Genomic DNA, 72,089 nt, shown 5'->3' on the forward strand with positions numbered 1-72,089 from the left:
ATCACCGACAGAGGTACGGCGTTTACGGCTGACCTGACTCAGGCGATCTTGGAATACAGCCACAGAAGCCACCGCCGGACGACCGCGTACCACCCACAGACCAACGGCCTGACCGAACGTCTAAATAAGACCATCGCCGACATGCTGGCCATGTACATCGACGCCGAACACAAGACGTGGGACGCCATCCTTCCGTACGTGACCTTCGCGTACAACACGGCCGTACAAGAAACGACGCAGATGACGCCATACAAGTTGGTCTACGGACGGAGCCTGGCAACGACGCTCGACGCCATGTTACCAAACGCGACCGACGAGGAAAACATCGACGTGACCACATACCTACAGCGCGCCGAAGAAGCACGACAGCTCCCCCGCCTACGGATCAAGAACCAGCAGACGACCGACAGCCGCCGCTACAACCTTCGACGACGCCACATGGAATACCAACCCGATGACCGTGTATGGGTATGGTCGCCAATACGCCGACGGGACTTAGTGAGAAGCTTCTTCGACGATACTTCGAACCGTACAGGGTACTTCGACGCGTCGGCGCACTCGAGTACGAGGTTGTCCCAGACAGCATTACGAACTCTCAGCGGCGCCGTGCGCGTCCTGAAGTCGTCCATGTCGTGCGCCTCAAGCCATATTACGCGCGTTAGTGAATCTGAGGACTGTACTTTTGCTTTTTTATTGTACTTTCTTGCTTTATTGTTATGTATTGTTGCATGCGTTGCCTCCCCCCCCCCCCCCCGTGTTCTGTTTTAAGCATCGGGACGATGCTTTTTCAGAGGGGGGCATTGCCACTTGCCACGTGCGTTTCTTATTATCACTTTTGCTGTATTCGGTTTTCGCCCACAAAGACTCTCAGCAACGCTCGGCGCAAACCGCGCCTCATTGCTCGGGAAGCTTGAAAGCGAACACTCGAGCTTGTTCTGGAGCTCTGGAGCTTGCGCGACAACGAGCGATAACGCTGGAATATTCGACGGTATGTGTATAAATGCCGACGCGCTTCACCGCTTGTCAGTTGATCGACGGCCGACGCTCTGTTCGCCGCTATCAGTGCATACCATGTGTATTGCTGTAAATTAACTTTCCGTTTCTCGGCCACAAGTTCAGCCAAATAGAGTTCCATCTTGGACACGTCGCCTGCGGTCTTCGTCGACGTCACGACCACGTGACAATATAGGTCTAGTGGAAACCTTCCCCAATGTAGGCTTCAGCAATGTGGAGAATCACGATTTGGTGATAACCATAGCGTTCACGTGAAGTAGCGCACAGAAGAGGACATTGCGGACAAAACACTTGAGTGTTAGTTTATAGTGACTTGTGTTTCCTTCACATTGCCCTGCATTCCGTGCAATGAATGCTCCACGCCTGGCTTAGTACCTGTGATATGCTGGCTTTCCTTCGCCCGTTTTCTATCACGGACTAGATTCGATTGACTAGATCTAGGTGCCAATGTGTCACAATACACTTTTGAAATAGGAAATCACTAAAGATCATCGCGATTGTCGTAATGCGGGCGTGTCCCCCCCTCCTCTCTTCCCGCTATTTGCTCATGCACGGAGCGCCTTCATCGTCGCGCGAAGTAAACGAAAGACGCGTTGCACCTATATTGCACGAAATATTCACGAAGATAATTTCGAATAGGATAACTTGAAAGAACGGTTGCTTGGACTAGTTGGCGATTTAGCATCGATATATTTGCACAACGCAAAATGAACGGAGAGAGCGCCTGTGTTGTGCACTCTCTCGTTCATTCTGCGCTGTGCAAATATGTCGATGAATAGGATAAGGGCAACGCTGCACTTTAATCTACATGGAGAACAAACTCTCTTCAGAGAAGCGTTCTACCATAGATCACCGTCGTACGATTAATCAAATAACTGAGAAAACTGCCGCATACAAAAAACCCTATATATGATACCCCTGACGCACGGGCCCCCTAATGTCCTTCACGTAAGGTGTTATCTTTCCGGAATGGCAACACTCTTTATAGGGTCCTTCAGAGCAACAAAACATGTTTACTGCAACCGCGTATATATATATATATATATATATTGTAAGCACATTTATCGTACTTCATCGTTCTCACTTGTACATAACCATCATCATCGCCATTGGGTTGGTTGGTTGCTGTTCTGAGCCGAGGCAGACATCGCGGAATAAACGCTGCTGATATAATCCAAGAGCTAATGACTTAAATTAATAAGCCATAAGAAAGCCGCCCAGAGAGGATATATATATATATATAACGTTCATTTCCTCTCTAGGCGGCTTTCTTATGTCTTATTAATTTAAGTCATTAGCTCTTGGATTATATTCGTGGCAATATGATTGTGTCGAAACGATCGTGAATATTTGAATATATTGTTACGGTGAGAGATGTTTATATTACAAGGCGGGATGATGGATGGTCGCGGAAGGCTTAGCCCAGAATCCAAATCCACTTCCTTCTCCTCTTTCACCCTTCGTGGAAAGTCCACTATCAATATAGTTATTCAGCTTGCGGTGCGAGTTGGGGTGCTCAGAACTTGTGTGTGCCTGGTGTGTGCGGCCGCATGGCTCTTTTGCCTTTTGTAGCGTAGCATCTTGAAGAAAGCAGCACGAAAGGACAACACAGACGCTTCGAGATGCAGCCAGGCCACCCTTCACACGAGACGGAACGTTACCCCGGAGGCAAGAACAAATCACAAGAGAGTGCAACGCGTGCTTTTTCAAGATCTTTATTAAATTTGTTAAGGAACATTTCATGACGGCTTTCAAATGGAAACACAATGACACAAATATTGCCGGAAAGTCAATGAACACAAATGGCATCAAGGCAGTTCGGTCCATGTGTCCCAGCAAAGCTCGGTCAGTAATAATCGTCATTTCCCCTGTGGGAAGCTGCTGTATAAGCACACGGTGGCAGGATACGCTCTAAAATGTGCAACCGCTGCCTTCATTAGAGCAACATGGAACGCCGTTTAGAAAATGTCACTTTACAGCCAATTGACAAATCAACCTTTGCCTCTCTAGAATAGGTCACACACATATGGTATCGAAGGCGGTAATTATGTGGCCCTTGCGGCAAGTGTGAGAACTCATTTCATGAGCTCGAAGCTCTGACAACTCATAAATTAGAACAGACAAGCACATAAAGAAAAGGCGAATTCGATCACAGTGTATACAGGAAAAGATTTTAGACTACTGTTTCTATATACAAAATTTGTACATGATATAGAGAGAACATGTCGAGGACGGCACGGCCACAAAGGCAAGGTTAATCCAGTCATATTCGCCTTCAGGTTGCTTCTATAAAGTAGAGTAAACTGAAACGAACCAATAAAAATGCGACGCACAAGACCGGATGTCAATAGAATGAGGACAATGAAGACAGTAGACACCGCATGAATGGTTGCCCCTGGCAATTCATCCACCACTTCCTTATTTATCGCCAACAAATTGTACGGCTAGGTTACGACAGCGCGCCTTTAACGAGCGGACAACGTCCGGCATTGTGAACAGTATTTTTGTTTAAATAGGAACTATATTTCCGGACATAATAAATAATCGAAGCTACTTGGTTCGCTGTATTACGTTTTATTAGCTTGCTTCTGGCATTACTGCTTCCTGATGCCTAACTTCCAAATCGTTATATTAGAAAAACAGCATGGCAAACTCATTGGAACACGGCCACGTTTATTGTGTATGTGAATGTCTGTTCGGACCAACACGCATGAACAATAGTTTTATGATAAGACAAATTTTAGATACCTCGCCTGCGTGTGATTTCGAATGCTAGATTCACACAAGTATCAGCGTTTTTTCCCTCCAAAACTCAAGTCTCACCGACCAAACTACACTTTCAGGGCAGCTGCACCTGTCATGTAGAAACATCTCGTTAAAGATGCGTGATTTAGTGAATGCTTCAGCGGATAAGATAGAAAAATGTAAAGCTTTTCCTAATGACCCGAAATAACGCAGACACGAACGGCACATCGACCGGTGCTTTGATGACTGTTTTGATACAGCTGAACATCCGAACTTCGCGCGAGAAGATACGCGTCGCCGCTGGCACTTCGCACTCGATGTTGCATGCGTGGAACGAAAGATTTAAATAATAAATTAATCAGTGGTCTTGAAAAGTTTGGAATTATGCTCAGTATGCCCGTGAACTAGAGAAAAGGCAAGTTACAAGCCAAGAGTGCTTGCCTTTGTGCGCCTAGCCCGACAATGTTTCGAGTCACGGTCCGAGTGTCATGCGCCGACGAGAGCGGTCGCTATCGTGTACGGAAGAAAGGAGTCTTGTTTTCAGCAGAGGACCGCGACTGACGCGTCCATCGGCTCGGCACGCTCCCTCTGTTTACAGCGCCTTCAGCACACGTCGCTCAGTATCCTCCGCTGGCACGTGGCTGCTGATGGAACGCCCCACCGCCGTACACCTGGGCAGCTCCAGCCAGGCCTGACGCTGCTCCGTAGCCTCCTCCGGCGCTGCGCCGTGATGAAACAGTGGCGCAGTGGTCGTATTAGGTAAATCATTTTATCGGTAAACAACCAAAGCTCAGGCTGACATTTTTTTTTCGTTAGAATCTGCAAATAATGACACTAATCACAAATGATAAACTCGGTGCGTCTTTAACGTGCTCTATATACAGGCCCAAATGGCAGCTGGTGACCAAGTTTTCCAAGGACACGTTATTGCCCGACTAGAAATGATGCAAGGCGTCTTAAACGCAAGCAGAGTGAAACGAAACGTCTAACCGCAAAGCTTGGCCGCTCCCTCTGCTTCACGCAGTCTCTGAACCATTGAAGCGGCTTTAATGCGCACAGGTTAAAACGGTCCACGTAATCCTTTCGACTCACCTGCCTCCGTAGCCGCCGGCACCTCCGTAGGCCACTCCAAGCCCTCCAGTTCCAGCGGCACTGGCACCGTAGCCAGCTCCGAGACCAGCCGCGCCGCCGTAGCCAGCGCCCTGGGCGGCTCCAGAGGTAGCGTAGCCCTGGGTCGCCTGGGCACCTCCGTAAGCGCCGGCCGCCTGGGCACCACCCGCACCGTAGCCGGCGTGGTTCACGTTGTTGGTGAAGTCGAAGGAGCCGCTGTATGGGCTCGCGGCGGCGCCGTACGCTCCTCCGGCTGCGGGAGCTCCGTAGGCTGCCGCGCCGCCCGTCGCGGCGCCGCCGTAGTCACCGCCACCGTAGCCTCCTCCGGAAGGAGCGACGCCTACCGTAGGAGGACATAAGCCATTGGTCAAAAGAACACTACTTTCCAGGAGAGCAGCGCAGACGGCAATTCCTAGCTGGCTGAACCCACATAGCAGTTTTGTGTCCGAAAGCTTGCAAATTAATCAATATCTTAAAGTGCATACCGTTCCTATTGGAAAATATTGTAACAAACAGTGTAGGTTTCTTGCTCCGTCAACTACGCTGTTCCTTGTGTATTATGGCATGACTTAAACACAGCAGGGATACCAGGTCCTAACCAGGTGCAGCGGTGGATCGGCCGCCATTTCCGCGTACGCGGTTACAAATGCGACACTCGGTGGCGGATGCTGTTTTAGAACTATACTACTCCATGTCTTGCAAAGTCATTCATCGAGTAGCAATGACCTTGAGCCGCCGGAGCACAAGCGCAACGCAAGGCGCGTCCGTCCGGCCTCGTCAAAAGATGATGATGATGCTCCTTGGATGATTGGCACCTACCCACTCGGGGGGATCGGCCACGGTCGGTCTGACATTTTTTAAGTGCTAATAGAGGTTACAGTGTCAATTAGATTGAAGAGTTATTTTTAATGAATCCCAGTTTAGCCTAGACCATGTTGCGTAACCTCCCAAAGGACCAAAAGATCATTATGCCATGAGGATACAATTTAAAATTTTTGGCGGTTGACCTGTCGAACAAATCGATTTTACTCGCATATGAATTTCTCTACAGCACTGTATATATTCCCGTCCGTGTGACCCAGCACAGAAGCCCCAAATGACAACAGTACAGTGGAAGTAAATGGCACACCAAGTTGCCGCATTACAATTTCAATAGTTGGTTTTCTGAGAGAGGAAAAGAAGAAGAGGCGCATCGCTCGAGATATCGTCGTCGTCAGCTTATATATTGTGCGCTGCAAGACGAAGCGCAGTCTCAATGATCTCCAATTTGCATTGCATTGTCCTGCGCGAGTTGATGCCACTTTAACATCGAAGCTGTTTAAGCCGCCCGTAAAAACTTCGGTGCGTACAAATGTGTACAAAGAACTATCATCATCATGAACGGGTATGCGCCACAGAAATTGGGCAAATCCCGCTACTCACCGCTGTTCCACTAAAAATGAAGAAGGCAACAGACGGGCGGCAAACACCAGTTAAGATTCCTAGACAGACGTAACCAGTAATTGAGAAAAACTTTAATAAACCGTCGGGTCTAACCCATGTGATAAACAACGTGGCCGCATGTTTCAGCTTCAGCACGTTTCAGCTGAAGCATCTGTACGGAGTGCTTCAGCGGTACGTACTACGACGAGAGAACACACCAGGGAACTGGAAAGCTGCGGGAAGAGCCCGAAGCAATGGAAGGCCTCATCGAGCGACCACGGGTCCGTAGATCTGTGGGAACGCTCGGTTTCAGCGCGAGTTTCTGTCTCTGTAGTTTGGGCATTCGTGTCGTGTCTGTCTTGTGGTTTAACTCGAACCTCTCTGCGCTGAGAAGCAACCTAGAAAGAACTTCCTAGCTAAAGCCTAGCAACAACCTAGAATCGTCCAGCTTTGTTGTTTCAAGCCTTGCGCGACTTAGTGCAAGCATTTTTGTGCCTGCAAACTTCATAACTGCGTCTCTCTTTTTATCCATTCCGTCGCTCCAAGTGGCCTCCCCTCATGACGTCACCCGCCAGGTTCTAACGGCGAAGCTGTGTAGGAGGCGGTCGGTGCTGGTCCTTCGTAAATAAACTGTCGTCATCATGAACTCTCTTTGCAGTGAATCTGTTTAAGCTATCGTTAACTTGTGCTCCGTCGTGCAAAACTCCTCAGGTGGGTATGCAGCCCAGGAATTGGGCAAGCCCCAATACCGTCTACACCAGGTGCAAGTGTCAAACGAAAACGAACACTCGAAAAAAAAGAGAGAGAGAGAGAAATACATAGAAAGAGCGAGAAAGATATAAAGAGAAACAGACACGAAAAAGAGATAGAATAGAAGAGAAAGCAAGACAGAAAGAGAGAAATAAAGAGAGAGAAGGGAGATAGAAAGAAACGGACACGAAAAAGAGAAAAAGCAGGTAGCATGACAGATATAGAAGATTAAGGAGAAAGAAAGAAAGAAGCAGAGAGATATAGAAAGAAAGCGAAGGAAGAGAAATAAAGATAGAAACGGCGAGAAAAAGAAAGGAACAGACAGAGAGAGAAAGAAGTAAGTAGAAAGAGACAGATACGAAGAAGAGATACAAGAAAGAGAGAGAAAGAAGAAAGGAAAAAATAAAGAGAAACAAGGAGGGCCACCCAACTGCACCCTTCCTTCAGACTTGGCACCACTAGTGCGAAGCTGACAGAAAAAAGGTAGGAAAACCAAACAGAAAGAGAGAAATAAAGATAAACAAAAAAGGACAAAGAAGCTGAGAGAGAGAGGGAGAGAAAGGAAAGAAAGAGAACTAAACATAGAAAGAGAGACAGAGAAAGAAGAATAGAAAGAAACCGATACAATAAAGAGATACAAGAAACAGAGAGAAAGAGAAGAAAGGAAAATATAAGGAGAAACGAGGAAGGCCACCCAGCTGCGCTCTTCCTTCAGGCTTGCCAATATTAGTGACAAGCTGCCACAACTCATTTTTTTCTCTTAAAGAGACCCTGCAACACTTTTCCAGCTTGGTCAGAAAACGCTGCCCATCGGTAGCCGGGGCTCCTGCGAACACGCGAGCCAAATATTCAGGGGCGTAGCCAAAAAATTTTTTCGGGGTGGGGGGGGGGGGGTTCACTCATACTTAATGTATGTTCGTGCGTGCGTTTGTACGTGTGCGTCTATATATACGCAAGCAAAATTGAAAATTGTCGGAGGGGGGGGGGGGTTGAACCCCCCAATTCCCCCCCCCCTTGCTACACCCCTGCAAATATTATAGCGCAGCACGCGGCCTAGAATTTCCAATTAATTCTCAAAGTCAGCTAGAAATCGTTCCCCCTTCTCTCAACAGATGATGTCACAAACCCAAATGACCACGCCGTAAACTAAACGTCCATGGCCATTGGCTGATTTAGCATCGTGCGCTGCATAGTTACTGCGGCCGCCCCGGGACGCCGTCACGTGCCCGCGCGCTCACTCGCGATCACACTGAAAGTAAGCCGCATGTTCGAAGAAAAAAAAAATGAAATGAAAGTGCTGGAGGTAATGAGGCGCGCTGACGAACGGACGCTTGTTCTTGCCCGCTTGTCATTCACCCCTGCAAGGGTTGCAGAAAATCGTGCCTTCTTCCTTTATTCAGACCACAGGGGCGTAGCCAGAAATTTTTTTCGGGGGGGGGGGGGTTCAACCACACTTTATGTATGTTCGCGCGTGCGTTTGTATGTGTGCGTGCCTATATACGCAAGCAAAACTGAAAAATTTCGGGGGGGTTTGAACCCCCCCAACCCCCCCCCCCCCCTTGGCTACGCCCCTGTCAGACCACTACCACCACGCGCTGCAAAGCGTACGTGTGGTCAGGCCTTAAGAGAGTACTGACAGGATTTTTAGACGTCGTAAAAGGGACGTTTTTGTAGTGTTAGCTACACTTGCCTAGCCGGAGCCGATTTCGCGTGGAGCGTCATGAGCCGTGCTGCGCATGCGCGAGGATCACTGATGTCACACAGCTGGGTTACCGGAGCTGGCATCTTACGCACTCTCCGACACCGCCGCGCGCGGCTCACCGCTGCTGGTCTGCGCGTTCGGGAGGAGTGACGGCGTAGGTGCGGCAGACAGGCTGGCGCCGGCACGCGCACAGACTCCGCCACCGCCGCACGCGGCCCGCCGCTGCTGGTCTGCGCCGCATTCGAGAGGAGTGACGTCGTAGCCATACACACAGTGGCGCCGGCGCGCGCGCAGCTGTTCGCCTTCGCTGCTCTGGGGCCGCTTCATAGCGCCTCTGACTGCCGTTTGCAGGTAGGTACGCCATGGAGAAGGAGAGCGCAAATGCTGCTCGACGGCGCAGAAGATCCGAGAAGCTTATCTCATCGGATCCCGAAGTAGTTGCCTGGCAATTAGCGGTTCAGGGTACGAAGAATGGACAGAAGAAGAATAATAATCCTAGACAACCTGGAAAGCTAAGAATAATGAGCTGAACCTTTGCTAATGCTACGTACAGTGAAACCTCGGTGATACGATCACAGCTCATACGAATTTCGGGGTGATACGAATTTTTCGTTGGTCCCGGCCAAGGCCCATTGGCCTGCAATGTAATGGAGTGCGGTTGTTGCGAACCGATTTTCACCCAGCAACGTTTGATACGAAAGTGCGCTACCGCCCAGGTACGAAGAGGTGCTGTCCACGCTGTCGCGGAAGACGCGCAAAGCACGCGCGAGCGCGGGAACGCAAGCGTCGGCATGCGCGCCGCACCGCCAAATCTTCAGAATTACGGTGTACGAAAAACACTTTTCTTACGGTCAGAATAAACCTTCAGAGACGCGTCACGGCCTCCGGGATTGTGTGCGCAAATCTTTGAGGCTCTTATATGCCTCCGTGTGCCTTCGGGTTTAGATTACAGAGGACATTAGCGCCACGCTTTTTTTTTCTAACGTGTCGACGCGGGCTGCTGTCGTTGTGCTTTGTTTACACGTGCCTGCCTCGTGCAGCAGATATCCCATGAAAGGTGGACGAGGACCGAAAGAAGGCGAGGACGGTCTTGGCCAAGGAGTCAGGCCTCACAACGTCAACATGCGCGACCGTTGATGCCGCACTTGTGCGGGCACGGCCGTAAATCTCCCAAAAAGCATCCCCAACATATCCGCGGTAGCAAAGTCATAACACAGGACCGTGGTTCTATAATCTTGTGGCCTTGATCCATCGCGTCAGAAGCGCTTCTTTCGTTGCTTTCGCTGCAGTACTCCGGTTTCATGCAAAAAAAAAAAAAAAAAATGGCCGCGTATCTGCGTGCTTCGCTGCAAATGTCGTCTAAAGACGATAGAAGAGGCGCTGCGTGAGATATGGATGCCGTCTGGCAATACGTTGGGAAACATGAGTGCTGTGTTGCGGGCTGGTAGTCCCGGCGCAGCAGCAGGCGAAGACCGGCGGTGACCAACGCGACCGGCGGGAATGCCAGCCAGCCCGAACACGCGGTTAGCCGCGAAGCGCCGAAGCAGAAGAAACGTCCGCACTCAACAAGTACTCTCCACACACTCTTTTATTTACACGTCGCCTCGGTAAAACAGGAATGCCAGAGCGGCGCCCCATGGCATTCATACAGTGCAATACGGAACCGAAACCGAAACAGAACAGTGAGCTCGTGCAAAGGGCACGGAGGAAGACAAGTTTCAGCGCAGTCGCATTTTCAGCGCAGCTTAAGAAACTAGGAACTCTAAAATTAAGTATCTATGTATTTTCTATTAAAGGAACACAGCACCTAATACTTACCTAGTGATGTTGCGCCTCAGATATGCGTAATGTTTGCTTTTTGATCAACAATGTACACAAGTATGAACCTAGTCATCCGTTCAAGGTGGCTGGCCCTTGGGCAAGTGGTTCAACTTTGGCCAGGTGGCTGAATCGAGTGACGTGCCGACAAAGAGAAAGACAGACAGACAGAAAGACAGACCAAAATTTCTGCGTTTAAGTTCCCCAAGAAAGACTATCGTCTTTAAAAGCATACTAAAATTTGGAAGGGGTTACAGCTGTCGCGGGTCACAACGCACCTGGTTCATTAATTAAATACGCGCGTACGGGCCGTATATTTACGAGTGCTGGTATGATTGCCGACATCTAAAACCTTAACTGACAATCATTCAGGCTTCTTCCTGACGTTGATGCAGCCCTGACAAACAATAAATGAAAATGTACGCCAGCTTTCTTTGTCGCATGCTAATTTTCCATGCTTTCTGGTGATACGAATTTTTGACGATACGAATATTTTTCGTGGTCCCGTGAGATTCATATCACCGAGGTTTCACTGTATATCCTGGCATAGCCGAGCTAAGCCACTGCAATTTTTTTGTTTCCTTGGTGTGCAGTGTTAACGCTCTCCAAACACCGGAGTCAGACAACACGCTTACTTTGATTTACTCTACTTTGGTTTAGTTTACTTTGATTTGAAAGTCTTCGTCGCTGAACATAAGCAAGCCAGCCCCACCACAATTCACATTACCGCGACGAGTCAACACAGTTCTACTAAGTTTGCGAACTCTGCGTCCTGCATGCAGCCTAAATCGCAGAACTGTCGAGGTCTCTGGGCGCCAATTAACTCATCACTCTTTACGTGCACCACGAGCAGATTGCGGATCTGCCGCTAGTATGTCGCGAGTTACTGTCTTCCCGTCACGTCACACTGCCATGACACGTCACTGAGAAGCCGCTCCCTCGATATCGAAACCGAAAGTGTTTTTATTGCGATAGCAATTATATGGACAGTCTCGGCTGGATTTTGCCGTCGCCGCCGTCATGCACCGTATATGCATACGTATGTATATATATATACATAAAAGGCCCAAAGAAAAATAATACAGAAAAATGCTTCCGAAGTGCGGAATCGAACCAGGGACCTCTTGCTCCGCAGCGAGTGGCGCTAGCCACTACGCCACGAAACGCAGATCCCGCTGAACGGACTCAGAGACGGCAGGCGCTTATAAGCGTTTCTTCATTACCAGCGAGATGGCGCTAGCAGCGCGACGGGCGCATTTAAAAGTCGTCGGCGAGCTCGCTCACTTCTTATATTTGCGCAGGGAGAACCTTGCCCTTCCGCTGTCTGCTCGCGCGGTTTTCTCGTGGTGAGGGAAGAGGGATGTTTCGAGCTTTCACCGTGATGTCCGCGCTCATGTTACGGAGCGTACGAAAGCCACTCGAGCTCAAGGGACGCCGCTAAACGAACAAACAGAAGATGAGCGCGAACTATCAAGTGTCACAGCTCGACACTTGAAGAACGCCAGTTTCCTTCGCTGCTTCGGCCGCCTTTGCAACAGGAGCACTGTTCAAACTGAGAGTATCCATTGGCGAGCCTCACTTCGTATAGCACTAGTTTATTGCTATCGCATTCATTGCTTCGCCCTTGCGGGCATGATGCATTCCCATGCATGAATGACGCATTCCCAAGCACCACAATGCTCTTTGTAGGGTTCTCTACACGAGGGCTTTTATTTGGAGCGACAATCCGAAAATATTTAAAATTCGTGTCAGTATTCTTTTAAGAGCTGCGCTGTAAAACACTTGAGCTGTGCTCTAAAACGTGTCCGTATTTGCACGCCCCATCTTTTAGTATGTCATTACAAATTCTTAATTATACTCTCTTGGTTATCATTCAATTCATGCATTATGGTCCTTCTATACAGTCTTCTTTTGTTTCCTAGATGCTGCCGCCCTTTTCTACTGCTGACTCCATATCTTTGACGTTATAGTTTCGTATATGAGTGAGTTTGGTTCTGTTGATTAGTTTTGGCAGCTCAGAAAATTGTATTTCATTTCTTGACGTAGTTACTTTCATCTGTTGTCGTTTGTCACGGATTTCGGGGGCGTGATGCTTAAAAGATGGAATGAGATGCGTGAGGCGGAACAGAACACATGATTTTATCCCACCAAGCTGAATGAGTAGTCACAGCACACTATGACTACAAATATACAAAAGAAATACAAATTGCTTTAAGCAAACATCTACAAAACAGTAGGTTCTCCAGAACTTGAGAACCCACAGTTTGACAACATAGCTGCTGATAGAATGGAATGTCCTTACGTTCGTTCGCCGACTAGGTTCGTCTCCGAAGTCCGGTCTCGGCTGCGTCCGATGTCGCTGGTCTCGAGGATCACGAAGAAAGCCTCCGCCAGTGCCGTAACCAGAAGAGTCACCCATTATTATTGCGATATCAATTATATGGACAGTCTCGACGGGTTTTTTGCCGTCGCCGTCATGTCCTTCCGGTATGAAGTCCAAATCGATAAAATCCCCCCGCGCATCGTACGTTCTACCGCGGCTAAAAGCGCGCGAGCGGGGACGACGAACGCGGCCGAAGCAGAGGTCAAACGAGGCGTCCCGTTTCCGTCGCTTGAAGGGTGCATGCGATAACATCACCCCGCTGGGGAGGCCTGCCGTCGAAGCAGATAGGAAACGCCACACCCTTCTTTAACCAGCATGAAAAAAGACGCGAAGACGCGAGGGGGGGGGGGGGGAGTGACGCGCGAGGAGCAACTTTGAACCTTGAATCTAAGGGCGCGGTCGCGATCGCTGGCGCGCTCGCTGTCTCGAAAGCCATCACAGCGGGCGGCTCGTGTACCCTTCTACGTGCTGCGCTCTCAACGCGAAGTGACTATGCGGAGAGCATCGCTCCCTGGAGCGGCCGTATTCTCTTACACCAGCGTTTTGTAGTTACGCGAGATCGGAAACGAAACAGTTAGCTGCCAGCCTCACCTCAATTTGTTGCTATCGCATTCATTGCTTCGCCTTTGCGGTGAAACTGTGACTTTTTGTCGCCTGTGGCCAGGACGTTCTAGCTGACGTGGCGAGTAGGCCTACAGGGTTACGCCTAGCGAGCTGCTTGGTCGGTTCTGTGTGAAGCGCCGACGTCGCATATCTGGGACTGTCTAGTGAGAGATAGCCGACAAGCCTCAAGGAGGCTCGCTGCCGGAATCGCCGTTAGATGCTGCAGCATGTCCGCCTCACTCGAGCGTCTTTGAGGTCGGAATGCCAACGTCGCAGCCTAGGAACCCGAAGGCCTGCCGTTCCCGTCGCCAGTGCGGTGCTGGCGAAATGACTTTCAATGGCAGCTCAGCGCTGCTCTTCTCTCGATCACGGCTCAGGTCACGCGCCTCCGGAAGTTGATGAGGATGACGACGTCCTCACTGATGGCGCTCACCCACAAAGGGGCCAATAACCGGGCGGCAGGAAGGCAAATAAGCTTCCTTGCACGCACTCGTGCCTTTTCAAGAGCTTCGTCGTCGAATTTCCTCTCTCGCTGCCTGGCTGTTACTTACGACATCGTTTCTTCATTAAAACTTCAGCGATTTCAGAACTTCCTTACTTCTTGTCTTGGTGTTCTGCCCCCAATCTCAATTGCCGCTTGAGAAATTATTAAATGCGAAGCATTTCTTAGCGAACCTTTGGTACTTTGAGCGTTTCTATCTATCTATCTATATATCTATCTATCTATCTATCTATCTATCTATCCGCCTACGTCTGGGTGCTCTCACGGTCACCTCCTTAACTTGGTGTAGACCAAAACCGGTATGGGAGGGTAAGAGGATTTCACGAATATTATTGTCGGGTCATGACATGAATAACGTGAAAATCTTGTCGCGTACGTCTTCAAACCCTTTCCACTGGACACGTGTGGCACATGCCCGTTTGCCACGGGCAGCGGTGTGCGGGTATGTGCCACAGGTGACTGACAGTTTATATCTACCCAGGAGCGGCGAGAACAGCTATTGGTAACTTAAATGCTAGAGCGTTAAAGAAAACCAACATCGGCAGCGTTGACTCGACGAATGGAAAGAATGAAAAATTAGGATCCCAGCAGGAATCGAACCCAAGCATTCTGCGTGGCAATACGGTATTCTACCACTCATCCACGCCAGGTCTATAAACTGGTTTGGAAAAACAGCCTACGCAGGCGTCATATCGGTGCAACGTCAATTGTGGTTGTGGTGCTTGCTATTTTTACAAGAAAGCAATAAACACTACATGACACTCCTACGATATGTACTCCTACGATACAGGCGCTATATCAGATTAACGTCTGTGGTTCTAGTGTTGGGTCCGCTTTTATAGCAGTCTAATAAACATTACGTTTTTATTCCTATGATTCAGGAAGCTATATTGAAGCATTGGGCGACCTCGGAGGAATACATTAACGAAAATTACATATGATATCCACATCACCGCACCGTAAAGTGCACTTCGTCCGCCAGAACGACGCAGTGTCCTCTTCATTTCTTACAAGGCTGGGCGATGGCTTCATGCTGACCGAGAATGATGCCAGATTGATTGACATCCACTTTGTAGACTAGACTACGTAGGCCACATACGCCCAGGTAGTCTACCAATACGACAAGCACCATCCACTGATGTTGGTCTACGTAGCACTATCCAAGCCTACCAGCCTCGACGGCCTATACCTCACCAACGCGAAGGGTGGCTTCAGGTTCCGACATGTCACCGGCTCCATCGACAGACAATTAGTTGACGAAATGGCCGAGGCATAAACGAATTCCAATAGCTCTACTATACCACATACCTCACTACACATGGACCCATCGTCACCACCATCATGACCGGATCATGTAACCAGCTGCTGGTGCTCACTGATCACGGTGATGATGCCATTGTTCAAGAACTGTCAATAAATTCTTCCACACATGCACACGGGTTCGTGAAACGTGCGTGCGTTCTCGGGACACGTATAAGCACTACACATCAGCTTATCGCTTCTGGTGTTGGTAATACCCACGTTGCCATTGGCAGCGCTACCCAACCATAAACAACTGGTTATATAGCACATATGCAGCTCTTCAACATATATGTGTGCTTATAAAAATTATGCAAATCTTTCGCGTTATTTTGTAACGTGTCGCTCAGTAAAAAGAACTACGCCACAGTCACTTTCCCGCCGCATGCTTCGCATAACATCGACTTCCACGGTACGTGGGGATCTGCCGAATTTTTTTCGCTACGGTTTCGTTCATATCCTCTGTGTCTTCATTTTCTTCTTGTTCTGAAGCATTATATCTGGATGTTTTCAAGTGCAATCTTAAATTCCTCTGTTTTTGCCCTGATTGCATCTTAGTATGCCCGTTTTCTAGTTACTAACCTTGTTGTTGCTCACCGTAGGTTGAGCGCAGTGCTGGGCAGTATCGAAGATACATGTATCCTTAGATACTATCTTAGATACTCTTTGGGTATCTTGTACCTGTATCGCGATACGTCTCGCAAGACGTGTATCAGTATGTATTTCCGATACATTGAAGAATGTATCGTCTATCTTAATTTACAAGATACTGCGATCGCAACACCGCGGTGCGAAACAAAAAAATCACAGCATATCCAGGGAGTGAATGATGATGAGTGGGCGAAGCTGCGGAGGTTCATCGGTAAACCGTGAATCTTCCGTGAATTCTGCCCAGTACATCATCACCGACGTGAGATCGGGCGCGTTTATACTAAAGGTTCGATGAGTTATGACGACTTGCAGCTCACTTTAATTTTACATGTACGCTGTGAATTTTCATTGTTTAGAAAACCATTGCTTTAGAAAAATCTGGCGTCTTTCGTTAAGCAGCTGGCGTCTTTTCGTTTTGCTTTAGAAACATCTGGCGTTCTTTCGTTCTGCTTTTACAAAACATCTGGCGTCTTTCGTTGGTTTATTTCATCAATCAACGGCGTTTTGAACAAAATTTTTTATTGTTTAATCATGCACAGGAGAAATCTCACCAGGCACTACCTTGGGAGGTAAACAATGGCTGCTAATGGGAATGAGAGACAGAAGAAGTCGGCTTTTAGCTAACACCTACACTTCTACTTCTATTAACGTTTCCTACTGGAACATGCCAATGGCTGCTAATGGGGAATGAGAGACAGAAGAATTCGGCTTTTAGTTAACGCGCACGCTGCGAATTTTTTATTGTTCAACAACGCACAGGAAAAATCTCCCATCGGCACCACCTTGGAGGTCAAAGCGTAAGACTTGTTACGGACTACGACTACTACTACTGCTACTACTACGACGACGACGACTACGAGGGACGAACGGGTGCCGCCTTAAGGAGCTTCGCCCCTAATAAACGTTCGCTGAACGCCGCTTCTCAAGCTGATACCGCTCCCACTAAGCCACCAGGTTAAAACAAAAGACAATGACATTATTTTATCTTTCCGCCAGAGTTTTTCCAGCGAGGGCAGGTGATGGGTTGTGAGCGTCCCCATTGGTGGAGCAGAGTCACGTGGTGACGCTCGCGTCGTCTCGATAAACAAGCGCGCGAACGAACGCCCAGCCGACCTTTCGTTTTATCGCTTTTTCGTTTTAGTTGTGTCAGTGCCGCGACACTTGGTACTTAGCAATTGTCCTGTGCCGCGTACTCCAATGCGCGCGGCGTCTTTCGCACACATTCTGAGACTGCTGTAATGTCAATATCGAAGTTTCTCTTGCGTGGTGTTTCGTTACGAAGTCTGAAGAATGCTACCTTGGGGGATTGCTTTGCGTCTAGTGGCTTTCACACATCGGCGATTTCACACATCGGACATGAGGCGTTTTGTCAAACCACATAAACCTGAACAGGTCACGGTCCTCTTTTCGTATCTCGACTTGCAAGAACGCCTTCTCGATGTCTGCTGTCATTGGAACTAAATACCATCTGAAACGGAGAACCTGCACTAGGTCCCGGGTTTCGGCACCATTTGTTGCGGAATGTCGGCCTTTTATTGGTAGCGCCGCCAGAAGGACGGATCCATGACACTCCAACGAAATGCCTTTAATGGCGACAATCGAACACAAAAAAAAGTACATTATGATGGTGGTGCACGGACTTCTTGGCACTAGCTGTGGAGACAGCAGCCCGCGATCAATTTTTGAAGTATCTCGTGAATATAAGCTTGACTTACACGCACTAAGATTAAATTATATGCAAGTAATATTCCAATAGCTATAGCGCCACCGGTACCCATGCTAGACCTAACAGAACAAGCATTCACATAACAACCGCTATCCTGGCGTCTTTTTATTTTATTCTAATAGTTTTTAAAATTACAATTTGATTGTTAGCAGAAGTTCTTTCTTAGCTGTCCTTCTTTTCCATACCATACATTACATACGATTCTATATTGTGTTTTTCTTTTTCTGGTCTACTTACTGCAATATGCCTTTAACGTACTGCCAAGGTAAGCTGCCTGATTTAGTCTTCCTTTAAATGTCTGCGTCATTTCTGCTGTTTACATATGAATTTACTGTTATGTAAAGGCGATGTTGAGAGCAAATATATAATAAACCGAGCGCGCCTGGTGTATACAGTAACAAAAATAATGCTTACTACTAAGTAAAATCGCAAAATTTAGTTTCCATTATAACACAAATTATTAGAAGCCATTTTAAATATGTTAGCAAAGGTATTCGAGAAACACTGTTATACCAAATGCTCCGTTTTTCTCATGAGCGTCCCAACGACCCGTTTTACGCTATTTTTTATAGGCACTGAATTTAATTCGCATAGCTATTAGGGGTTACCCGCCGTGATGGTCCAGTGGTTATGGTGCTCGACTGCTGACCCGAAGGTCGCGACGGCCGCATTTCGATAGAGGGAAATTGCTAGAGGCCCGTGTGCGTATATTCAGGATTTAGAACCCCAGGTGGTCAAAATTTCTGGAGCTCTTCATTAAGCGTCTGTCAGAATCATATTGTGGCTTTGGGACGTCAAACGCAACAATTATTATTAGCTCTTTGGGGTGCTGCCTGTATCGTGTTTCTATGCTTAATCGCTGTGATTTGATTGGGAACCGCTTTTCTAATTTACTTAGATATATTGTTTTCCTTGTTGAGGCTTCCCTAAAATTATATTACTGTTACTAATCACCAGGTAATCGGAGCTATAAGTGGCATTAGCCTGAATAGCGGCGGTGTCCTGTGGCGCTTTGTGCCACTGTACAATACGTCTGAATCGTTTCTGGGCGGCTTACGTCGTTGGTGACGTACACCTGTCCGGTGATCCGTTATTGCGAAAACCGTAATACGTTCACGGGCAAGGTAGAACTGCACAGTGATATTTGCGCTATCGTGCGGAGGCTTCTTGTTGAAGTTTTATGATTAAATGGCAACCCGCTAGCTGGTCGGCAAGCAGAGAAGCGACTCCCATCAATTACAAAAGCGACAAGCGAAAACCTCTATCACCAAAGAGTATAAAGTGCTGTCATGTTAAGCAGCTAAAGCAACGCCATTTAGTTGTTTCGAAATGGAACTAATATACCTTGAGCAAGAAGTACAAAACTTTTGAGATACTAACCCACATCCATCCAAATTAAGCAAAATTGGTCTCAATTAATACCTTTTCAAGCGAACATTTTCGTGCATAGGCATTTAGTGCTACATTTATTAAATACATAACAAATTTGCGAATGTATCGAACTATCTTAAGACACAATTGGAATGTATCGTATCGGATACAATCAGTGTTATAGTATCTTGTATCTGTATCTCAAATACTTCTAGCCTGAGTATCTTGTATCGTATCGCGATACAATTTCAAGGTATCTTTGCCCAGCCCTGGTTGAACGTGATGTTCGCCAAGCTGTGGTTACTGCTTTTTTTTATCTTGCTTACTACAGATATGTCCTGGATCCCTGCACATTATGACATCAATTTTCTTGTTTGTTTCCCCCTTACGGCTCTTCCATGTCCACTTTCTATTTCTATGGTGATTTAAAAAACGTGGTTTAGAAAACTTCGTCAGCAGCTGCGCACAGTACATTACCTTCAGGAACATGCGCTTTTCCATCCGCCTTCTGCACCAAGGTGTCCTCCAAGTGCTTTTCATTATCTTGACTGGCGACGTCACTAAAGTACCCCGCTGTTCTACGTTCGTGATCAGCCACCCAGATTCATCCGCTTCTGACTATATCAGCCTCCCAACTGGCCTTGACAGCATTCACCGTTAGTCCTCGCAAACTTATTCCCCTAAGCTACCACCAAATGCGTTCACCGCATGCAGGTCGTTGTCGCCACTCCTTTACTCCTGAATGGGTCCAGAAGATACGCATATTCGACTCCTGGCTGTCACTCTCGACAAACTATAGGACTTTTGCTTGCGCGTATGCACGAATACGGTGCATACTATAGCATTCGTCCTCCGAACATTGTGCGAAATGAAGTATGCCGTTTTCCCCTATCATCGAATACTGCGCATCATTTTGGCACAGTCCATTCGAACGACACAGGCATCGGTACAACCACGCACTGCCCACAACATTTTGAGACGGCCCGCAGCTAACCACACTCCTCCGTTCGGTCGGCTCGCTGCATCCGCCACTCCTTTTCATGTGGCGCTCGCTGTCTGCAGTCACGTCACGCGTGCACTTTACGGCACTCGTTCTACGTACGTGCGGTGTACTACTTGCAGCGGTCCCTTCTAAATCTCCAGCAATCGCATCCGACACAGCCTCCTCACGAGCTTTCGCCAAGGACACCACACCAGCGCAACTTTCCCGATGACAATACGAGACTTTGTGACCTTCCACCACGCGGTTCATTCCCTATCCGCTCGCTCTGTTCTGCCGCGAATTCTTCTCTCTTTCGCTCTTTCACGCAATGGCACTGCCAGCCTTATGTGTGCAAAGCTTGTAGCAATTGTGTAATTCTGCCTGAGTTAAATAAAGAGTATTAACATAGCAGCAGTGGAGTGCCCACTAAAGGTTCAGTGATACACGTATACACGGGGAGGTACACACTACTCAAAAGTTCCGGCAATGTGAGAAGCGCAGGCAAACTGAGTGTGGTACACATTTGCGCCGCTGGATGTTATTAGCAGTATGCCTTGCGGCAGGCCCGTAGCCAGGAATTTTTTTCGGGGGGGGGGGGGGGGGGGCGCTTGCTGAAAGCCTTGAATATTTGAGAAAAACGCCTCATTTCCTTATTTGTAAAGTCGACTTGCTGCGCAACCAGCAGGAAAGACGGAGGGAGACAGGGAAGAGCGCAGACTTCCGGGTGGTAGTCTGCACTCCTTCCTTTCTCCCTCCGTCTTTCCTGCTGGTTGCGCAGCAAGTCGACTTTACAAGTATGAACAAACTAGTCTGCAGAGAAGTATTGTTTCATTATTTATTTTCGATAAAACACCATGCGTCAACAAATTTTCGGGGGGGGGGGGGAGTGATAATAATAGTAATTGTTGAGGTTTCACGCCCCAAAACGACGATATGATTATGAGAGACGCCACAGTGAAGGGCTCCGGAAAATTTAACCATCTGGTATTCTTAACCTAAACTGACATCGCACAGTACACGGGCCTCTAACATTTCGCCTCCATCGAAATGCAACCGCCGCGACCGGGATCGAACCCGCGACCTTCGCGTCAGCAGCCGAGCACCGCAACCACTACACCACAGCGGGCGACGCAAGGGAAGTTAGGGAGCTGAAGAGAGGATGGTAGCCCAGCGCCACGCTGGGCTGCCATCCACTCGTCCACGTGGTCCACAACGTCGACCACGTGAATTACGCAAAAACTGGAGCCAATGCTTCCTACAATAACTCTGCCGAGAGGACCTTGTCCCTCATGATTACAGGTGACTTCAGCATTGATTTATCAAAACCCAAGAATGTCTGGTTCTTAGACGGCATGAAAGACGGCTTGCATGTGGACAGGGCATCACAAGACCTCGGTGCCACGTCCACGACAGAAGGCATCATAGATCATTTCTTCGCAAAAAGCCATGCGCGGTTTCCACCAGATCTACTATACCTCGCACTTCACTAAACTTAGACCGTTCGTAGCCGCGATCACGAACGGATCCGATAACAAGTCCTGTCCAGCTGCTGGTGCTAACTGATGACGGTGATGATGACCTTATTCAAGAATTGCCAAGAACCTCTTCCACATATGCACACGGGTTCGTGAAACATGCGTGCGTTCTCCGTCATAAAGGATAAGTATAAGCATAAAAACTGTAACGCAACTCTAACTGCAACTGTGACTGTAACGTACGTGCAGTGCGCCTGCGGGTGCCACTCGGCTGTGTGTATATCTAAGAAAACTTTTCTGAATAAAGCTTAGTTGCGAGTAGCGCCTGTCCTGTGCATCTGTGTTCCTTCATTTTCCTATTGAATTCGCGCTATCCAGTATTGAAGAATATAAGCACTACATATCATTAAGCAACCGTAAACAACTGGTTACATAATACAATTGCGACTCTTTAAAATATGTGTGTACGTGTACCATTTGCACATTTTTCTAGCGTCGTTCCGTAAAGTTTCGCTCAATGTAAAAAATAGCGACAGAGTCACCTTCCTGTGCATGCTTCGCATAACATCGATTTGCACGGTACGTGGGATCTGCCGAATTTTTTATTACATAAACGCTTCGAAGAGGGTCGAGTGTGTGTCTACGAACGTTTTGGACGCCCGTAAACGAGCGCAACCCTGGAAACGGTAGCGGAAGGCTCTTCTTGGGAATTGCTGGCTGTTTGCGACATTGTAGGACAATCGCATGGCACAGTTCAGCGAATTTTTGAACATCAGGCTAATTTCTGCAAAATTCGTGCCACGACTGCTCAGTGACCGCAGGCTTGCGCACAGGGGGGGGGGTAGGGGGGCGGCCGCCCCCTCTAATTACCTAAGAGGGGGGGGCGCAAAATCTGCCCCGTACATGGACCCTTCTAGTCATCTAAAAGGGGGGCGCAAAATCTGCCCCATACATTGACTTAGTTGGGTGGGGCGGGGCGCTCCAATAAACCTTCGCCCCCCCCCCCTGATGGGGAACCCTGCGCACGCCTATGTCAGTGACGAACAGAAGCTGCACCCTGTTTCCGTCTGTACGGAACTGAAGCAACAAGACAGAGACAATCTCTTATTCTTCTCCAGTGTAATAACCGAGGACAAGACATGAGTTTCTTGTTACCAAAGTTGATGTTGAGGCTGAAAGGACGTCGGCTGCACACTGTTGAAGACCAGGGGCGTAAGCCAAGGGGGGGGGGGGGTGGGGGGGTTCAAACCCCCCCCCCCCCCCCCGAAATTTTTCAGTTTTGCTTGCGTATATAGGCACGAACACATACAAACGCACGCACGAACATACAAAAAGTATGGTTGAACCCCCCCCGAAAAAAATTTCTGGCTACGCCCCTGTTGAAGACATCCAGTCTATGATCGCAGGCGGTCCTCAATACACTGTCGCCTGGAGAGTTACACGAATGCATGCAATCGTGGCAGAAACGTTAGGATCGGTGTATGCATGCTCAAGCAGACTGAAGAAGACAGTGCTGCTTCGGCATCATGGTGACTGAATTTCTGGAACTTTTGAGCAGCACCTCGTATCTACTGCTTTGACCAAGCGATGGTATTCTGTCGTGTAGCACTGTGCCACTACGTTTGGCGGCTACGTTCGTTCCGTGAAGCCTTTCTTTATGAATTGGTTATGGCTTAGTAATCGAAGACTAGTGGCACGCATAATATGAACTTATAGTTAGAATAGACAATGAAATGCTTCAATAATGTGGCCGACTCAATTCTTCGCTGGGAATCAGGACAAAAATAACACTGCGTCATTTATACATGCCCAACTGAGGCGACTCGTGCTGCTCGTTTAAATTGGAACAACGCACGCGACCAAGGGAAACCGATGGTCAGAGCTATTCTTTCAACAATCTGGCAGTTAACTCGCGAAATAGCTTTCATGAGAAAGCTGGCGAACTTTATCAGTCATCCGTCCCTCGAACGGTCTCGTCCTTTGCGCGGTATTGAAATCTTCATAAATTAACATATACTAACTTGACCCTGTGTAGACAGCTCCACCACCGGGCGCTCCACCTCCGTAGGCCCCCAATCCGCCGAAGCCGCCAGCCCCGGCGCCCCGCACCACCATAGCCGACGGCTCCTCCGGCGCCCGCACCACCGTAAGCTCCTCCGGCTCCCGCACCACCGTAAGCTCCGCCGGCGCCCCCGTAGCCGCCAGCCCCGCCGTAACCGTGCTGGGCAAGCACCGCCGAGAAGCCAGCACAGACCAGCATTATGGTGAAGGGATTCCTCTGCGGAGAACAACAAAGGCTTAGCGAGAATAAACGCTGATTTCATCGTTGAAATCAATAAGCAAATGAGTTATCGTTGAAATACATAAGGCGGATTCATGAAAGGAGAGAAAAAAAAAAATGTCACAGCTTCAATAGGCAACGCTAAGGCGAGCCCAGGCATAAGGCCATGGTCACACGAGACGCTAATTAATTACTTTGACATTCTCAGTCGAATGCATTGTCTACTTGCACCTAAACAGCTCGATCTCACGTGATTGAGCAGAAACATCGCGTATGACGCCATCGGCAGAGCGGCACGCCGCTGTCGGCCCTGGCGGAAGTGATGCTGGCAAAATAGCGGGAACCGCGAAGCGGCAAGGCGTAGGTTGTTGCTGCACCCCCAGTAACACGGACTAACCGCTGGCAATGCTAAATCGTTCAAATTGCACGGCGGTGGTACGACGTCATACGTGACGTCGACCCCGAGATGTGCAGCTGCAAAGAGACTCTTCCACGCGGCACGAGATGCAGAAAAGACCCGGAAGGCCTTGCATTCTGTGGCTGATCGACTACGACATATATTCATTTACCAACGATACTCACGGCAAGTCAAGCAGGTATACTTTAACCATGACGTAGTGCGGGTAATGGAGCCACATTATTAGGCATGCAGGCGGCCAAACAGGCCAGTTGTCAAGACGACGAAGGAAGTAAGCCACAGTGTTGGCGGCAAATCTACGAAAAGATTCGTTCACACGTTGGAACTAAGTTGGAACTAAGTTGCGCGATATGTCGTTGTGCCATATGCGCATGAATGGCTTGCCGAGTAAACTTCGCATCACGTATTTGACAACTTCACTATTGCCGACACTAGAATTTATTTCGCACATGTGTATACGCGCTTCAAACTTACCATCTACCATATCGCACCGTCTGTTTATACGATAGAACACAAAAAAATTGGCACACATTGGCAACTACCAGATCTTTTCTAACAGCGTATGAGACCTTCAACTCAACTCCGTAAACAAGCGCTGTTGCGCAAAACTACAACCAACCAAGGCAAGGCGACACGACGGCGCTGAAGCGTAGCCAATGTTTAGGCATCATTCAGACATTGGCGGTATGTCCTCCATACGAATTATTTCGAACGTGCCCGTGCATTTGCAAGAAATATCGAAATATTTTAGCGTAACGTAAAATTATAGCACGATGATGTAGGCAATCGAAGCAGCGCGTAGATACGCACCTTCAAAGCCAGCGCTCTAACCATGCCCAACACCATCACCGTTGTAAGCTAGAAAATATCTACGATGCACATTAGTAATGAAAGAACTTGAAAAGGGCGGCCCATTGATGATCGCAGCCAGACTGACGGGCTGAGGTCGAAATGCAGAAAGACTCGAGAAAGAATCCAACGAAAATTTGGGATTTGAGTGCGTCGTGAAGCGGTTCGTGCTACGGTTATTCTGCGTCTCATAGCGATCAGCAAGACTGCTCAAGCTGTGTCTCTGGGCATGCGCTTCTCAGCCAGCTGAAGTGATCGAATCCTCGGAATCTTCAGGACCTCGACAAAAAGAAGACGACCGAGGAACTCCCTTCCAGTTTGACTCAGGATTTAAACAAGGAATTGTGACTGTGCCGAGCGTTCGTCATCGTCAGCCTATTTTACGTCTACTCCAGGACGAAGGCCTCTCCCAACGACATCCAATTTGCCTCGTCTTATGTGAGCTAATTCTATTTTATTCCTGCCATCTTTTTGATTTCATCGCTCCATCTAACTCGCCGCCGTCGTCAGGCTTTCCTTGCCTCAGTTGCTCTAAATGACCACCGGTCCTACGCATTACGTGGCCGGTCCCCGTCCACCAGAATGTCAGCCAAAAAATGCTTGTTGTCTGACCCGTTCCACCGCCTTCCGATCTATACATGCTACGCCTACCAATTCTCGCTCCATTGCGTGCTGCGTAGCCCTTCACTTTTTGTCCCGAGTTCGCTTTTATCCTCCATGTTTCAAACCCGTATGTTAGAACTGGCAGTATGCGGTGACTGTATCGTTTTCGTTTCAGGGACAGCGGCAGTTTGCCTCTCAGGCAATGCTTGCCGCACTCGCCCCAGCGCATCCATCCTTCGGTGGATTTGCTTTTCAAGAGTAGAAGCTCTCCTGTCAGTAGCTGACTTAGCTTTATATGCATAATGCCCCGCCACGGTGGTCTAGTGGTTATGGCGCTCGACTGCTGACCCGAAGGTCGCGGGATCGAATCCCGGTCGCGGCGGCTGCATTTTCGATGGAGGCGAAAATGTTTGAGGCCCGTGTACTTAGATTTAGGTGCACGTTAAAGAACCCCAAGTGGTCGAAATTTCCGGAGCCCTCCACTACGGCGTCTCTCATAATCATATGGTGGTTTTGGGACGTTAAACCCCAGTTATTATTATTATTATTATATGCATAATAGCTTGCCGACCTGCACAGAAAATATTCAGGTACCGTTTGTCATCTCAAGCAATTCTGCAAAGCGGATAGGTACTTCCGACGATAAGATGATTTCAGTGCGCTCCTGCGTGTGAGTTATTCGGCAAGACGCCGGTACCTAGGAAAGTTTGGCACGTGTCTGGTAGAAATTTGAAAAACAAAGTATCCGGGAAGCAGATGCGTGCTGCTTGAAGACGCAGGTGCAGCAGCATGCCACGAAAGAAACGTCATTCGTAGTTCACTTAACCGACGAATAAACAAAGCCAACGTGCTTCCCTTCAAAATCCGTGCGCTGTCATATCAAGACAGATAAGTCCTTTGCCGATTGTCGTCTCTTCTGCCTCCGTAAGAAGACGTTGCAAATGTCAGCTATCAACTACACATTTCTGCAACATGCCAGGAATTGCATATCTCATGCGGCTTTTACATATTGACAGAGCAGCGACATATATGTTTGTGTTCACGTGCTGTTAATCGCAGGGTTGTTTCGTAAGCCCAGCAACGGAGCTGTTCCTCAAGGCCCGAAATAAAGCTCACCTATCAGACAGTGCGCGAAATCCCGTTATAGCTCTCGGAACTGTGAGGCTCGGCTAGCTCCGATTCCCGGTTAAGCAGCGTTTGCTATTTATGAGATTGCGCTCGCGAAGCCGCAAATAGCGACGAGAACCGGCACAAAGCGATGCACTGCATATATCTGCACACTTAGCGCTACGCTGACGTATAACAAAATCGAAGCTCGAAATTAGCGCCGCAGTCAGATACTGCGCGCATTATGTCCCGCCATTTACGGAGCAAGTGCTGAACGCGAATCACCGCAAAACTCCCTTCATCTCGTACAAGACGCTGCCTGCACATATCCTGGGCGCTGAATAATTGTTTACGCTGAAAATAGAACGCACATTGTCAAGTCCTATAAGTCACCAGTGGCACGTGCAGTCGCTGGAGAAGCTTGCCCTCGGACGTTAGCCTGAACTCCATTTCGAGAAGTGATAATCGTTTTTATCTTTAAATAAATGGAGACTAACAGCGAACGTCACGACTATGGTGCTTCGACAGTGTACTTACGATAAAAAAAAATCACGCGCATAAGATTCTGCAGCTAGGCAGTTACGAATCTGCTGGAACCCCGTCACTACAGGTTGCAAAGCATATTTCCTTGCAGATATTGTCATTCGTGGTTACTCCTGGAAACGTTTTAAGCTAACCTTCTATTGTGATGTAGTTCATCCAGACGAAGGTTAGTCTGCTGCATACTTTTCAAAGCTGAAAAGATCGAAGGCCCCGGCTTAACTGATGCACGTATTTATTCCGGCTTCTTTACAAGGACGATTACTACCGGTAGACTCTGTTATGCATGCGGCAGCGTACATAGACCTGGGATGTATATTATATATAAAGCTGGCACTGACCGACGATCAGTTTCAAGATATCGAAAAGCTACGAGCTATTCAAACTCTCGGATGGCAAGCTTTACCCCTTGCCCCTAAACAACCCGTGCTCATCAAGGTAGTTGCCGGTGAAAAGCGAAATCCAGGGCACTCACGACGATGCGCATGGCTGTGAGTTTACGGTGTCGACGTATGTGATCCGAATGGCGGTTTGCAGGGGAGAGCAAGTGCGGCGCAGTGCTTATAAGCGGGGGTGGTGCGACCTCATTCGCCGAGGGAGAGGGCGAACAGTGGGCAAGGGGCGCCAACAATTGAATGGGCCGGCACGAGTGCTTCCGAAAAACTCGCTAAGGAAAAAGGCGTGCCGCCCTTTCTTGTTTTTCTCGCCTTTCTCCCCTTCCCCCAGATTGTTCGTTGCTCGTTTCCGCAGGGCGGCTCAACGGAAGCGGGGGGGAGAGTATGGAGAAGCCGGCTATATTTGTGTTACGTGCAAACCACGCGTGGTCCGGGCAACTGGATACCGGTCCGTTGTGAAGCCTTGACAGATTTTTCCTCGAAATAGCGCCGCTGACCGGACCGGCTGGGTTTGGCGGCCGCGAGCGACCAGCGGCGCCTTGTATCGGAACGCCTTAAATGGAACGCATGACGAGAATACACCTGGGCCACGGAAGCTCGCGCCCATCGTAGCCATGCTTCGCCGGCCAGAGTTTCCGCACCGCTGGAGCCTCGTTACTACCGTTCTTTCCGCCCTACAACTCTCTCCTGGTTTACCGTCGGAGACGGATGTCTATTTGGAGAGCACCGTCTAGCGGCATTATACTTTGTTGCGTGCGCCATAGCGAGATATGCAAAGCGAGGAGGGAACTTGGCCGCGAGGCACTCAGCAATGACCTTAAAGTGAGCCTACGCGAGATGGGGTCGGTGGATAGCGCGCGCGCGAGGAAGTGCTCCTCTGCTGCCGTCGTCTACAGGAGTCGTGCACAAAGGGGGCTATTGATGCTGCCTTTCGGAATCGTAGAGAACGCCTGGTTAGGACGTTGATTATAGGTTTAGCCCCACAGGCATTGAATGAGGAGGCAGCACCACATCAAGAGGAATGCGCTGGGCGCCTGTTAGCTGAGACGTATGAAGAGCGGAACTGTGCAAGCGACAGCCACCGAAGTTAACTGATTGCGCCTTTGACGGGGCCCCGACTGTAAAACAGAGTTCCTTATTCGTGCCTACCTGCTAGTCTTATGCCTACAAAAAAAAAAAAAAAAACATTATTTTTTCGTAACCAGACATCGCTCACCGGTGATTAAAAATTTCGTTATTAGTGATATTCAAAACAAAAGCACGGCGACTGTCAGCCAAGCTTTGAGGAACACCTAGCGCGTCTTACATTTGTGGGGATCTGTGGCGTTTTCAACGCCATGCTTGTGGTTAAAGGTATGCTAAAGTTGGGTAGTTGCCCATCGCAGCATTAATATGCCAGGCGAGTTACCAAAAGCGGCTCTAATTTGGACGAATAACAACCAGGGCTCATCTATAGTGTCACTCTGTGATTGGACATCGTGCTTATGTGAATTGCTATGCTTAGAGTAACAAGCTGTCTCTAGATAAGACTTTTTTTTCATGGCTGTGATTTTCACTAGCCGTATTATTTGTGAAAAGGAGTAGGTGGCGCTCAATAAAAGCACCCAAACAATAAAAAAATGTCCGCGGCCCAACGTCAGCAGAAACAACCATAGGTCATTTAGTTCATTTCCTCTGTTCCAGTTCAAAGACATAAGCGCAGCAAATAACCTTGCTTTGTTGGTTTTGGGAGAACTGAAGGACGACATGCACTTCCTACCGGCTTCCCCGCAGGAAAGCAGCAACCACTGCCGTTGCCAAAAGGGGCGGGGGGGTCCCAAACCCCCCTCCCCCCTTCGAATTTTTCGATTTTGCATGGGCATATATACATTGCGACAGAACAGCGAAAAAAAAATCGGCAGATCCCACGCATTGTGGGAATCGATGTAATGCATGCGAAGCAGCGAGCAAAGAGCTGCATACATCGTCTTGTTTGTCATTTAGGCTAATGAAGTCATTCATGCCGTGACATCTAGTTCGCCATATATCGCGAGATTGTCATACATGCATGCGTGTACAATCTGGTATATGCCATGCTAATGAAACATATATTCTGCTAGATATATACGATGCGTGACCTGCTCTTTATGTTCGGCACTCCTGTCATGCCATACCACTTTAGATATATATCCAGTTGACCAAATGGCCGCGAGTGCACCATGACTGTGGCGTCTAAATCATACCTACATGACGTGCATCTCATCATTCTCGTGTTACCACCTGTTATTTATGTTCTCCACACAGACGTCGCACAATACCAATTTTGGTGTATATCAGGCTAGCGAAACGGCCGCCAGCGCACCATGAGCGCGGCACGTAAGTCATGCTGTACATGACATGCGTGACATGATTTTCATGTTACCACCTGTTATTTGTGTTCGTCACACAGTCACGTCGCGCGATACCAATTTTGGTATATACCATGATAGCGAAACGGCCGCGAGCGCACCATGAGCGTGGAATGTAAATTATGCCATACATGACATGCGTGTCGTGATTTTCATGTTAACTCCGTTTATTTGTTTTCGTCACACAGTCACGTCGCGAGATACCAATTTTGGCGTATATCAAGCTAGTGAAACGGCCGCCAGCGCACCATGAGCGTGGCACGTAAATCATGCCATACATGACATGCGTGTCATGATTTTCATGTTAACTCCTGTTATGTTCTCCACACAGACGTCGCACAATACCAATTTTGGCGTATATCAAGCTAGCGAAACGGCCGCCAGCGCACCATGAGCGCGGCACGTAAGTCATGCTGTACATGACATGCGTGTCATGATTTTCATGTTAACTCCTGTTATTTATGTTCTCCACACAGACGTCGCACAATACCAATTTTGGTGTATATCATGCTAGCGAAACGGCCGCCAGCGCACCATGAGCGCGGCACGTAAGTCATGCTGTACATGACATGCGTGTCATGATTTTCATGTCAACTCCTGTTATTTAGGTTCGTGACACAGTCACGTCGCGAGATACCAATTTTGGTGTATATGAAGCTAGCGAAACGGCCGCCAGCGCACCATGAGCATGGCACGTAAGTCATGATGCACATGACATGCGTGTCATGATTTTCATGTTAATTCCTGTTATTTATGTTCGTCACACAGTTACGTCGCGAGATACCTATTTTCGTGTATATCAGCCAAGCGAAAGGGCCGCCAGCGCACCATGAGCGTGGCACGTAAGTCATGCTGTGCATGACATACGTGTCATGATTTGCACGTTAGGACCTGTCATTTATGTTCGTCATACACTCTTGTGCCGCCATACCAATTTTGGTATATAGCAAACTAACGAAACGGCCGCAAGAGCACCAAAACAGTGGCATGTAAATCATGTCGTTCATGACATGGATATCATGATTTTCATGTTATGACCTGTCATTTATGTTCGTCATAAAGTCATGTTTCGCCATACCAGTTTTGGTGTAAATCATATTAGCGAAACGGCCAGGAGAGCACAAAGTCGTAGGCGGGGAGACAGACAGACAGACAGACAGACAGACAGACAGACAGACAGACAGACAGACAGACAGACAGACAGACAGACAGACAGACAGATAGATAGATAGATAGATAGATAGATAGATAGATAGATAGATAGATAGATAGATAGATAGATAGATAGATAGATACGCTCAAAGTCGCAGAAGTTCGCTAAGAAATGCTTCCCATTTAAAAAGGGACAGTGAACACACAGGACACTGCCCCGTGTCCACATTCTTCGTTGGCCCTGCGAACACACAGGGCACACGAAGGATGTGGTAGATGTCATGACACGTATACCACATACTTCGCGTGCCACTTAGAAGGCAGCACCTCCACCAGATGTCACGTGGTCGTGACGTCGACGAAGACAGCAGTCGGCGTTTGCAGGATGAAACTGTTTATTTGGCCGAACTTGTGGCCGAGAAACTGAGAACTAGAACTACAGCAATACACGCTGTACAATGATAGAGGCGAACAGGGCGTCGTCCGTCGATCAACTGACAAGCGGTGAAGCGCGTCGGCATTTAAACATGTGCCGTCGAATATTCCAGCGTTATCGCTGGCTGTCCTGCAAATTCTAGAATAAGCGCGAGTGTGCGCGTCTTGCGCGCAATCTTAACAAAACGATCTACAATGATCGCGAAGGCTCTGGAACAATGAGGCGCGGTTCGCGCTCAGCGTTGCTGACAGTCTTTGTGGCCGAAAACCGAATACAGCAAAAGTAATAAAGAAACGCACGTGGCAATACGACGTGGTTATTTTCAACGAGTAGGTTGCGTTATTTTAGTATAATATGTCGTAGCTACATGAAAGCCGAACCATTTTAAGCTTTATGTCGTTGTCAGGGGCGTGGCCAGAAATGTTCTTTTTCGAGGGGGCGCGGACGGGGGATTCAACCGACATGTGCCGCATTCTAATGTACCACATCCTGAGAAAGATCAATTATGTCACTTATATTAGGTCATTATTAATGAGAACTAACAGACAATAACGCCAAGGAAAGTACAGGGGGTGTTATCTGTAGTATTTAGAATGTAAATGTGAAGAAAGTAAAGTGGACGAAAAGATGACTTGCCGCCGGCAGGGACCGAACCTGCGACCTTCGAATAACGCGTCCGATGCTCTACCACTGAGCTACGGCGGCGGTCATCCTCCCGTCCACTTTCTGGGGTATATATGTTGATTAAACCTAGGAGTGTTAGTCAGCGCCAATCGCAGCCATGGCGGCGAGTGTGAAACACTCTTTTTTTTGCCTCTTGGCGTCACGTAGCACGTGATCTTTTTACGAGTTGGCAGCTGACCAATAATCCCTCGCATACTACCTGAAGGCATTAAGTCTGCCAGGACGAGACCCTCGCTATGAATGAAGGAAAGCTATGATTTTTCAAGGGCTCGTTTATCTTTGTTAGACACAATATTAATGAGAACTAACAGACAATAACGCCAAGGAAAGTACAGGGGGTGTTATCTGTAGTATTTAGAATGTAAATGTGAAGAAAGTAAAGTGGACGAAAAGATGACTTGCCGCCGGCAGGGACCGAACCTGCGACCTTCGAATAACGCGTCCGATGCTCTACCACTGAGCTACGGCGGCGGTCATCCTCCCGTCCACTTTCTGGGGTATATATGTTGATTAAACCTAGGAGTGTTAGTCAGCGCCAATCGCAGCCATGGCGGCGAGTGTGAAACACTCTTTTTTTTGCCTCTTGGCGTCACGTAGCACGTGATCTTTTTACGAGTTGGCAGCTGACCAATAATCCCTCGCATACTACCTGAAGGCATTAAGTCTGCCAGGACGAGACCCTCGCTATGAATGAAGGAAAGCTATGATTTTTCAAGGGCTCGTTTATCTTTGTTAGACACAATATTAATGAGAACTAACAGACAATAACGCCAAGGAAAGTACAGGGGGTGTTATCTGTAGTATTTAGAATGTAAATGTGAAGAAAGTAAAGTGGACGAAAAGATGACTTGCCGCCGGCAGGGACCGAACCTGCGACCTTCGAATAACGCGTCCGATGCTCTACCACTGAGCTACGGCGGCGGTCATCCTCCCGTCCACTTTCTGGGGTATATATGTTGATTAAACCTAGGAGTGTTAGTCAGCGCCAATCGCAGCCATGGCGGCGAGTGTGAAACACTCTTTTTTTTGCCTCTTGGCGTCACGTAGCACGTGATCTTTTTACGAGTTGGCAGCTGACCAATAATCCCTCGCATACTACCTGAAGGCATTAAGTCTGCCAGGACGAGACCCTCGCTATGAATGAAGGAAAGCTATGATTTTTCAAGGGCTCGTTTATCTTTGTTAGACACAATATTAATGAGAACTAACAGACAATAACGCCAAGGAAAGTACAGGGGGTGTTATCTGTAGTATTTAGAATGTAAATGTGAAGAAAGTAAAGTGGACGAAAAGATGACTTGCCGCCGGCAGGGACCGAACCTGCGACCTTCGAATAACGCGTCCGATGCTCTACCACTGAGCTACGGCGGCGGTCATCCTCCCGTCCACTTTCTGGGGTATATATGTTGATTAAACCTAGGAGTGTTAGTCAGCGCCAATCGCAGCCATGGCGGCGAGTGTGAAACACTCTTTTTTTTGCCTCTTGGCGTCACGTAGCACGTGATCTTTTTACGAGTTGGCAGCTGACCAATAATCCCTCGCATACTACCTGAAGGCATTAAGTCTGCCAGGACGAGACCCTCGCTATGAATGAAGGAAAGCTATGATTTTTCAAGGGCTCGTTTATCTTTGTTAGACACAATATTAATGAGAACTAACAGACAATAACGCCAAGGAAAGTACAGGGGGTGTTATCTGTAGTATTTAGAATGTAAATGTGAAGAAAGTAAAGTGGACGAAAAGATGACTTGCCGCCGGCAGGGACCGAACCTGCGACCTTCGAATAACGCGTCCGATGCTCTACCACTGAGCTACGGCGGCGGTCATCCTCCCGTCCACTTTCTGGGGTATATATGTTGATTAAACCTAGGAGTGTTAGTCAGCGCCAATCGCAGCCATGGCGGCGAGTGTGAAACACTCTTTTTTTTGCCTCTTGGCGTCACGTAGCACGTGATCTTTTTACGAGTTGGCAGCTGACCAATAATCCCTCGCATACTACCTGAAGGCATTAAGTCTGCCAGGACGAGACCCTCGCTATGAATGAAGGAAAGCTATGATTTTTCAAGGGCTCGTTTATCTTTGTTAGACACAATATTAATGAGAACTAACAGACAATAACGCCAAGGAAAGTACAGGGGGTGTTATCTGTAGTATTTAGAATGTAAATGTGAAGAAAGTAAAGTGGACGAAAAGATGACTTGCCGCCGGCAGGGACCGAACCTGCGACCTTCGAATAACGCGTCCGATGCTCTACCACTGAGCTACGGCGGCGGTCATCCTCCCGTCCACTTTCTGGGGTATATATGTTGATTAAACCTAGGAGTGTTAGTCAGCGCCAATCGCAGCCATGGTGGCGAGTGTGAAACACTCTTTTTTTTGCCTCTTGGCGTCACGTAGCACGTGATCTTTTTACGAGTTGGCAGCTGACCAATAATCCCTCGCATACTACCTGAAGGCATTAAGTCTGCCAGGACGAGACCCTTGCTATGAATGAAGGAAAGCTATGATTTTTCAAGGGCTCGTTTATCTTTGTTAGACACAATATTAATGAGAACTAACAGACAATAACGCCAAGGAAAGTACAGGGGGTGTTATCTGTAGTATTTAGAATGTAAATGTGAAGAAAGTAAAGTGGACGAAAAGATGACTTGCCGCCGGCAGGGACCGAACCTGCGACCTTCGAATAACGCGTCCGATGCTCTACCACTGAGCTACGGCGGCGGTCATCCTCCCGTCCACTTTCTGGGGTGGACGGGAGGATGACCGCCGCCGTAGCTCAGTGGTAGAGCATCGGACGCGTTATTCGAAGGTCGCAGGTTCGGTCCCTGCCGGCGGCAAGTCATCTTTTCGTCCACTTTACTTTCTTCACATTTACATTCTAAATACTACAGATAACACCCCCTGTACTTTCCTTGGCGTTATTGTCTGTTAGTTCTCATTAATATTGTGTCTAACAAAGATAAACGAGCCCTTGAAAAATCATAGCTTTCCTTCATTCATAGCGAGGGTCTCGTCCTGGCAGACTTAATGCCTTCAGGTAGTATGCGAGGGATTATTGGTCAGCTGCCAACTCGTAAAAAGATCACGTGCTACGTGACGCCAAGAGGCAAAAAAAAGAGTGTTTCACACTCGCCGCCATGGCTGCGATTGGCGCTGACTAACACTCCTAGGTTTAATCAACATATATACCCCAGAAAGTGGACGGGAGGATGACCGCCGCCGTAGCTCAGTGGTAGAGCATCGGACGCGTTATTCGAAGGTCGCAGGTTCGGTCCCTGCCGGCGGCAAGTCATCTTTTCGTCCACTTTACTTTCTTCACATTTACATTCTAAATACTACAGATAACACCCCCTGTACTTTCCTTGGCGTTATTGTCTGTTAGTTCTCATTAATATTGTGTCTAACAAAGATAAACGAGCCCTTGAAAAATCATAGCTTTCCTTCATTCATAGCGAGGGTCTCGTCCTGGCAGACTTAATGCCTTCAGGTAGTATGCGAGGGATTATTGGTCAGCTGCCAACTCGTAAAAAGATCACGTGCTACGTGACGCCAAGAGGCAAAAAAAGAGTGTTTCACACTCGCCGCCATGGCTGCGATTGGCGCTGACTAACACTCCTAGGTTTAATCAACATATATACCCCAGAAAGTGGACGGGAGGATGACCGCCGCCGTAGCTCAGTGGTAGAGCATCGGACGCGTTATTCGAAGGTCGCAGGTTCGGTCCCTGCCGGCGGCAAGTCATCTTTTCGTCCACTTTACTTTCTTCACATTTACATTCTAAATACTACAGATAACACCCCCTGTACTTTCCTTGGCGTTATTGTCTGTTAGTTCTCATTAATATTGTGTCTAACAAAGATAAACGAGCCCTTGAAAAATCATAGCTTTCCTTCATTCATAGCGAGGGTCTCGTCCTGGCAGACTTAATGCCTTCAGGTAGTATGCGAGGGATTATTGGTCAGCTGCCAACTCGTAAAAAGATCACGTCCTACGTGACGCCAAGAGGCAAAAAAAAGAGTGTTTCACACTCGCCGCCATGGCTGCGATTGGCGCTGACTAACACTCCTAGGTTTAATCAACATATATACCCCAGAAAGTGGACGGGAGGATGACCGCCGCCGTAGCTCAGTGGTAGAGCATCGGACGCGTTATTCGAAGGTCGCAGGTTCGGTCCCTGCCGGCGGCAAGTCATCTTTTCGTCCACTTTACTTTCTTCACATTTACATTCTAAATACTACAGATAACACCCCCTGTACTTTCCTTGGCGTTATTGTCTGTTAGTTCTCATTAATATTGTGTCTAACAAAGATAAACGATCCCTTGAAAAATCATAGCTTTCCTTTATATTAGGTCATGCATACTGCTATATCCCAGCTAAAGAGATGTCTCGTCGTTTATAGCATTCATGTAATGCCAATAATGTCGCGACATTTAAAGGGATTGTCTACCGCTCAAAAATTTTTTTCTGGTTGTGGTGAAAATGAGAAGATCGTTCGTCACATCGGCGGCAACGAGCATGCTTTTGCCCAATAAAAAAGGAATTTATATTATTAATTTTATGTTGAAAATCATGAAAGAATCACCGCTAGCGTCACCCAACAGCGATGTGGTCAATCTACTGGGGACAAGAAATACTCACAGGTAGACTCATTTTGCTTAAAAACAAACGTATAATTTGAAATTGTACGCGGCGCCACCTTCGATTTCGTCTACTTCAACTCATGCGCTATGCCATGCGGCCCTCCGCACTGGGCGTACCGTGCCGCTGTATTGTTGTTAGGATGTCTCACATGTGCTACGCTGTGAAGGCGTGCATTTATCGTCTCTTTTTGATGAATCAATTTGACTTGGATTGCGGCAGCAGTGCTAAAATAGAAGCATAGACTGCGATTACAGCAAAACATGTGTTCTGTAATCGCATAATAAGCTTCATTTAACCGCTAGCGCGATGAAAACGACTGTTATATTTCATTACATTAGTGTTCAGCGAAAATAAAGTAATCCTACAGAAATCACATATGCTTTCGGTTTTAATTTTTACCGGCACTACAGTCGTCATCGCGTCCACCAGCCAGTGTTGTGGGCATGTTTCACGCCAGTGGAAGAAGACCGAACGCAGATAGAAAAATTCTGTTTTAAAAATGTCTACTCACTTTCCAGAGAAACCGCGGCAAGGTTGGATACTTCAGACGGTAAGCTTTCTATTGCGGTACAAAACAAAAGCGATGAAGGACGGTAGACAGACCCTTTAATTCCTTACTGCATTTTGGTATACATATGTCAATGAAAAGAATACAAGGGGTTCATGGCATATGCACTATTACATTTGGGCAATTCATGTCATGATATAAATGCGTTGGACGTCATTCACGGCATGATTTCATCTGTCATTGATGTTCGTCATACACACACGTCGTGTGATGCACATTCTGGTATATAGCAATGTAATAGCACCCCGATGACATCTTGTCATGTATGTCATGTACATGTCGATACTATTAAATGCGAAGCATTTCTTAGCAAACATTTGGCACTTTGAGCGTTTCTATCTATCTATCTATCTATCTATCTATCTAGCCGCCTACGTCTGGGTGCTCTCATGATCCTCTCCTTAACTTGGTGTCGACCAAAATTGGCATGGGAGGGTAAGAGGATTTGACGAATATGACTGTCGGGTCATGACATGAATAACGTGAAAATCCTGTCGCGTACGTCGTTAAACCCTTTCCTCCAGACACGTGAGGCACATGCCCGTATACCACGAACCGTGGTATACGGGTATGCGCCACAAGTCAGTGACAGTTTATATCTACCCAAGAACGGCGAGAACAGACATTGGTAATTTAGATGCGAGAGCGTTAAGAAAAACCGACAACGGCAGCGTTGACCCGACGAATGGAAAGAATTAAAATTAGGCGCCCAGCAGGAATCGAACCCAAGCATTCTCTGTGGCAATCAGGTATTCTACCACAGAGCCACGCCAGATCTATGAACTGGTTTGAAAAAAAAAACAGCCCATACAGGCGTAATGACGGTGCAACGTCAATTGTGGTTGTGATGCTAGCTATCTAATTTTACAAGAAAGCAATAAACACTGCATATGTAGTCCTACGATAAAGGTGTCATATCAGATTAACGTCTGTGGTTTCAGTGTTGGCTCGGCTCTTATAGCAGTCTAATAAAGTATATATTTGTGTTCCTATGATTGAGGAACCTATAGTGAAGCATTGCTCGACCCAGGAGGAATATATTAACGAAAGTTACGTATGATATTCACAAGATTGCACCACAAAGTGCACTTAGTTTCGATAATACTAGCGTATGTACTCTAACGTGAGGGCTGGCGTTACGTCGAACATTAGTTAGCGTTTAAACGCCAGTGTTGTCGACGCGCCTGGTAAGCCCACGATGTGCACACAGCTACTACACTCACAAGAACACGTCGATCCACCTCGTAACGCTTGGCTCAAAGCCATAAAATACAGCATAGAAGTACTCGCTGACTGCTTCGCATGAAACCGATTCCCACAACACGTGGGATCTGCCCAATTCTTTTCATGCAACGATCTGTCATTCATGTTCGTCATAAGCTCATGTCATGCCATGCACGTGTTCGTATGCGAAATTAATGGAACGACTATAGAACAGCACCATTACGTATGCGGACGGACGGGCAGACAGGGTGTGGGGAGGGTATCTTTGTCCCATATGGCATGAGATTGCAAATCTCGGCCCCGCAATTCAAGTTGACCCACAAAATTCTTTTAAAGAGCCGTCCTCGTCCAGACTCAACTGAGCCTCGTCGACCACGCCCGGCGGCGGTTACTGCAGTGTCGGACACGCCCACCCGTGTAATCGTATTCTTTTACACAATAAGGCTGCTTTTCTCTCTCCAGAAAAAAGCTGCGTGGGCGAAGGCACAGATGCGATTAAAACGTGTAATGTATTTACGTGGACAGCACAGGTCGGCAAAAAACATGGTTGATCCCACCGTCATAGGAATCGCATGGTGTTACAGCCACGTGAGGCAGGCGCGCGTCGAAGAGCTATGAGCGAGGCCGACGCTATTACGACGCCTTTAACGACGCTTAACGACGCTTGGCTAAGGTCGCCACCTCGCGGTATGTTAAGGCACTGACAAAATTAAACTTCTATTGAAAACGCGCCGAATGGGAGGGACGTGTAACGCGTTGCAGGTGCTAATATCGGAAGTTCGAGCATGGTTGCAGAAAGCGATAGGAAGAAACGTGTCGTAGGTATACCGTACATTCATCGCGTGTCTCACAGGCTAAAGAAAGGAGGAACTAGATACGGCGTTAATGTTGTTTTCACGGCTGCCAATAAGCTAGGTAAGATTTGTGCCGCTGTGCAGAGGAAGAATGAGGGAGTAAAAGACAAGAAGCGGACCGATATTTGTTTCGTAGAACACACCAACAAATTCACTGATTGCCGTACGAGTGTGGTGTATAAGATTCCTTTCAGCTGCAACTGCTTCTACGTAGGACAGACGGGCCGATGCATCAACCAGAGATCGTTGGAACATAAGAGATCGCTAACAGGAGGCTCACCTTCTAATCTATCTTTGCATTGTCGAGATTGTAAGTGCACGCCAAAATTCGATGAATGCGCAGTGTTGTACTGTCATAGAAATGAAGAAACGCGCCTGATGATTGAAGCATGGCATATCGAGAATAGTGGTAGCGCATGCGTGAGCCAACCGTCGATTAACTTGCATAAAGATGAAATCAAATGCCTTAACAGTTATCTTCCACGTAGACTGCCACGCGTGCCGGATTGATAGGTTCGCCTGTTGCATGGGCATGCGCAGATAAGTTTTCGTGCCTTCTTTCTTTTCAGCCGTTGTGCGTCTCTTCAGTTGTTAGTCGGCGTTTGTGGTGTCTTGACTTCTTTCTTGTGTCCGTGTTTGCACGCCCTGTCTTTTTAGAATGAAGCATTCCCAGTCGTCGGCCGCATTCGAACGTTTTGCCTTTAAGTACATTCTTTTTTAGATGCGAAGTATCTTAAGGCGGAGCTCAATCCGGTGGTGGTGGTGGTGGTGGTGTGCGGCGTGACCACCCTGCGCATGCGCATACCCCCCCACACACCTCCTCTCCACTTTCCCTCTCCCCATCCCCTCTCCACTTTCCCTCTCCCCTCCCTCTCCCCTCCCTCTCACCTTTCCCTCTCCACTTTCCCTCTCTACTTTCCCTCTCCCCTCCCCCTCCCCCTTTCCACTCTTCCTCTGAAACGCGGGCTAGACATGCCGAAATTCTCTCCTGCGCAACGCCGCGGTGAGCTCGAGCGCATGCGCGTCCCCTCCCCTTCTCTCTCCTCTCCTACGCTGCCCTCCTCTCGCCCGCCTGTCGACCGCGTTCCCCGCTCGCCCTGTGAGAATTAACGGCCAGGCTAGATGGAAGATACGACGCGCGTAGCGTCCCTCTTCGCGTTCCACGACGCGAGGTCGGTAGCATGCCCAACGATTGCCAACGGAACGCGATCGTTCAAGTGCTCCGGCTTCGCATCGCCTCATGGTCCCCTTTAGCGGGAGATGGTGTAATTTTTTTCTTATTTATGGAACGCTTAACATGTTTTGTAAACCACGAGTTTTTGTTTGAAGATGTGATGGTAATCTTTGGTATATATTTTTCTTTAAGTTGGTTTAGCGTAGTTTCAAAGATCCGCCAATTTTCGTTTGTATCGCGATCAGAAAATGTCACGCAAAACTGCCTAGAAAACGTTAGTAGGTCACTATTTAATGCGTCTATATTGGCTCTGTTGTAGTCGTATATCGTTTTCTTTGTTTTACAAGGTTTTTCACATTTTATGATGTACTCGCAGTGGACAACATTGTGGTCACTCATGCACTCAAGAACACGTACTACCATGCTTTGTGGGTCTGTAGTTAGCACAAGGACTAGCAGTGAAACACCACGAGTGGGACATGTTACCACCTGGTTTAAACTAAACAGAGAAATAACATCAAGGAACTACCTGCATTCATGCTTTCTTGCGCCATCGATAGGTTTGCATTGCAGCCAGTCGATTCCGGGATAATTAAAATCTCCTGCAAGTATAATTTCTGATGACGAATATTTCGTTTGAACAACGTTTAAGGAATCGTGAAAGGCTTCAACAAAATTAGTAGAATTGGGTGGCCGATAGCAAACTCCGACAATGCAAGTTACACAAGATGATAAGTGCAGCGCGATCCACAATATTTCCGCGTCACACAAAGTGTCGACAATATGCGCGCTGAACTTCTTATCTACAGCAATTATGACACCACCACCTCGTGATGTGGCTCTGTCTTTCCTAAACAAGGAAAAACTTTTCGATAGTGATATTTCACTGTCAGCTACATCAGAGCACAGCCAAGTCTCGGTATCGAGGACTACATCCGCGGAACAGCATTCAATGAAACTGTGCAGGTGATCTTGTTTGTTTAACAGACTTCGGAAGTTTGATACTATAATTGATAAGGTGCGATCAGGATGGATTTTCTCACGTCATTTCTTGATCTCACCAGGCCGGTGGTCTGGGAGAACTACCACCTTGTTTGCTGAGGAATCGAATGCATAGTGCTTATTAGCGAGAATTAGCTCATCAAAAACTAGCTTGAATTTCTCATTCGGTTCGCAGTTAGCCCGAGCAAAATCGTGAAGTTTATTTCTGATCTGACGCAAACGTGGTGAAAAATCTTCTTCTACCCATACCCGGGCAGATGCAGCGTCTTTAGGCTTGAAGGCATTCTTTAAAATGCTGCTTTTATCCTTAAAGTTCAGAAATTTTATTATTATGGGGCGATTGTATCCCGGCTTTTCTTGGCCTAGTCTGTGAGCGCGTTCAATTACACTTGGCTGAACGCCGAACGTTTTCGTTAGAAACTCTGATTAGTTTTTCCGTGTCAGTCCATTTTTCAGTTTTTTCCTCAACAATTCCCTTGAATATCAAGTTATTCCTGCGCATACGGTTATTCACATCATCCACAACTATATTGGTTTGGTCAACTTGTTTTGATATAATGGTTTTGATCTGATCCCGAGTTTCCTGCAAGAATGGGCCCATTGCGGATACGTCCCTGTGAACGCTGTCTACTGCTTCTACGCGTTGTTCTATTTGTGACAAGCGTTTTTTGACATCTGTAATGTTCAACTGAATGTCCTTGAGCTTAGCTGATACATCCTTTTGATACTTTTCATTAGTAGCAGAAAGTTCCTTGAGCAAATTCACCACTTGGTCCATCTTATCAGGACCTGGGTTTGTTTCCACGTCCCCAGCACATATGATCAGGTGCGCTACACAGAATAAAACAACAAACAGTCGTGCCCCACCGCTGCATGACCTACACACAGATGGTGGCCGCAGCCACACGGGTGAACACGACTGAGTGCTATTGCTATGCGCGACAAAACAGCCGATCCTGGCGCGGTATGTACATAGATCAACGCCCATGTTTGCTCAAAAATCATACACTGTTTCACATGAGGGTTTGCAGCCAGATTGGAATTGCAGAAATGCGCCTAAGGCGCTGCAGACTCACCTACAATGAGCGAAAGAAACGACTTAGCGCCGTGCAACTGGCTGCAAATCCCGCATGCTGCTTGCTTCTGAGGCCTTTTATAGTTGGCTTGTTGGCGCTGTGATCCATCCCGGAATCACCTGCGCGAGATCGCACGTCGGTGGCTCCCACGACGCAAGGTGATATGGGACCAGGACACGAGGCACCAAAGTATGCGAGTTTTACTGTATATACACTTAGTATACTCGCATACATCTGATGTATGCGAGTTTTACTGTATATACACTTAGCCGACAGTGTGCATTCGTAACACATTGGTCGGTTCAGCGAAGCATTATGTGGTGAGGAGCATTGATTTTCCGGGCGTAAAGAAATACGTTCTTTTTATTATAAGATATTTAGGAGATGTTGGTGCTTTTGTATAGCACCGGATATACTCCTTTTCACTGATGATAGGATATGTCAAAAGCAAAGCAATGAAAAAAAATATTTCATAAAGAACAGCTAGGCAGAGTTCATATAAGTCCGTATACAACAGAAAAAGTTATTCACAATGGTGTTTCATATATCTACTTGATACCGCACGTATGTGATGGGAGCCATATGTATGCATATGCGATATAAACCGGTTGAGGATGGCCTAGCTCCATCACCACGATGTGTTCGGTAGGCACCGGGAACTCCACTGATCTGTTGAGAAAATAAGCAGTCTGCATCGCTGCGCCTCCTAGTACACACATGCTGTGCTCCAAGTAGGGAGGCCGGCTTCGGCGTGACGCTCGTTCGCGTGGCATTTGCTCAAAACAAGCAATATTATTGATTATTCGGTGACTATCACGGAATATTCGAGCTAAACGTTTTGCCAAGGTACCTTTTGGGAAAAGCTGGCTTTTCTGGAACTACAAGACAAGGCCCAAACAGCAGCTCATATGAATACTCCCTCCTTGCGAACTGCTTGCCCCTTAGTCAAAAAGTGGCCCTTCCTAAAAAAGCAGCAAGTATGCAACTTTATTCGTGCGTCCATTAAATCAAGCCACCTGCATTTCCATGGTTAACTCGCACGATCGACGTCTCGCACGCACATAGAGCCACGCGTCTAGGCCAGAGAGCATCTGACTAGGCTAGGTACATCTCGCTTGGAATTTCCCAGGGACAGCACCAAAAAGTGGTCTGGCAACGCGGGCATGTTTTGGTGGCTTTTTAGTCGCTTCCCGCAGAGCCCGTTCAGCGAGTCGCGCCTCCCACGACCACGTGTGTATTGGGTGAGTATGTCCTGTGTCGACTGTAGCCGGTCGCTCGGGGCAGCGGTAGGTTGTGTGTGTGAGTAATGGCGAATTACTTTACCGCTCCCAGAGGAGAACACCACCCCGCCGACCGGGAGAGTGGTAGATATAAAAGGTGCGTTTGTGAAGCCTCTAAAGTCTGTGACCGTGGCGCAGGGGATAGTGTGCACGGCATCTGTTGTTGCCGACCGAGTGGTCGTGGGTTCGATGCCCGTTGCCGAACTTTTTAGGGGCGAAGCTCCTTAAGGCGGCACCCATTCGTCCCTCGTAGTCGTAGTAGTAGTGCGTAACAAGTCTTACGCTTTGACCTCCAAGGTGGTGCCGGTGGGAGATTTTTCCTGTGCGTTGTTGAACAATAAAAAATTCGCAGCGTGCGCGTTAACTAAAAGCCGACTTCTTCTGTCTCTCATTCCCATTAGCAGCCATTGTTTACCTCCAAGGTAGTGCCTGGTGAGATTTCTCCTGTGCGTGATTAAACAACAAAATTTTGTTCAAAACGCCGTTGATTGATGAAATAAACCAACAAAAGACGCCAGATGTTTTGTAAAAGCAAAACGAAAGAACGCCAGATGTTTCTAAAGCAAAGCGAAAAGACGCCAGCTGCTTAACGAAAGACGCCACATGTTTTCTAAAGCAATGGTTTTCTAAACAATGAAAATTCACAGCGTACATGTAAAATTAAAGTGAGCTGCAAGTCGTCATAACTCATCGAACCTTTGGTATAAACGCGCCCGATCTCACGTCGGTGATGATGTACTGGGCAGAATTCACGGAAGATTCACGGTTTACCGATGAACCTCCGCAGCTTCGCCCACTCATCATCATTCACTCCGTGGATATGCGGTGTTTTTTTTCTTTGCCATATCGTGTATATTTTTTCGACGTCATTTCCGTGACGGAAATACGTCAGTGAAGTCTTGGTGGACCCCGGCATAAAACACTTTCGTGTTAAAAACGTGGACCTCACTCAGACTCACACATGAAACATATTTTGTCCTCAGGGCTCACTCAGACTCAGACTCACCAAAATTTTCCTCATTCGAACTCACTCGGACTCAGACTCACTGAAATTTTTCTCAACCGGACTCACTCGGACTCAGACTCGCGAAAATATTACTCAGCCGGACTCACTCAGACAGTCTCACGGCTTGACCTGAGTCTTGAGTGAGTCGACTCATGAGCGAGCTTGCCGACCTATGGTGGACAGTATGTGCTGAACTCTTTCTCTCTCCCTCCTCACCGTTTATGACAAACCTTTGGTAAAACTGGAAGCGCGTTTATGTTTTGGCACCAAGGGAACGCATACTAGCTTTTCATTCTTCGTCTCCGTTAACCGCTGTCAAAAACAACTGCTGCTTCGACGGCCGCCGAAATCTAAGTGGGCACTGAACCGCACGAACACGCTCACCTACGCGAGCGGAGCGCAGTTCGAGAGAACGCACGTATGTCGCCCGTTATGTGTAACACCAGATGAGAAATCACGAATTTCTCTCGCTTAGAAACCTCGGCGCCATGGTCGGGTAGTGACTCGCAAACTCGGACGACCTCAGTTGGAATCCGACAGGGGTGGTGTGTTAATTGTTTCCATACGTATACGTTGACAGAGATCACTCTCAATGATATGCGAGTTGACAAGCTCCTCAGAGCCCGTGGTTATGGTGCTGCCACTGCGAGGCGGTTCATTGCACTGGCTGGACGGTCGACGTGTTGTCGATTGTGTCTGTGTACCAGCGCCACGCAGGTGCAGCGCCGAAGATTCCTGAACGGCATTTCCTTTCAAGCAGAAAAGAACAAAGTACGAAATTTGCAGCACCCGTTGTAAGGCAACGGCAATAACATCGCGACAGCCGAACTGATGCATGAACACTTGTTCCATTGCGTGCCGCTATAAAGAACCATTCGCCAATCGCTCCAGGAAGTGAGCATATACGGCGGCGAGTCGCTGTCTAAAAACGACATAGGCTCACGAAGTTAAAAAAGCGCAGCGCAGCTCAGAAAGAAGGAAAATATACTGCATAGGTTGCGTTGGGTTTCCTTTTGCTTACTCTTTGAAGCGAATTCGCTCGGAGCGTACATTACAGGAGGAGCTGATTATAGCATCGCTTCCATCGCGAACGGAACGCCAGTCTGTGCCGCGGAGACGAGGTGGAAGTTGCCTCGCTTTTAAAAATTTTGTTTTACGATTGTTTCACCCGCTTCTCAAAGCGCCCGTGTACGCGTTTTTAAAAGGCAAAAAAGGAAAGTCAAAATGACAGCGCGCGAATGGGTGGTGTTTTTTTTTTTTTTGTTGGACGCCGCAAATGTGTGTCGCTGTGAAACGTAACGATTACGCCTCGGATCAGCCGTGTCTGGCGACAGCAATTATGAGAATGGAAAGCTTTCCTAAAATAGCTCGGTTGTTGGCACAAAGAGAGAGAAAACAAAGGGAGAAATAAAACATACACAACGGCAAAGCTTCGCAGGCCCCTCTTGACAGCACTGAGGTAGGAGAGTTTCTGTGCTGCGTACACGACGATTATGAAGAGGAAACTGCGGAGAGAATTTAGCCAAGTAAACAGGAGGCAACATGTGGTTACAATGGCAGCGCCCGTAACATTTAGAACGATAACTGCAGTGCATCAAAGCAGCACTTGAGATGAAACGGGCGGCGCACTTCGCGTCGTGACATGGTCATAGGATCACTGGACAGATTGAACAACTCCTGCTCCTATATCTTGTGTGCCTTCACCGGTGCGTTCCCTCTGTCAGCGCGCTCAGAATGCTTATATGGACGTCCTTTTACCGGCGTCTGAATATACAGGGGGCAAGCGTTATGTTTTCACATTGTTGTTCTCCGTTAGCGCTGCTATAAAAGATGGCCAGGGGTTAGGTGGATAATTTAATATCGCTGTAAAATATCAAAAACTGGAGCAGCAAAATTACAGAAAGAATTAAATACACAATAAAGGCTAAAGTTACATGTTATTCACAGGTGACACAGACTCTTGGGCGGCAGGCAGAAGTGACTTTCACTCGAAGAAGCTGCATAATAAGCTGAGGAATCGGACGACGCTGCACAGTCGGTAAGGCCGCAAACGCGCCGTCCGGTGTGAGAGCTCGGCACATATAAAACCGCTGTTTGCGCAGCTCTGGCAGAGAGTAGTTCAGCACATCAGCAGGAACTTGAACAGCAGATCAAGAGTTCGTCACATTCTTAGAAGGTTCTGTAAAACAACCCCCGTTTTTTTTTTTTTACTAAAGCGAACGCCGCGTAGGCAAAGCTCACGAAGCAGACGCGAAGCCCGCATGCTTATGTATTTATTAATAGAGCGGAGCTCTTAGAACCTCGCTAGAATGATCACGGCGTCTGCAAATGAAGAAGCTGTCTGTAACTGGCCTAGCGGGTATGCGCCAAGCAGCTTCCAGCATAGCACGTGGTGATTGGCAGATTCGGAGCTTTTCCGGTAGCAGTTTTTCTGCACCATTCGGAGCAAGTCTGTTTCATTGGCGGATTGAGAGTGCTCCCCGTATGTTTCACTGGCAGATCTGGAGCACCTCCGCCGCCAGATTCACTCCACGGAGCAGCTCTCTCTACTCCGCGAAAAGCGGCAGATTCGACCGGAAGTCGCAAGCTCCCGCGCGTGCACAGTGCGTGGCGTATCGCGTGCGCGACGCAATGCGCTGTCCGATAGCGCCCGTTCTCTCCGCTCGCGCCCGTGAAGGCGAAAACGCGCGAAACGCGAGGAATACTGGGCGCTTGCGAAGCAGACAGGTACCTTAGAATGGATGGATGGATGGATGCTATGAGCGTCCCCTTTATAACGGGGCGGTGACGAGTGTGCCACCAGGCTCGACAAAAAAAAAAACAAAAACAAAAAACATTACTATTTTTTTTTCTTAGCGGTGGCCTAGTGTCTTTACTTCAATTAAAACTATTTTGCTCCAGAAGAAAAAAAAACTTAAGTTTTCAGCTCCGTTCTTTGTCCTTTACGGCAGAATGTCCTTATTTTTTTTCCAATATTTATTTTTGTCCTTTCTCTCTAGTTTTCTGCCACCAATACTCTAACCATCTCTTACTTATTTCAATCGCGGGTGTGTTCAGCTTTCCATTTTCTCTAAAACCCAAGGCGTCATGTAGGCTCGTGCCCAAACGTACACCTGGGTGGATGTCTCCACATTCAATCAGAACATGCTCCACCGTTTCCTGATCTTCCCCGCAGCACGTGCATTGTTCTTCTTCTTTACTGAATCTCGCTTTATAACTACCCGTTCTAAGGCAACCCGATCTCGCTTCAAACAGTAAAGCGCTTCCCATTGAATTGTCGTAAAATGCTTCCCTCCTTATTTCATTTTTGCCCTTTCGGTAGTTACTCAAAGCCGGTTTTTTCTCCATAGCTGCCATCCAGTAAATCCTCTCCGCCTCTCTGACTTTTCGCTTAACGCTCTTTGTTGACATCCTGCTTACACTACCAGCCGTATATTTACTAGTGAGCCTCCTAGTTCTTTTTCTCTACTGTGTGTCCACGCTCTTCCTATACAAGTAACGGAACACCTTCTCTGTCCATCTACTCTCCTTCATATTCCATAGCCTTTCTTCGAACCTTATTTTGCTCTGAGCCTCCCTCGCCTCAAAACCTGCCCATCCCATATCGTCCTTTACAGCCTCATTTGTCGTCTTCCCGTGAGCACCCAACGCGAGGCGTCCCACAGTCCTTTGATCTATATCCATTCCCGATTGCACCTCTGCCTTCATGCACACCACTGAGTTCCCAAAAGTAAGCCCCGGAACCATTACACCTTTCCACAGACCTCGAAGCACCTCGTACCTATTGTATCCCCACAATGCTCTGTGCTTCATTATTGCAGCATTCCTCTTTCCTTTTGCTGCCGAGGCTTTTTCCTGTACCTCCATGTACCTGTCACCCTCATTTATCCATACTCCGAGGTACTTGTATTCGCTTGTATTCGAAGCAGATGTGCGCTAGCGCCACCTACCATTCGCTCTGGCGAGGGCGCTTGTGTTCCACTGACAGATTGCTTCGGTTGCTCTCCGCCGGAATGGAGTGCTCCGGCGCAGAGTTCGTCGGCCACTCCGAATCCGCCAATGGAATTCACCAATAGCCATGTATAGTAAAAGCAAGGGGGCGGGAAAGGAAAGTGCAGGTGAGGAGGATGGGAATGAGGATGAGAGTATGTAAAGCATAGCATACCCTTGTATAGTATACTATAGCAAGGGGGTGGGAAGTGAGGAGGAGGGGAGAGCATAGCATGGTCATGTATAGTATAGCAAGGGTTGAGAAAGGGAACTGAGTAGAAGTGACGTGAGGGTGAGCAGGGGCGAAGGGAGGATGGATGGTGCAGCGTAGTATAGACCAGAACACAGCTAATTCCATGCGTAGCGCCATATTGGCATCGCGCGTAGCGCCATCTATCGTACACGCTACGAAACAACATGCCCGAGCTGCCATGGCAGCAGACACTATACAGAGCAAACACGGAACTCCCGCAACTCAGCCCGTCGGATAGCATGTTTCGCGTTTTTCCTATAGCCTGGACATTTTCGCCTTTTTTATTAGAACATCAAGAACACCTTGCTCATGCAAATCCACAATGTATACGCCATATATACATGCTGAGCAGGCTGCGGAAGCAATCTTGTCAGGTATGTACGCTGTTACATTTGTAAATAAAACGTCCTCGGTGTAGTACGCGTGAGTCGTAATTGCCATGCAGCTCGCGAAAGAGTGAAACGATGCTTTGTTGCCGCATATTACAAGTTGCGCACAAAGTTTTGTGAAAACTCGTCATTTTAACATGCATTGCGTAATACGCGACGGGAGGGTGTACGTTTCCCTGAATGATTGTCAATGGAAGCACGTGGCATTTTAACAATAGTAGGTTCGAAATGCCTAGAAGGGATTAACTCTCATTCGTTTTCGTTGTGTATGTACCATACCGAATAGATTCAAGAGCCCCCTTAGAAACGTTAATGCCTGCTGGCTGGAGTGTATTGAACTTGTGAATAAGGTATGACTATATTTTCTGTCTCTTGGGGACCGGAAGTTTGACTGAAGTATGTAAAGTTTGAGATCTTCGAAGTTGTGACCTGCTACATTAAAATGCTGTGCCACTGCTTTGGGTAACTTTTTCGCCGTGTCCGCGCTATGCCCGTTTAATCTAACATTAAGAGGTTTAATTGAAAAAAATTATAACTGCGCTAAGGACGAGACACCAGAAACGAAGTGGACAGGACGATCGCAGACTAACAACTGGTTTTATTGAAACATACACCACCCTTATGAAACAAACTAAGCGCGTGCGAAATGACATTCATGACCTCGTGACAGGTTTCATCACCCCCAAGACTCCTATCTACTACAAAGCACGCTCTTTTCTGGACAGATACACGGATGTGTCGCTGACGCACTTATCAGGCCCGTGTCTAGCTATCCAAGATGCCTCCAAGATTTCTCTTGCTCTGTGGCTTCTGGCTCGCCCTATCACCTTGGTGCTACTGAAGATGGGCTTGCATCCCTGCGCGCATGCGCCACAATGAACTGGTAGGTGCTTCCCACACCCGTCTCCTAATGAATTAGCATGTTCCATCAAACGCCTGTTAATACACCTTCCGGTCTGCCCCACATAAACCATTCCACAGGTCAGGGGGAATTCGTAGACCACTTCAGATGTACAGAGTACATACGCACGTCTGTGCTTAACATCACATCCTCCATTGTTCACTTTGCTCGCGTTGGACATGGCACACAAACGCGACAACTTGCAAGGCGCTGAAAAAACCATATCAACCCCGTATCTTCTCGCCACCTTTTTAATGCCGTACGACACCTTGTGTATGTACGGCATCACTTCAAACTTGTGCCTTTCATTCTTCTCCGATTCTTTTCCTTCATTTACTTCTGCGTTTCCGTCATCGGCCGTGGTACGGTGGCAAATGACCCTTAAAAGTGATTCTGCTACAGCCTGAAGCAGCGTCTGCGGGAAACCTGCAAGTCGGAGACGACTCACTTGTGAAGAGAAACTATCATTGACATAGTGGTGATATGACTTGGTTAAAGAAGACCTTAAGCATGACACCGCCATGCCCCTCTTCACAAGCTTCGAGTGCGAGGAATCGAAAGGCAATAGGGCCTTGTTCGTGCGTGGCGAGTACGACCAGCACAAGTGTTTGCTGTCCTTAAAAACAACTTTAAATCTAAGAACTGCAGAGATGCATTGTCAGGCAATTCAGAAGTAAAATTCAACTTAGTTGCTGTGGATTTAAAAGACTGAAGAATGCGCTTAGCTATCTCTTCAACGTCATCGTTAGAGTCAGTGTTTACAAGTATTAAAAAGTCATCTACGTATCTACAGACACGAACAATGTAATCGTCAGTAAGGACACGGGACAACGAACAATCTATATCAGCTAAAAATATCTCAGCGAGCACTGGCGCTACGCAAGACCCTATGCATATGCCTCGTTTTTGTACGCAAAAGCTCTCCTGGAAACTCACAATCGTAGATGTAAGGTAGGTCTTCAGCAGTTCCAGGAATCCCCCTACCGAGACACCACTCGAGTTCTGGAACGCCTTATTCTTATGTCTTACCAACTAGCCCCCCAACGTACGCTTCTCGAGTGCATTAAGAGGTTGTCCCGTTTCGCCAATGTACCGTTTTTGACAATATGAACATTCGATCATGTAGATAACGTTTGAACTAGTGCAGGTAAAACAAAATTTTATATGGTGGACGTAATCACTTCCGGTGCTTTTAACTATAACGTCATCTTGAAGGTGCTTACAAGTCTTACATCTTGGACGAGAACAAGGTGCTATGTGGGCAGTAGAATGAGGGTTTACTTTTGCATGCACTAACATGTCCTTAAAATTCCTATTGCGGCGATACACGACCTTTGATACTCCGGGTTCTAAGGCACTCGTTGCTTGCCAGTATTGGGTAATACTTACGGAGGATATTATTTATGTTTGGTAGCGCATTTCAGTATTTGGTTATAAATGCTGGCGGCTGGTTAGGCTGTGCTACGGGGGCCCTTTGAGCTAGTGATGATTTCCTATCTAGTTGACATGCTTCGTTGAAGACCTTGTTTAGAGCATCATGCGGGTAATTTCTTTTAACTAATGTTTCCTTCAGGTTGCTTAAGTGGTGAACGTAGTCGCTGTAATCGTTACAGATCCTTCTTATACGCCTCGCCTGTCCTACAAATATCCCTTGTTTGCAGTGTCGCGGGTGATGACTAGTGTAATCTAGGTATTGCTGGCTGTCTGTTGGTTTTCTGTAAAGCGTCGTCTTTAGTTTTCCTGCTTCAATAGATACCGTCGTGTCTAGGAAGTTAGTTTCACTGGAAGAATGGTGCATGGTGAATTTATTGCTAGAGTGAAACTTGTTACAGTGGTCAATGAATGCGTTTAGTGTACTTACGCCATGTTCCCATATGATAAATATGTCGTCTATGTAACGGAGATAGGTGGAAGGCTTCACTGGACATGACTCCAACAGCTCCGATTCTAACTGTCCCATAAAAATGTTGGCGTATGTTGGCGCAAAAGGGGTTCCCATACTAGTGCCGGAAGTTTGCAGGTAGTAGGACGAATCAAATTCAAAATAATTTAGCGTCAGGACTAATTTCAGTAACGATAGGTAAACATCAGCATTATGTGCTTGCTTTCTATGAGTGATTTTGAGACCGCTTCAATCCCTTCAGCGATAGGTACATTCGCATACAAGGAGCAGACATCTAATGTTACCAGAATGGCCTGATCCGAGAGTGTGTTTCGTTAATAGAATCTATTATTCGAAGGAAATGAGGTGTATCTTGAACAAAAGACGGTAGGTTAGATGGTATTTTAGATAAATGATGATTTAGAAATGTTGATAGCGACTCAGTAGGTGTATTATTGTTAGATACTGTAGGCCTGCGCGGGATTTGCGCGATAAGCAGTTCATCTATGGACACCTTATGGATCTTCGGAAAAAGGTAGAAGCGGCCTGCTTGCTTGTTTTTAGGCATCAGGAACCAGTGCTCAGAGTGTGTGATTAATTCCCTGGCTAGAAAATCCGTGATCGCATGTTTTATGCTATTACTATATTCTTGAGTCGGGTCCGTGGCTAATTTTCGATAGTGCGTGTTGTTGCTGAGTTGTCTGATAGCTTCGTTTTTATATTTTTCTATAAGCCAGATTACTATACTACCACCTTTGTCCGCTGGTTTTATGACAATGTCCTTTCTGTTTGAAAGTTGTTTCAAGATCTCGTGTTCTGCGTAAGTTAAGTTCTTCGGCTTTCGACTCCGTTTAGCTGTGCTCAGAATTTCCCTTGAGACTATTTTTATATATTGATCTAACTCTTGGCATTGTTCTGTATCTGGTGTCCAAGTGCTTGGCGGACGCAAACAGTCATTGCTTACGTCTTCCGTATCCGCCTTATCAAAAAAGAATTCCTTGATGCGCAAACGTCTTGAAAACTCAGTTATATTTTTGTGGAGCTCGTGCTCGTTCACTGCATTATTTGTCGGACAAAATGTAAGGCCGCGCTTGAGCAGATCTATATCGATTGGACTTGTGATATGCTTTGTGATGTGTCTACCACTTCGCTACGGCGTTCTGGGTGTTGTGCTGGGATTGCGGGGCTTTCTACCGTGTTCATCGAATTATTGAGGGCAGAGTTCGTAGCATGATTTTCTTTGATCAGCAATTTATCTTTTCTACGTTCTACAAACTGGGCAAGTTCTTCAGTTTCCTCTTCAGATAGGTTAACGCTATTAAGTTGGTTGGTGATTAAAGCAAGTTGATTTCCGCAATGTTCTTTTAAAATATCTATTAATGACAAAGACGCGCTTTCTAGAATGCTGTTCCATTTCGCTAATAGTTTATGTGGTAGGGTACCAAGAGCACATCTGACCTTAATTTTAAGACCTTTCGGAATTTTCTTTTCTTTAATGAAGGTAGAGTATTTCTTCAAATGCATTCTGTAGTTTGTTTGTCTTGCGGCGAGTTTACGGGATTGGAGAAAAGACGGAGATTTGCGGTTGCCTTTCCTGTCCTTGGTGTTTGTTAGTCATTTCTGTTGGAGTCGGGCAGACCTCCGGGGCACAACATTTTCAGGGGGTGTTTTCTTACTATTCCTTGTGTTAGTGGTGAGGTCTGACCCGATGCGTGTTTCTGTATCTCTTTGTTTGCTTGCGTTCGCAGATGTCTCTGTTAGTGGAGTGCGTGAACTTGCTGCCTCTGCTTGTTGTGTGGGTTCTGTTACTGGTGTTATTATCACATCCACCGTCTGAGTAGATGCTTCTTGTGTCTTAGCTACGGTGGGGCGTGAGTTGCAACTAGTGCTTGTAGCATGTGGAGCGTGTTGTCCTGGTTTGTGGGACAGTCCATTAGATTTTGTCATTGGCTGCGTCTGTTTAAATTCATTCCTGATTCTGTACTTGATGTTCCTGCAAATTACATTGACGCCTGAAAAGTTAGGGTGTAGTCCGTCCCGAGCGAGCATAATGTCGGGGTCCTGATGAATTTCTTGTGATGGATGACATCAACGTCGTCGTGGGCGTGTTCAATGTCCAGAAGAAATTCGTTAACTTTACGTGATCCTCGTGCATGAGCTAGGAGTGTGCGTGATTGTGCAATGAGAGATCGGTGTTTGTTTGCGATCCTAGGCAGAACTGTTGTGAGGGTGAGTTTTGCGTCTGGTCTGTTGTTCTGCAAATCGTTTACCAGAGTCTTCAGGGCCTCCACAGTGACGTCGCCGTTGTTGTAAGTACATTCGTTAGTGCCACAGTGAATGGTGAAATGCGTTATATTCTGTGGTGCAGCGGCGACAAAATCTTGAATGTCATGTGTTGTGGCTCCGCTTTTAAATCTAATGTATGGTGCATGTTTCCCTCGCAAATTAGGTTCGTAAAATGAAATAGGTGGGCATCACACTGCAGAATACACGCAGTTAGTGTACTTACTCGCGCATTTTCACTCGGCTCCTAGTTTTTGTGCTTGAATCACAGTTATCAATTTGCGGCGAAGCTCAAAACACCACGCCGGCGCTATTCCCGTGGCGCGTCGTGATCGTCGCAGACAACGCTAAGTAATATCCTCCTGTTGCGCTGCTTGTTTTGGCATCCAAAGACGACGCAGTAGTGCCCAGACGAGCTCTTATACGCTGAAGCGGCGTTAACGGGTACTTTTTCGCACTTTAAAGGCTCAGAACAGCAGCTTGCCCTGTTTACTTGGTGCAACCCACGCGCGCCTTGGCAGTCCGACCAGCCCGGCGTCCGGGTACAAGAGTATCCGATCGGCTCGCCAGCAGCCTGGGTGCGAGACAGGCGTGCTCTGGTGTATTGGCCGCGAGATCGACCTATAGGGGGCAGCAGCGTCGCCGCGTTAGTGTGGAGAGGCGGTCGGAGGCGCGTATACAAATGCACACAGCGGCGCTTCGTTGTGAGCAATTTGAGCCGATTGTCCGCGAATAAAATGCGTTGATTGCTGCTTACTGGTAATATATACACTGCTTATTGTTGAAATGATGCACGAAGATCATCCAGCGTTCCTATTATTGTGAGAGAAGCGCAATCTGAAGATGAAAGGGATGCTCGCCCTGGATGACAGTATGCGCTTACGCACTAATATATATATATATATATATATATATATATATATATATATATATATATATATATATATATATATATATGTGTGTGTGTGTGTGTGTGTAGGGAGGTATTTGAGACACGACGTAAGGAGCACAGTTTATTTCGACGTTTCGGCCGTGGGACCGGCCTTCGTCCAGGATTCCTAGACGAAGGCCGGTCCCACGGCCGAAACGTCGAAATAAACTGCGCTCCGTACGTCGTGTCTCAAATACCTTCCTACAGTACCAGGGCCCGCGTGATACTTCCCATAACCCATATATACATATATATATATATATATATATATATATATATTGGGACGTAAAACCCCAGATATTATATATATATATATATATATATATATATATATATATATATATATATATATATATATATATATATATATATATATATATATAGTGAGCGCTGACTATACAGTTCATCTTCATCTGTACAGAAACCATTGTAATCATCATCTTCGTTTGTCACGCGGGCTGCGCCGCTTTGGACATTGAAATATAACCTTTCGATTACTGAACTGGGCGTCGTCTCATAAGTGGTGGAGGTGCTGGTGCTATATATATATATATATATATATATATATATATATATATATATATATATATATATATATATATATATATATATATATATATATATTGTTTTCTCTGTACGTGTTTAGCTTGTGTTCTGTGTACTACGCACTGCTGTGGCACGACTGAACTACTTAAGTGTTTACTTCTTGTTCATTTGTATACCAGCCCATATACCTGTGCAATGAATTCAATAGCACTGTTCACGCGAATACGCATACGCAGGTAAGAGTTTAGCACAGAGCTTTCATCGATTGATTACGTGCATGACAGTGATGCAACAAAGGTCCGGTTATTTTGTGTAATAAATGTCTTTTTTTTTTCAAAATAATAATGTCCGCTGCCTTCCATCAATTTATAACAACTCCACACAAACGTTCAAGATAATGTGAAGAAAAAGGATGGGGTTTTGCGTGAAATTATACGTCATAAATGCAAGGCACGCCGTCGGGCTAAGAACACTGGTGGTTCTGCATAAATTTCGCCGCAAGTTCAAATTGCGCGCGGCAACACCGTTTTATCACTGCCGTGTCATTCCATTGTCTGCTTTTTTTTAGACACAGTTTGAGTACCGAAGTCTCAGACATCAGTCGATAGAAATATTTCGCTGTAGCGGGACCACGACCGTAGAACAAAAGGACATCTTAAGCACAACTACAGCTCATCATGAACTACAGTGCCGCAGTTATACACCTAACAAGAACGCGAAAGTGCATGAGCCTCGTTTTTGTTTACCACGGAGTCGTTAAAACGCTGCATTCACGCGCAATTTAATGCTCCTCATGTTTGGGACTATGCCAAGCGCACTTTACGATGTGCTTGAACCAGAAAGCGGCATCAGCCCTGAAATGATTCTGGCGAACGAAGGGTACGACACCAATACACAGCCCTCTCGAAAGTCGCACTCACTGATCTTATTACAATGCGCATGCAGCCGAGCAAGCCGATTTGCTTCTGTACACAATGTTAGGTATATGTACGAGCAGTTAAAATCGCGCTAACATAGCAGAACAAACCGCCCTTTGAGAATGTGCAGGACGTACGCGCACATGCAAACACGACGTGGCTAGCAGACGACGGAGGAAGCAATCCACACTCGGCGCGCTTCAGCCAGTAGCCGCTAGGCGGCGACGCCGCTCGATCTCGCGGCCAATAGCGGAGGCGAGTTGGAGGTTCGAGACACGCAGGTGGTCAAACAGAGAGGGTTGCAAGTGGTAGGGTTGAGTCGGGCGTGGGAGAAGGCAATGTGTAGCCGCGCCCAGCGCAGGTGGTGTGACGTTAGTAATGACGTCATCAACCTTCGCAACGTTGAGTCAGTGAATCCCGTTGAGTCAGTGAACGTCCCAGGAATTACTGTATATTACAGTACACTTAAAGAGTATATTATTTATTTGCCAAAACACGACTTCATTATGAGGCACACCGATGGCCTCCGTATTAATCTTTCCCACCCAGGGATTCTGCATTCCGCCCGAATACGAATTGGGCCCGCGTGCTCAGCAGCTCCATTCAAGTACTGCGACGGATGCAGTTCCGCCTTATTTACATGATGCAGAAAAATAAGGCAAGAAAACGCAGGTAAACACGCACACCAGCAAGCTCAGGTGAATAAGTTGCCGAGTTTGTCGGTGACATTAGGCACTTCAATTTGCGTTTGTGTGAAAACAACACTTATACAAAAATAAGCTTCTTTCCTACCCGATGCGAGATCGCGGCTTCGTTCGCGTGACGGCTCCAAGAACTGAATCTCCGTCTCTAATCGACACCCCATAATAATCGCACATAAGCATGTACTAAAGCATCGCACGTTTCTTCCTCTCCTTTTTCGCCACTGCGAGTGTTGCCGTCAAGTCTCGGCGCAATTCTCACAGCGCAGGGGCACCGCGCATGTGTTTTCCTTTTCAACGTCCACCCCGCGTCAGCACTTAGAATTCAACACATCCGGTGACGGACATTGCGCTCATTGTGACACCATGCGGAACACGCCACTGACTGAGGCGAAATGAAGGCTACCTCGACCTCAAGAACTCGTATTTGGAGAAAACATGGAAGGAGAAATCGACGCATAAGTGCCGGCCTCGCTTGCCTGTTGAATGAAGTTGTCCCGGACGTGGCGCATCGAGTAGATGAATGCCACTTCAGGGACATCGGCTGAGTATTGAAGCCGATTTGCATAACCACTTGATCAGCAATACTTAAGCGCTTGTGCAACCTGGGTAACTGGGCTCTGTGGCCTCGCAAGCAGGCAGATAAGATGGCGCCTTTAGACTGCAGGGCAAGAGGGCGGGCGCACGCGCGGCTGTTGATATACTTCATTTCTCGCCTTGTACGCCCTTGATTGGTAATGAGCGCTTTCTCAGGGCCAAGGCACAGCTTAGGAACTCAAAAGATGAAAGCGATCACCTTGCCGCTGTGTCGCCGTATATATGCGTCGGCGACCGGATATTGGCGAAAATGTCACTTGTCGGGGCTTCTCCGTCTGTGGCCCTCAACATTTGAGACTGTCTACCGCATGCGAGTTGATAATGTCTACTGTATGCGCACTAGCCCATCGATACTCTTCGCTGACTTTCTTTTGCACGAGTAGGCTCCTCTGTTAGGGGGTGTTTGACCCAGATACACACACTCTTCTACAGGTTCTAGAATACTGCTCTCTATCGAGAACTCTCGCTCATTCACCTGACCACCTCATGTGTACTACGCTTATAAATCAGGCTTTCAAAGTATTTTTGCGTTAAGAAAATGTACAAGTTGGAAATCAATTGTTTGCTACCAAAAGGTGCTCTTGTCTGCGGTGTCCAACGAGAGACGTACCTTAGCTGATATATTTGAAAGAAAAAACATAGCGCGAAATGAACAAGGATGACACGAGAACACAGGACTGGCGTTAACTTTGAGCTCTCGTTTGTTGTCGAAAAAACGAAAATGTATATACATCGCAAGACCGGCATCTGGTATCACCTTCACGATAGTTAAGACAGGAAATGCGAAGTCATCAGGAACTCCAAAACAGCCAGCCCGCTGCAACGCACCATCACGAAACCATGCGCACATGCGTGGGAGAGTTAACGACACATACCTAGGTATCATAACATACTACGTTTTTCTTACGTATTTTTATATTTTACATATTTTCTTACAGACAACAGCGCTGCTGTTTGTGTCCTTCTCTGCCTGGTCCTTCGTCTTTCGCGCTGTTTCCCTCCAATATGTCGTACCAACTCGCCCAAGCAACCACTTTAGTTACATATTTTTACCACCAGGCACACCTTTACGACCAAGGCGCACACGCTCACAGGGAGATTAAAATGCTAAATCAGGGGTCTTAAACACGCGGCTCGAGAACCGTTCGATAGAGGCACCGTCTGCACATAACTGCCTGGGTGTGCCAGAGTTCTACAAGTAATTATTTCCGGCGCAACGTGTAGAGACCAAGAGGATCATCGCCATGTTCGGAACTTGTGCGAACACCTGTTCTCCTTGCTGAAGAAGGCCCGGTAGAGGGTGACTGCTGACGATCAACCATGGGGACATTTCTTCTCTCTTCGCAGGTAAGCGGTGCCAGGCGTCAAGCCAGCGTGTTTAGAGCATTAGAAGTAATTTTATGCTCCACGAGAAATAAATTTTTGTGCCTTGCTAAATGGTACGTTATTTTCTCGCCTATTGCCATTAACAACGTCTTGTTCGGGTGAGCTACACAAATATGACTGGTCTCCAGCTACTTTTTTTTGTGAGGCACCCTTGCGGTCAGTTTGAGACCCTCCTCTGGTGCAATACGTTAGCTCCCTTCGTTGCGGAGTGCAGCCGAAGCGTGTGGGCCTCTCGCCGTCCTTGCCTAAACCAAGATCGCGAGATGGCGCAAAGCTTCGTTCGTTTCACGCGCATTGCTTGCCGTTGCAACGCCGGGCAAAGAGGCTGCCTGGCAGCCGCAACCAGGCAAGCTGGAGGAGCGAGGCCGCCGATCCGCGAGGCTCAAAAATTAATCGCTCGACACACGACTGCGTTCAATCACGGCAACATTTCATAACACTCAGTGAAGTTAAGTGGGCAGCCCCACTTTGTTACCACGTTAAACAGTTCTTACTACCGCGTCTTCATGGAATAATAAGGTAGCTGAGTACGTAGCTCAGCCCTTGAGCTACGTTATGCTGCCTTGCGACATCGCAAGTTCGCAACAGCGGCGTCAATTACCACGACCCTTATATCGTTATAACAGACACACATTGTTTTCTTCTTATGCCAAACCTCCGCGCAGGCGTAAATAAGGGCGTAATTACTCTGTATAAGGAGCCGATGTTTAAAGATAGTAAAATTGAAGAAAGAAGCCTGCCGATAGATGCCACATATACTAGAAGACGGCTCGACTTGCAAACACTCGAGCTAAAGCTGTTATGTTATAACCTAGCAAATAGTTTCTTTAATCACGTAACTTGAAACAACATGCTGGTGCTAAGAATGATGTGGGCAGCGGCGACAGATGTGCCACTGCCAGCCGAATAAATTTAATAAAGCATTGCTTTCGTCTATACTGCCTACTTCCCGAATAGTATTACGGAGCACTGGAGCGAGTATTTAGCAGTCAATAGCATAGTTCAGTCTAGGTGCTGAAATTGTCAGCTATATATGTTGCTGTTTCAGATAATGCGTGTCTCCAATGTGGAGTAGATTTTACGTGCGCCTGTTAGCTATAGACCAGCAATACGCTGCATGACACGCGTTGAGAAAGCATTCTTCGAAGCATAAGGAAAGCTAGAGGGTATTCTATGAGAACCGGCTGGCCCAGCCAGTTCTCATAGTATACACTCTAGCTGAACCTGCTGCCTCACTGTTGAACCTTCAGAAAATTCAGTCTGATTTTTCTGATGTTTCAACATTTACCATAAGTGTAATTAAGAAAATAATGATAAGAATTTTATAATGACTGTTGCTATTGCCCCACTGCATCTGCCTTAGTCATTCGTACTTGTTCATTACAAAATGTAGCCTTAATGTGTGGTCCGTACTAAACCTGAACCACCCCAAACTGTTATAAAGCCTCAGCGATTTGTGTCAGAGGTGTATCCTGTATCTTAAGATGCACGATACTTCCTACGATGTGTCCAAAATACAGATACTACACCATCCGCCGAAGGTATCGTAATACAGATGCACGATACTCAAAAAGTATCTAAGCTGTAGTATCTAAGGTGCATGTGTCTTCGTTACTGCTCAGCCCTGGCTTGTAGCCAACGCAATGGAGAAGTTACGAAGGCAATAAATACAAATAAAGGAGTGTTAGAGATTACTCGTATACACACTAGCAGTAATCTCCGGTGTCGGAACAGGATACCTGCTTAAGGAGCTCATATTATTTAGGACGTTTCTCTATCGTCAATATCTGAGCGTATGCTTGAAATAATACAAAACTTAATGCCATCAGCCACTTGTAACGTCAATATGATCAGCATTTAAAAAGAAATCGTGACCGCATGCGACATGATCGCTTTTCAAGTGGAGGAAAAAGGCAGCATTTTTTTTCGCCCCGATATTCAAGCCCATTGACAACCAGACAGCTAATTTGCCTTAAAATTAATTTCCTCGAATGAGTAAGCTTCTTTAGTCATCAGTTGCTACAAGTAAACTGGTATGATTTGCGTAAATTATATCCTTTGCAGAATCGTCTATGTAAGTTATAACGTGTGATGATCATTCACCTTTTAGGTGGATACGGTCCCTGTGTACTGCCCCCAACACCGAAATAGGTGTTGTTAAAAAGCATAGAACATTTACACACTCAAACTTGTAATTTATGAGTGGGCATTGTGGACCAGTCCACATCAGCCATTGCTTCTATACAGTAAAGGGGCGGGGGGGGGGGCAATGTAATATTCACGGTTCGAAATGCGATCATGAAAATTTATGTTAGCGTCGCCATTGGCACAGCAAACTGGATCCGCCAAATACACCAAGACGGACAGAGTGTTCTATCCATCCTTTGTCATACAACGTTGTCACACAGCTGATGATAACACGGCGAAGAGCAAGCCTAGCTTCACTAAACACGTTCTCGCCACTTGAGTATCTCTCACCGCACTGCACTACAAGTTCCTCGCCCACGTGCCCGTATGTTGTCTGCTTCTCCCAGAGCAGCCAAGGACTGGAACGATGGACAGTGTCGCCGCTGACCATCAAGCTTCACGCATGCATATCAAAGGTAACTTCACATTGATCATTGCGAAAACGATAGTGATTGTTTAATAAACAACCCCTTACGTAATACGCAATCGGGGGTCTTTAAGGAAATAAAAATCAAATGAAAAATAAAATCAAGTTGCCAATTGATAACATTTTTAAACCCTCGAGTCATACATGGGAAACGTTGGCTCTTGTTCGCCACGGTTCCTATGACCTTGTGGAAGGATAGCAAGACGACGTCACGTCCCACCTAGTCTATTCATATTCTCGAGTGATTATCAAAGAATCTCCGAGATTACACGGTACGAGAGCTGCCAACAAGACGGCCTGCAAGCACCGACACAATGCTTGTCGGTCCTCATTCACTCGGGCAAGTTCACGTAGGCATATTAACCTGTCACAGTGGACGACAAACAAAGACGTTGCGCCAAGGAAAAAGGGCATCGCCCCCTGAATGGACGCCATGGCCGGTTCCGTCCTCCCTCCGGCCGACAATTGCTCAGGGGGTGTGACCGCGAAAGCGCTACTTGCGCCACATCCGCCTCGCTTGTCTTGTTTGCCTCACTTTCGAGACGGCGCCCCCGCATTGCACACTCAGAGCGGGTCACGAGAATAGGGCAAACGTTACAGGCTGACCTGTTTCGCTAAAGTCGTACGCAGCTCACGGACAGCAACACGCGAAACGCACAAGAAGAAAGGACAACTCACAGGACTCCTTGTGCCTAAGACGACCCGAAGGCGAGAGCCACGTTCTTCTCAGTCGAGTGCACTCATCGCCCAGACGTAGTACGTTTTATCGAAACGAAGTGCACGCGTGCGTATCGTAAGTTTCAGTCGTCAGCGTATTCCTCCGGGGATGAGGAACGATTGGCTCTATCTTGCTGTGTCATAGCAGTACGTATGCACTACCGTGAGCAATATGAAAGGGAACACTCGAGCACGTGGTGAATAGCCTCAAACCCCAATTCGACCGATACTCGGATGGCGCTGTTAAAAATAAAGTGGAAAGGCTGACGCTTTTGCGCCAACTATCGTCACTCCCACTACGCCTCTGTTTTCACGATGCGCGATATGTATGACACAAATAACATTGCAGCGCTTGTTGTATAGCCCTCACGCGTAGCAAAGAGCTGTACCTCTTTTTAAAATCATATTTCTGCATGTTCAGGGTCGACCACATCTAAGCTGAACACCTCATTAGTATTCAAACCGGCAAAACTAGAACGTTTCTTATGCTTCACGAGTGCAATGCCCGTTATAGAACGTCTAATCATGGTGTCGACAAACACAGTAATGATTTTCCGAATTATGCATTAAACAACAGCTTCAATGAGGTCTTGAATACTAATGAGGTGTTCAGCTTAGGAACTTTGGTGTGTGTCAAGCAGGGCTGGGCAAAGATACTTTGAAATTGTATCGCGATACGATACAAGATACTCAGGCAAGAAGTATTTGAGATACAGATACAAGATCCTGCAACACTGATTGTATCCGATACGATACATTCCTATTGTATCTTAAGATACTTCGATACATTCTCAAATTTGTTAATATATATCTATGTAATGCAGCATTAAACGCCTAAGCACATAAATGTTCGCTTGAAAATTTATTAAATGCGAGCAATTGTGTTTCATTTGAATGAAAACTCTGTTAGTACCTCAAACGTTTTGTACTTCTTGTTCAACATATATCTGCTTCATTCTGAAACAACTTATTGGCGCTGTTTTAGCTGCTTAACATGACAGCTCTTTACACATTTCACTGATAGCGGTTCTTGCTTGTAGCTTTTGTAATTGATTGGAGCTAGTCGCTGCTCTGCTTGCTGACCAGCAAGCGGGTTGTCAACTAACTATATGAACTTCAGTAAGAAGCCTCCACACAATAGTGCAAATACCGCTGTCGAGTTCTAGCTTGCCGGTAAACATATTACGACTTTCGCAATAACGGATCACCGGACAAGTGTACGTCACCAAGAACATGTGCAGCCCAGAAACGTTTCAGGCGTACAGTACAGTTGCGCAAAGCGCGCAGGACACCGCCGCTATTTACACTATTGCCACTCATAGATCTCATTACCTGGTGATTAGCAACAGTAAAAGAATTCAGGGAAGCCTAAACAACGAAAGCAAATATATCTAAGTAAAATAGAAAAGCGGTTACGTATCAAACACAGCGAATAAGTATAGAAACACGATAGAGGAGGCACCCACAAGAGCCAATAATAATTGTTGCATTTTACGTCGAAAAACCACGATATGAATATGAAAGACACTATATGGAGGGCTTCGGAAATTTTGACCACCTGGGGTTCTAAAACCTACATATAAGCACACGGATCTCTACCATTTTCCTTCCATCGAAATCCGGCTACCGCGACCTTCGGACCATGCAGCAGTCAAGCGCCAGAAGCACTGGACCACCGCGGCGGGTAACCCTTAATAACTACGACAATTAAATTCAGTGCCTATGGAAGATAGCGTAAAACGACTCTTTGGGATGCTCATGAGAAAAGCGGAGCATTTGATATAACAGTGTTTCTCGAATAACTTTGCGAACATATTTAAGATGGCGCCTAATAATTAATGGTACTATAATGCAAACTCAATTTTGCTATTTTACTTATCAGTAAGCAGAATTATTGTTACTGTATACTCCAGGCTCGCCCGGATTATTACATATTTGTTCTCAACATCACCTTTACACAACAGTATATTTAAGTGGAATATAAGTAGGTAAACTTATATTCGACTTGAAGAACAGCAGCAGAAATGACGCAGACAGTTAAAAGTAAGAATAAAGCAGAGAGCTTACCTTACTGCCAGCACGTGAAAGGCATATTACAGTAAGCAGACAAAAACACTATAGATGCATAGGCAATGTATGGGATGGAAAAGGACAGCTAAGAATTTCTGCTGACAATCAAATTATGATTTTAAAAACTCTCTGAATAAAAGAAAAACAGACGTACGCCAAGATAGCGTCTGTTAGGTGAATACTTGTTCTGTTAAATCCAGCACCGGTACCGTTGGTACTATATCTGTTGAAATCTTATTTGCATATGAGTCAATCTCATCGCATGTAATGCAAACTTACATCCACGAGATCCTTCAAATCGCCGATGTGTGAAAGCCACGAGAGGCAAAGCAACACACTATTCTTGCATTCTTCAGACTTCATAACGAAGCAACACACAAGAGGAACGTCGATAATGACATTACAGCAGCATCAGCATGTGCGCGAAAGACGCCGCACGTATTTTAGTACGCGGCACAGGAGAGTGGCTAAATGCCAAGTGTCATGTCACTGACAAAACTAAAGAAAGACGATTAAACAAAAATTTGGCTGGGCGCAGACGTTCGCGCGCTTGTCTGGATGGTTGGATGGATGGATGGTACGAGCGTCTCCTTTATAACGGGGCGGTGACAAGTGTGCCACCAGGCTTGACAAAAAAAAAAAGAACCTTTATTCTTCTTTTTCTTAGTGTTGAACTAGTGTCTTTACTTCAATTAAAGCTATCTTACTCCAGAAAAAAGAAACTTAAATTTTCAGCCCCGTTCTCTGCCCTTTACGGCAGAATGTCCTTATTTCTTTCCAATATTTATTTTTGTCCTTTCTCTCTACTTTTCCGCCACCAATACTCTAACCGTCTCTTACTTATTTCAATCGCGGGTGTGTTCAGCTTTCCATTGTCTCTAAAACCCAAGGCGTCATGTAGGCTCGTGCCCAAACGTACACCTGGGTGGATATCTCCACATTCAATCAGAACATGCTCCGCCGTTTCCTTATCTTCCCCGCAGCACGTGCATTGTTCTTCTTCTTTACTGAATCTCGCTTTATAACTACCCGTTCTAAGGCAACCCGATCTCGCTTCAAACAGTAAAGCGCTTCCCCTTGAATTTTCGTAAAATGCCTCCCTTCTTATTTCATTTTTGCCCTTTCGGTAGTTACTCAAAGCCGGTTTTTTCTCCACAGCTGCCGTCCAGTAAATCATCTCCGCCTCTCTGCCTTTTCGCTTAACGCTCTTTGTTGACATATTGCTTACACTACCAGCCGTATATTTACTATTGAGCCTCCTAGTTCTTTTTCTCCACTGTGTGTCCACGCTTTTCCTATACAAGTAACGGAACACCTTCTCTGCCCATATACTCTCCTTCATATTCCTTAGCCTTTCTTCGAACCTTATTTAGCTCTGAGCCCCCCTCGCCTCAAAACCTGCCCATCCCATATCGCCCTTTACAGCCTCATTTGTCGTCTTCCCATGAGCACCCAACGCGAGGCGTCCCACAGTCCTTTGATTTATATCCATTCCCGATTGCACCTCTGCCCTCATCCACACCACTGAGTTCCCGAAAGTAAGCCCCTGTCTGTCCAGACGACGCGAGCGCCACCTCGTAACTCTGCTGAACTAATATATAGGGACCATGGCCTCCGAGATTGCACGCCCGCCAGTACGCAATCTCGGACCGCATGTAGGGGCGCTCAGAGCTTATCGACTATCCTCGCTGAAAAACTCTTGCCGAAAGGTAAAATAATGTCACTGCCTTTAGTTTTATTCTGGTGACTTAGTGGCAGCAGAATCAGCTTCAGAAGCGGAGCTCTGCAACGTCTATTGCTTCGCACGGTGGTGGTGCGATCGCAGTATCTTGTATCTTAAGATACACGATACATTCCCCAATGTATCGGAAATACAGATACAGATACTTGTTTTGCGAGACGTATCGCGATACAGATACAAGATACCCAAAGAGTATCTAAGATAGTATCGAAGATACATGTATCTTCGATACTGCCCAGCACTGCACTGTCAAGTTAAGAAGTCGACCACGAGAGCGCCGAGACGCAGGCGCATAGATAGATAGATAGATAGATAGATAGATAGATAGATAGATAGATAGATAGATAGATAGATAGATAGATAGATAGATAGATAGATAGATAGATAGATAGATAGATAGATAGATAGATAGATAGATAGAAACTCTCAAAGTGCTTTTGCTTTGCAAAGAAATGCTTCGCATTTAAAACATGCCTAGGAAGAAGTGACTCTGCAGGCGGTGTTATCCCGTACAGAGCGTGCAGATTTCGTAACGAGTATTGCTCGTCAGTGATGATGATGATGATGGTCATTTCTGGTCACGGACGAACGGCGAGCTTAAACAGCTCCAGGGTTGAAAACTCTCTGGTTGTCTTTTACCGGGTGCAGCCCAAGAAGGCATTTTGGCAAGAGGTGAAACCCTGCCAGTCTATTCGCTATGCTTTTAATCTATAGGGATGCGAATCACACCAAATCTCTCAATGCTTTGTTAGAAAAAGAATTACGCGTGCGCCCTATTAGAGCGCAGCCTGCACAAGGATTCGGCCTTCGATCATTTGGCCTGTTAGTTACAATTTCGTAGGATGCTCTTGCGGACTGGTTGACTCATACCTTGAGTGAGGTGAAAACTGCGCGAAGGAAACGGGGACGGGCGGAAGGAACGAGCGAGACACCGCGGTCGCACAGCTGCCTTGATAATCGAAGCGCAAGCTTTTTTTGCAACCACGAACTTAATCACGTGACCACATCGTCACAAGTACACGCGCTGATAAACGTATAAATGAATTCCGCAGGCTCACTGTGTCACATGAATTGCAACATCAGGTAAACATGAGCGAGTCTATATCTCAAAGAAAGCGGAGTGTAGGCGATGCAACAGAGGAAACCCGCGTGAAGAATACTACCACGCGAATGAAACAAGTTAAAACAACAAGAGTTAAACGACAGTCAACAAGAAGACACGCTACAAACTTGGATGGCTCAATGATTCAACAATCAACCTTGGTAACAGTGAAGGCGACGAAAATAAAAAAATAAAAACAGACACTTGAAGATACCAATAACGTAAGGATCGGCCTGAACTCGAGATTGTTAACAAAACACAGAAAGAACAAATCACGTTGGAGTTGCAAGATTACAGATGACTTTCTGGATAAAGGAATTTCTTCCGGCAAAAGTGAAACAGGCGGTGTGCTGACACACCTGTCGCGCAGTTTTAACCTCACTCAAAGGCTACATTTTACCGCGCCGGAAGGGAAATCTGATAAGAGTACGGCTTGTAAAGGTACAAGCGTAGCGTCAGACGCCACGTCGTGTTTCTTACCGCATAAAGCTTTGAGTCACTGCCCCTGCGAATTGAATTTCGGCTGATCTTATGATTTAGACCCAAAGAAAACAATTCGCAAACAATCGCAGTCGTCGCCACTGTAGAAGGCCTACAAAAAGCACGGCTGTTACATGTGAAAACCTGCGTCTTCGTAAAGGTTCTCACGATAAGCGCGGCGTGCGAGATCAGATTTGCCGCACGAGTGTTATGGTAGGCTGCCTGTAAACAGACAGTCGAATGTGACGGCACGATTACAGGAGGACAGAAAAAGGCGCAATCGCTAACAGAGCTGATGTTGTCTCCCTTTCTCCTTGAACGGGGAAATAAGAGCTGGAGGAGAGGCACTCATCTGGGCAGCCCATAAGAGAGCACGTCACAAAAGAAGGGAGGCCTTACGAAATACCGCTGTGTGGGAATTGCTTCCAGCACCCTCCTCTCCATGCTTGAAGTTTTGTTGGGCACGCTTACTGATACGCAAGACATAATGCGGTTAAAGCCGTACGTAGATGTATCTCATCGTGTAGTGTTTCGCGTTAACGTCCAGCTCAAACTCATGTTCTCTTAAGCCGCTGTAGCAGATTGACAGTAGTCGGTATTTCGTGCTGCCATCGTTTGCTTTCGCTTGGTTGCAGCAAATGGTCAAACGAAGACCTGTCATGTTTAAACACACAGAGGAAATGCACAGTGAAATGGAGCACAACGTCTGCGAGCTACTCTGAATTACAATGCGAGACGCAAGAAAAGCACAAAATTTAGGCGCTCATTCCAAGCAGAAAATATGCCACATATGCCAGCAGCTTTTGTAGGGCGGATGAACGTGCATTTCCATCCATCAAATCTCTTTATTATGGAAGAATGCAGGCAGGTGTCTAGTTCGCATGCGCGTGACTCACTTTGCATATTCGCGCTCGCAATAAATCGCATTGCGTCCCCCTGTGCTTTTCTTCCGGCATCTTTTCACTGTGCTCCAGCTATAGCCTATAGTTTAAGCAAGGACGGTACCAAACGCATATCGCTGGCGCTTATGCTCGAGCAAGCTGCATTATTCCTTATTAAAGGGACCCCCTAACACTTTTCCAGACCTCATTGTTTTAGATTTTTTACTTTCGGGTTGCGTAGACTGAAGGCTGAAGAGATTAGTGCAGCAAGAACGGCAGCGATATGGGCACGCAGTCCGAAGTTATTCAGCCTAGAACACTCAATATACAATAAAATGGAGGCCTACCCTCATCTCGATTTTCGCGGGGTCACCTGACCATGTTTCACTCACCCTGTGACGTCTGATGGCGCCCCAATAAAATAAACTGAAAGATCCTACGTACGGGAAGCTTGCATACAATGTTGCCCGCTCTTTCCATCGTAATGATGACGCCGTTGCGATAGTAACAAACAATGTGGTGCATGAGGAGTGAACTGCACGTGCGAAACGAGGCAGACGCCTCTATCATGTTTTGTAGTTTTAGTCATCTTTCTTGTTCCGACGGCGTCTATATCAAGGAAGGAAGGCAGGAAGGAAGGAAGGAAGGAAGGAAAAGCTTTATTGGGCGAGTGAGTTTGGGCCCTTTATGGGCCCTGGACCACCGCACGGCCATCACATTGCGCCTATGTGTCCAGACCACGCAGGGCCAGGGCACTAACGCTCTTACATTTTTTCCCCTTCAGTTTCTTCAAACAACGGCGCCTGGAACGTCCCCAGCGCTTTTCTTCCAGCGCCGTGGCGTTCGGCGCATTCTTTGCCGGGCTGCAAAAGTCTAAGATCGTTCGTTCTATAGTTGATGTTCAGTGAAAAAAGCATACTAAAGAAAAACTAAACCCAATAATAACCCCTTTTGTGATGCAACGCCATTATTACTTCTAACGTTACATTTATCCAATCATAGGTCAGCGCTCATCTTCGTCATTTCCGCCCGCAATAGAACTGGCGAGCGCCACCACGCGTTGATGCGGTCGGCAGCGATGTAGGCGCTTCAAAAAAAGTGTTGGAGGATCCCTTTAAGGACAAAACTTCCAAGGCGAAAGATGTAGATAATTCAAGAAAACGTACAATTCAGCAGTTTCCTGCTTGCTAGGCAGAAATTTCTCCAGTCTCCTTAATAAAGCCGGCGAAATACGAAAAATCACACCATCCCTCGCTAAAGCGGACCATGAGGCGATGCGAAGCAGCGTTTCGGCATGTCGAGCCCGCGTTTCAGAAGGGGGAGGGGAGAGGGAGAAGGGTAAAGGGGGAGTGGAGAGGAAATGCGGAGAGGTGAAAGGGAGAGGAGTGGAGAGGGGAAGTGGAGAGGGTAAAGGGGGAGACGAGGTGTGGGGAGAGGGCTTGCGCATGCGCAGTGAGGGTGGTCACGCCGCACACCACCACCACCACCACCGGATTGAACTCCGCCATAAGATGCCTCGCATTTAAAGGAATATGTGACATGTCCACTTACGCCGCAAGTGCTCTCCTACGTATCGCGCATGAAACAACAGCGCATTGAGCCTGCTGTGCTCAGTGGTGAAAAGGAGCACGGTGCGTCAAGTGGACAGCTGCCGCGCTTACTTCGTTCGCGCGAATACTGTCACGTGCTTTCTTTCTTTTTTTTAGATGCGAAGTATCTTAAGGCGGAGCTCAATCCGGTGGTGGTGGTGTGCGGCGTGACCACCCTTACTGCGCATGCGCATACCCTCTCCACACACCTCCTCTCCACTCACCCTCTCCCCTTCACCTCTCCACTTTCCCTCTCCACTTTCCCTTTCCACTCTTCCTCTGAAACGCGGGCTAGACATGCCGAAATTCTCTCCTGCGCAACGCCGCGATGAGCTCGAGCGCATGCGCGTCCCCTCCCCTTCTCTCTCCTCTCCTACGCTGCCCCCCTCTCGCCCGCCTGTCGAACGCGTTTCCCGCTCGCCCTGTGAGAATTAACGGCCAGGCTAGATGGAAGATACGACGCGCGTAGCGTCCCTCTTCGCGTTCCACGACGCGAGGTCGGTAGCATGCCCAACGAACGCCAACGGAACGCGATCGTGCAAGTGCTCCGGCTTCGCATCGCCTCATGGTCCCCTTTAGCGGGAGATGGTGTAATTTTTGTATTTCGCAGGCTTTCTTATAAATGCAGAAAGAAATATGCTTTAAGGAGTAATAAGTTGGGAGCCACTGAATTACATGTTTGTAGCACGCTCCACAAATTATTACTGAAGGTATCGCGCTAATAATAATATTACTCACTTAATCATGACTTATATGCAATGAAGTTGAGAAAAATAAGTGGCTTGCTTCGTACAGAAGCCAACTGTGCTAGCATTTCGTGTCGTCCTTTTAGACTGCATCGTCATGTTATTGCTCCTTGACCAAGGTTACAGATGGGATGCCCTGTAT

At 47.1% G+C, this 72,089-nt stretch overlaps 1 protein-coding gene across 1 annotated transcript; it reads right to left on the bottom strand.

Annotated features, from left to right (window-relative positions):
* Positions 1-3,099: 3,099 nt before the first annotated feature.
* LOC119393156 (uncharacterized) lies at positions 3,100-27,875 on the bottom strand. Its single transcript, XM_037659980.2, has 4 exons — positions 27,827-27,875; positions 23,575-23,831; positions 4,852-5,209; positions 3,100-4,479 (listed from the first exon to the last, which is right to left on the bottom strand). Exons 2-4 carry the CDS (start codon positions 23,666-23,668, stop codon positions 4,377-4,379), a joined length of 555 nt encoding a protein of 184 aa, XP_037515908.1. The 5' UTR covers positions 23,669-23,831; positions 27,827-27,875; the 3' UTR covers positions 3,100-4,376.
* Positions 27,876-72,089: the final 44,214 nt, after the last annotated feature.

Source organism: Rhipicephalus sanguineus, chromosome 5, assembly GCF_013339695.2.
Source record: "Rhipicephalus sanguineus isolate Rsan-2018 chromosome 5, BIME_Rsan_1.4, whole genome shotgun sequence".
NCBI classification, from domain to species: domain Eukaryota; kingdom Metazoa; phylum Arthropoda; class Arachnida; order Ixodida; family Ixodidae; genus Rhipicephalus; species Rhipicephalus sanguineus.

What these genes read in the sequence shown, in the direction of transcription:
- LOC119393156 (XM_037659980.2), bottom strand. Translation starts at nt 23,668, where the DNA reads ATGGTGGTGCGGGGCGCCGGGGCTGGCGGCTTCGGCGGATTGGGGGCC. An exon ending in AGCTGTCTACACAGGGTCAA is followed by an intron (nt 5,210 to 23,574) that starts GTTAGTATATGT and finishes CTCCTACGGTAG; the next exon opens with GCGTCGCTCCTTCCGGAGGA. An exon ending in GCCGGCGGCTACGGAGGCAG is followed by an intron (nt 4,480 to 4,851) that starts GTGAGTCGAAAG and finishes ATCACGGCGCAG; the next exon opens with CGCCGGAGGAGGCTACGGAG.